At 33.6% G+C, this 72,089-nt stretch overlaps 5 protein-coding genes across 7 annotated transcripts in view; 2 read left to right on the top strand and 3 right to left on the bottom strand.

Moving 5' to 3' along the window:
- The window catches only part of LOC114402645 (heat shock 70 kDa protein 17-like), a 9,349-nt gene extending 7,504 nt beyond the window's left edge, over positions 1 to 1,845 (top strand). Inside the window, exons 10-13 of the mRNA XM_028365293.1 lie at positions 394 to 450; positions 545 to 606; positions 1,041 to 1,113; positions 1,217 to 1,845. Coding sequence (XP_028221094.1) covers positions 394 to 450; positions 545 to 606; positions 1,041 to 1,113; positions 1,217 to 1,426 — 402 coding nt within the window. The 3' untranslated portion in view covers positions 1,427 to 1,845. The remainder of the gene's footprint in view (positions 1 to 393; positions 451 to 544; positions 607 to 1,040; positions 1,114 to 1,216) is intronic.
- Positions 1,846 to 7,962: 6,117 nt separating this feature from the next.
- LOC114401926 lies at positions 7,963 to 12,034 on the top strand. Its single transcript, XM_028364500.1, has 6 exons — positions 7,963 to 8,058; positions 8,146 to 8,225; positions 8,813 to 8,898; positions 9,010 to 9,128; positions 11,623 to 11,841; positions 11,921 to 12,034. Exons 1-6 carry the CDS (start codon positions 7,963 to 7,965, stop codon positions 12,032 to 12,034), a joined length of 714 nt encoding a protein of 237 aa, XP_028220301.1.
- Positions 12,035 to 30,080: 18,046 nt separating this feature from the next.
- Positions 30,081 to 36,319, bottom strand: LOC114401925 (replication protein A 70 kDa DNA-binding subunit C-like). Its single transcript, XM_028364499.1, has 17 exons — positions 36,267 to 36,319; positions 34,394 to 34,467; positions 34,116 to 34,198; positions 33,430 to 33,464; positions 33,105 to 33,170; positions 32,508 to 32,667; positions 32,150 to 32,417; positions 31,974 to 32,058; positions 31,742 to 31,869; positions 31,581 to 31,671; positions 31,421 to 31,484; positions 31,109 to 31,266; positions 30,915 to 31,035; positions 30,652 to 30,822; positions 30,504 to 30,563; positions 30,339 to 30,410; positions 30,081 to 30,245 (listed from the first exon to the last, which is right to left on the bottom strand). Exons 1-17 carry the CDS (start codon positions 36,317 to 36,319, stop codon positions 30,081 to 30,083), a joined length of 1,854 nt encoding a protein of 617 aa, XP_028220300.1.
- A 3,455-nt stretch (positions 36,320 to 39,774) lies between these two features.
- LOC114403295 (carnosine N-methyltransferase-like) lies at positions 39,775 to 48,242 on the bottom strand. Its single transcript, XM_028366161.1, has 18 exons — positions 47,942 to 48,242; positions 47,237 to 47,309; positions 46,165 to 46,208; positions 45,316 to 45,358; positions 45,009 to 45,227; positions 44,774 to 44,890; positions 43,963 to 44,040; positions 43,565 to 43,609; positions 43,391 to 43,470; positions 43,226 to 43,290; positions 43,080 to 43,146; positions 42,817 to 42,930; positions 42,192 to 42,265; positions 41,188 to 41,285; positions 41,001 to 41,060; positions 40,845 to 40,913; positions 40,706 to 40,759; positions 39,775 to 40,405 (listed from the first exon to the last, which is right to left on the bottom strand). The coding sequence occupies exons 1-18, from the start codon at positions 48,037 to 48,039 to the stop codon at positions 40,337 to 40,339; spliced, it is 1,467 nt and encodes a 488-aa protein (XP_028221962.1). The 5' UTR covers positions 48,040 to 48,242; the 3' UTR covers positions 39,775 to 40,336.
- Positions 48,243 to 50,862: 2,620 nt separating this feature from the next.
- Positions 50,863 to 52,233, bottom strand: LOC114401323 (protein JAZ13). Of its 3 annotated transcripts, none has more exons than XM_028363818.1 (3): positions 52,021 to 52,233; positions 51,835 to 51,940; positions 50,863 to 51,181 (listed from the first exon to the last, which is right to left on the bottom strand). In XM_028363818.1, the coding sequence occupies exons 1-3, from the start codon at positions 52,086 to 52,088 to the stop codon at positions 50,981 to 50,983; spliced, it is 375 nt and encodes a 124-aa protein (XP_028219619.1). In that variant the 5' UTR covers positions 52,089 to 52,233; the 3' UTR covers positions 50,863 to 50,980. The 3 variants fall into 3 exon arrangements, with proteins under 3 accessions (XP_028219619.1, XP_028219620.1, XP_028219621.1); XM_028363819.1 differs by having other exon boundaries at positions 51,835 to 51,925; XM_028363820.1 differs by having other exon boundaries at positions 51,835 to 51,901.
- Positions 52,234 to 72,089: the final 19,856 nt, after the last annotated feature.

The raw sequence follows: 72,089 nt of genomic DNA, 5'->3' as shown, positions 1-72,089 counted from the left end.
TTTGAAAGAATGTAGAGATTGGTCATCTGTTGCCTTTGTTGAGAACTCGAGATATTGGATATCGAAAGGGACAAGGTTCAAATTGATCTGATACAACAGGCAACTTTCATTGAAGTGGTTATCTGTTGTTTATCCAGTTTTCATCATGTCAGCACTCATGTGCCCATTCCTAGAAAATCATATGGACACATTCACATCACTTCAAGAAATCATATAATCAAAATACAATGCATTAAAAAGGTGTTAGTTAGGTGAACCAAACATTTACCATGAGCAATTGATTGGCTGATAGATATCTGAAGCAGTTTATTGTATATTGTGATTTATAAAATTATCTATTCATCGTCAGCCAGCTATTTCTAATGTAACTTGAAACATTTATGACATCTACAGATTGTTCAAGAGTGGAAAGCAAAGAAGCCTTGGCTTCCACAAGAAAGAGTAGACGAGGTACGTGGTTTAACTTGATTTCAATAACTTTGAATCTATTAAAGCTGGTGTTACCTTCAGAAAAATCATTGTTTTTTGGTACCTAACTTGCAAGGTCATAAAAAGTTCTGAAAAATTGAAGAATTGGTTGGATGAGAAAGAAGCTGAGCAAAAGAAGTAAGTTCTTGTTGTTATTGAAGTTTGTTTTTTACCTTGTCATTTCAATATTATGTGTGAACTTTGCAAGAGTCGAAAGAAGTATCTTGATGAGCAGCTGCCTGTATAAACATGTACCTCTATTTTTCTTTAACTAGATATAATATTCCATGAAAAAGTGCAACCTTAATGTTATGAATCTAAGTTATCCCTTGAAATGGCTTTAAAATTTTAGATTATTTCCCTTTTTGAGATCATATTGTACTTTTTCATTTATGCACTTCTGAATATTTACGAAAATGTACCAGTCTAGCTTTGTAAAGTATTATTCACTTTTTCACTTTGCTCACTACCTACTTGAGTTTGATCATTGAGGAAATTGCAATGTGCACGCAATAGTTGTAATGTAACTGCCTAACTGGTTATTAATTTCTTATTCTGTACTTGTTTTGAAGGACTTCTGGATTCAGTAAGCCAGCATTTACATCTGAAGAAGTATATCTGAAGGTGCTTGATCTGCAAACCAAGGTACTCGTCTCTTCTACTTGTCTAAATCACAAGACAGTGTAATTGCATGTGATTTTACAGGTCTAAGAAAGCAGTGTCATTTTTTGTTGATGTACATTTACAGGTTGCCAGTATTAATAGAATTCCCAAGCCCAAACCTAAGGTTCAGAAGCCTGTAAAGAACGAAACTGAGAGCAGCAGTGCGCAGAATACAGAGACTTCTGATTCTAACTCAGCTGATAGTTCCTCTTCAAGTGATTCATCTGCCAACAGTTCAGAAGGCACAAGCAAAGAGACGGTTACTGAGCAATCTGAAGGTCACGATGAGCTATGATTAACTGGGCATGCATGTAAGGCCGGTTTTAATCATCTACCTGCAACGTTTTTATAGTCAGAGATGTAGACTGGTAATGGTAGAATTAATAGGTGAAAAGGAGGCAGTATTAGTTCTCAGCGAGCAGGAGAATAGAGTTGAGGCAACATTTGCTGCTTGAGTTCTAAAATTTTGAGGTTAGATGGCTACTACTGTAGTATAGATTATTTATTTTCCTTTTATATTTAAGGGGGAAACTTGTAATTTGCAGTCATATGAGAACTTGTATTTGCCGAAACGCAATGTGATAGGGGAAGGAAAAAAAAAAACAAAAACTCTCGAGATTTGATTTGCTCAGAACATGATACGGGAATTTTTGCATGAGTCACTCCTGATTCTAAACGATTTTTGTTTTTAATCAAATTAGCAGATACATTTTATCTTATTTTTAATATTAATCATTCTGTCAAAAAACTAAGTTTTCTCATAATGTTCAGCAGTGTATTACAATTATCATTTAAAAAATTATTGATAAACATAATTTAAAATAAATATAATAATAACAATAATATTGATTATAAATCATAATTTTTGTTACAACAAAAATTATCCAAAATAAATATTGTATCAGTTTGTCAAAATAAACATTATAACATTGTACAATCATTACAAATTTTTTCAAATGTAATTAGTCACAAACTACTATGAATAAAAAATAAGTATATCTCATATTTCACTTCTTCGGATCTTGGTTATTTTATAAACGGTGACAGACGTCGGATATATTTCTAAATTTTGTATTTTGTCAACGAATTACACATGATAAAAGTGGTTATTTATCCTATTTTTATTTCTAGAGTGGGAAGACGAAAAGTCAAGAAAATATTATATAACAAATTCGTCTATCTGTGTCACGTATGTTATTTTATTAACGGTGATATATAATAGTTAACTGCTTGATATATTTATTTTACTTTTTACACTTTCTGAAACTAAATTTTATATTTTCATCTTTCAGGAATGTATTTATCAACAAATTATACATTTAGAGACAAAAGAGACTATTTACCAAAAAAATATTTGGAACAATGTGATGAAACTTAGGATTAGCAAAATCCTGATTATAAAGTTAGGGCATATGATAGGAGTTTGCAAGAGAATGAACAATTGTATTTGTTTGTCACTTGATAAAGTCTATTCTAAAGTTTGGATATGATAAGAGGAGAGTTGTACACTAAGCAATTATAGTACCTGCTTCAGTAAATTAGTAGAAGAGCAAATAAGCTTGCCCACGACTAGCTTGCGGTTCATCTCAAAAACTACCTTGGTCATTGCCAAATTGGTTGTTTCCTAAATTGCAAAAAGCAAATTAGTTGCATCACCTTCTAGCACCAAGGCATCATCCACACTGTTTTAGCTAAATCAAAAGCACAATCCCCAACTCATGGTATTGTCATCAGTCTGAAGGCTGCATTGAGATTGCATTTGATGAAACTAGCTAGAGGACGACCCCATCTAATAGGAACTAATATATGTTCAAAAGGAAAATCAAGATTCAATATCCTTTGAGCCAAAAGCCCCACTCATTCAAAAACTGATATGCCAACATCATGGTTTGCTTACCAGTAGATGATATTGGATTCGTTTGTTTAAAATTTTTAAGAAAATGCTTCTAAAAAAATGCACCATATATCTCCAAATAACTGAAGCATATGAAACCGATTATCAGGAATAACCCTAACTAAAGGCAACTTAAAACAAAAAAAAAATATTGGCTTAACTGTAAACTCTGTTGGGAATAAATTTGTATGTTAACGATCCAAGTCATCATGTAATCAATTCTAATTTTAATAAAATAAGTATTATTTTATTTTCATTGTCAAATGGTCCATTTGATAATGTTATTGATTAAAATTAAAGACTTGTTATTATAATAGAGATTATGATAATGAGAAACAAGTTTGTTCTAATTTTAATCTAAACCGTTCTTGATCATAGGATTATTGTAATTAAGTATCAATAATCCGGATAAATTAATATATATGCGATAGTATTTATTGGATAAATATTAATAGATCTCATTTATTAATTTGCATATATAGATGAGTCACATGTTGATGTGATCTTTGAACTAACTCAATTGAAATTTTCTAATTGTTAAAATTTATCATAAAACTGTCAATAGAAAATTCTCAAAAAGAGGTATAATAGTTTTCTTTGACATGAGATTGTCATAGTAATTAACAGGTTATTTATTGTATTTTGATTCTGAACACCTAATGTTTTAGAGCACTTGTTGAATAGATATTGGATATGATTAAATACCTGTAGAATTAATGATTAATCAAGAAGGAATCCATCAACTCTTGGTAATGAGTTTGAACTCTATGAATAAAATTATATCCTGGCCAGGAAAATTAAATGAAAGAAGAAATGAGTTTCTTAAGTCATTATGAGTTAACTCAGAAGGGTTTGACAATAATACCATACTCTAGAGTTAACTCAGAGCTGCAAAGATGGAACAAATTATTACACTACTTTTCTAATGGTTCTTGAAAGTAAAATGTTACTTCATGCTATCCGGACTTTAAGGAGTATTGTTAGACGCCTACCTTGATTAGTATATTAATTTGATTAATATATTATCGACTTAGTATAGAACCTACGGGGTCACACACAAACGAGTGTTCTAATCTCTGTTAAAAAATTATTTTAATATTTGATGATTAATTAAATTAAAGAATTTAATATGATCAAATGATTAATTGATTTCAAAAAAGGTGAAATATTATTATATTTTTGCTAGCACTGAAAATATAAATAATATGAAAATTTTGATGAAAGAAGAGAAGCAAACATGTATGATTTTGTATTTGAAATTTGGGTTGAAAAAGATGGCTAGATACGAGTTTGACTTGATCAATTATTATTTCAATTTTAATTGCTAAAATGGTTAACAATAAAAGGTAACAAGAAATAATATAACTTAAAAAATGATACTATCAATAATGATCTTGATTTGATCAGAAATTTGATATCCTTAGCATGCTATAAATAGAGCATTGGGCTGCACATTGAAACTAATCCCAACATCACTTCTCTATTCTTATATACTTCACTTCCTAAAAGGCAAAATGTAGGCCAAACTGTGGAAATTACATCACCGTGTCCCAAAAGACAAAAACCAAACGGATTATGCTACCGAACATGGATGGTGTCTATACGGAAGACAAACTCCGGGCAATGCTACTCGGCGACAATAGGCATAACAAAAGCTTCTGACTTCTTAGTTCTACCATAAGTGAAACTTTTTTTAATATGAAAAAACTTATAACCAGGTGTGTTATGGACTATGTTCCCAAATCTGGCAGCCCAAATAATGGTTCTTGTTACTTTTGTATGGTGCAAGACCCATAACACGTATGCACCCCAGAATCCCTCGTTTATAAAATCTAAACTAAATATGCTAGAAAGCATATATGTTTGAATAGTTTATGACCTTGTCAATAGGTAATGTCCTTCAACTAATAAAAATCTTCAACATTTTCTGCTAACATTTAGAGCAACAAAGTTCATCCCTACATTTTATGCTAATAAAGATCATGTACTTCAGTACTTGCCTTCAGCTCAGTGACCTTCTCTTTAACCTTGTCATGCTTTTTTGCTTACAAGCCTCACCTCACCTGCACTAGTCCATCAATTATTTGTAGCTCCTATCATATAATGTGTTCAATTACAATTTACATTCCAGGCAAGGCATAATAGTATTAGTAAACTAGGGAAAATTTTAAGGGCCAAACATTAATTTTATGCCTATAATTAATACATAGAATGTAGCTAATTGCTTTGTACACTACTCAAATTGTTGGTGCACCCAACACAAGATGGGTAATTCCAATATTGTCCTTCTGTAAAGCTAATACGGATTCGTAATCTGTAAGAGTAAGCTTAAGGATTTATAATCTGTAAGTTTACGTAATTCGTAAACTTATGGATTCGCAATCCTTAAGTTTACGCGATCCATAAACAAATCCTTATGGATTTTTAAAAATACATTATTTAAAATTTTGATCTTATTATAATTAATTTTGATCTAATAATGTATTTTTTTATATATATAAATTTTAAATAAAAATCATAGGTTTTATAAAAATTTATATATGTAAAAAAATTATTATTAGATCAAAATTAATTGTCACAAAAGTTATTATGTAAATTTACATGTGCATTAAATATACATTAAAAAATTTCGTGTTATATATAGTGACATTAATTATTTTATAACATAATTGGTCTATTAGCTCAATTGGTTAGAGCGTTGTGCTAATAACCTTACAGATTACAAATCCATAAGCTTACTCTTATGGATTAGGAATCTATATCTGTTTTACGGAAGAACAATATTAAAATTGTCCATCTTATGTTAGGAGTACTAGCAATTTGACTGGTATGTAAACCAATTGCCAAAATAGTATCACAAGCAAAAGCCCAAAACATAAAATATTTGTGGGAATTGCTTCGGGCACCCAACATTTTTGCTGGAGCACCCAACAATTTTCAGCAATTTTCAGAAAAGTTGAAAATATCCTTATGGTATTTTCGGTTATATATAACAGGAGGAGTTTTTCATTTTTGCAACGCTATTTTTTTCCGCAAAATCTTCGTCACTTAACGTAAGTTGCTTCCGTTAAGGTCGGTTTCGAAGCGTATTTGGTCTCTGGTGGTGTACATGCATTGCTCAGGAGTATACAGTGAATTTTGGTCAGTTTTCATTGTCGGAGAAGAAGAGGTATGCGAAAAAAAATTATATGCACATACAGATTAATGACCCATATGGGTTGGTGTTCAAATGACGTCGGCAAATGTACCGATTTGCACAAGTAGTATATAAAATAGTAAGACTGAGTATCGTATCCACAGGAAATTTGTTTTACTCAAACATTGTACATTCAGTAAGCAACCCTTTGTATAAACTAAAAGCAAAGTAAATATCAAGTTGAATTCTATACTATAGTCTATTTGAGTATAAACTAAATATTTAGGATTATAGAAGCGAAAATAGTCAAGTAAAAAGCGTTGGGTTGTTCTACCGAGTTCCTCTTGATGTTATTATGTATTTTTCTCTATTTAACATTATCCTAGTGTTCTTATGCTAAGAAATTACTCAAACCAAGATTCCTCTAGTGAATGAGCCTAACTCTCTTTAAACTTCGTCCTTGATCCCTCAACAAACTTAGCCTAAAAGAGTTGCATTAAGTCTACAACATAATATGAACTAGATCTCTGCACTCCATTCCTAGACATACATATTTCTAGCTTGCTCTATCAAGTTCTAAGGCTTTAAAGCATTTCCCAATGCTAAAAATCCTAACTATACATACAAATGGGTGATCAAGCCACAAGCATGTAAAAATAAGCATAGATAAAAGCAATGAACACATAAAAACAACATTAAATAGATAGTGAAAGAATATTACATCAAGGGTTCAACAGAACTTCCCAACCAAGAGGCTTAGCCTTTCATTACAAGAAATATGCTCTTAATACAAGGAAGGAACAAAGTTTAGTGAAAGAAAATGACAAAGAATGGTTGAGGATGTCTCCTTCACCCTTTAAAACCCTAACTTCACTCCTCTAACCTAAGCTCTTTTAGCAGTTCAATTTCTGTCGCTTCAGCTTCTCCTTATGCTCTGTTTTCGACTCCCTCCTAAGTTTCCACCAACTTCAATGTTTTAAAGGCTTCTTGGACGTTTAAGCTTCTGAAGGCTCGCTTAGCAAGACTGGCTCACTAAGCAAGAGTAAGTGAATTTTGGCTTAGCGAGCTAGGCGTGCTAAGCGCGAGAAGAGACAACCTACTCACTGGGTGAGCTGGCGGCGCGTTGGGCGAGCACATTTCTAACTAATCCTCTTCTAGGGTTTCCCAACCCGCTAAGCGAGCTGTATGCCTCGCTTAGCGGATGCCACTCGCTAAGCGGATCTGCCCGCTTAGCGAGACATCAGTTACTTGAACCTTCTCTTCTTTTGGCCTAAAACTGAAGTGGTTTCAACATTAATTTACAAAGTGAAAGTATCTAATATATAAAATCACACTAAACATGAAAATATGTACAATTCCTACAAAAAGAACCATAAATTGGAGGTAAGGCACTAATTTTGTGCAATTATTCAATACAAAACTAAGTCGTGAATAGTGACTAACAATTGGCAATCCGTATGTTCATATAAAAAAATGTATTATGTAATTAGAATGGTGAAAAAATAAATACTAATGATTAATAATTAACTAACTTTAGATTGCTTAAAAATTAATATACTAATGATTAATAATTAAACAAATTTATATGACAATGATTATGTATTTACATGTTTAACTAAATTATGTATTTTATTGAATGATGTATTTATTAGATTTATATGACATTTTAATGAAAAAGTGCAGTAAAATAATTTTTTTGTAGACAACTATATTTGTGTCAATAACAAATGAGGTGATTGTATAATTTGTTGTCATTAAATTGATTAAGATGGACGAAAACCAATGGATGTATGATAGTATGATGTCTGAAGAAGTTGATATGAATGTTAAAAATAAGGAAGATGCTAGCGTTAAAGTAAAACACGTTGATTGCTCTGATGCCTTTAATACTTCTCAGGTATTTGTGTAATTTGTTGTTATTGGTACAATAATTATATTACATAGATGTTTACTGATGTCAGACCTTATTTGAATTGTGTTATAGTTGTTTGTTAGCCGTGATGAAGTTTTACAATGGTCTCAATCGTTGGCTCATGACATTGGATTTGTTGCCGTTATAATGAGGTCAGACACCAATAGTGGTATTCAAGGAAGAGTCTCATTTCTGTTGATAGCTTGCGAAAGGAGTGGTGAGTATAGGCCTAAGAAACATAATTTGGTAAGAGCATACACTGGCAGTAAAAAATGTGGATGCCTATTTAAGTTGCGTGCGAAGCCAATTTCGAGAGGAGAAAGATGAATGGTGAAGTTAATTTGTGGGGTTCAGAATCACGAAATGGCAAAGTCATTCGTTGGGCATCCATATGCGGGTCGACTGACAATGGATAAGAAGATTGTTGTTGCTGATATGATGAAGTCCTTGGTGAAGCCAAGAAAAATTCTATTGACATTAAATGAGCACAATGATAACAATTATACAACGATCAAACAAATTTACAATGTCAGACATGCTTATCATTCTTCCATAAGAGGGAGTAACACCAAAATGCAACAACTGATGATGTTACTTGATCGGGATCAATATATTCACAGGCATAAGCTGAAGGATGATAATGTTGTACGTGACTTGTTCTGGAGTCATCCTGATGCGGTAAAGTTAACCAATTCTTGTAATTTGGTTTTTTGATTGACAATACCTACAAAACAAATAGGTACAAACTGTCGTTGCTTGATATTGTTGGTGTTACACCAACAAGAATGACATTCTCCGCTGCTTTTGCTTACTTGGAAGAAGAACGTCTTAATAATGTTGTTTAGGCTCTATAGTGGTTTCGGGATCTTTTCATGAGAGTTGATGCACTCCCCGGGGTTATTGTCACTGACAGGGATTTGTCTTTGATGAATGCAGTGAAAACTGTATTCTCGGATGCTACGAACTTGCTGTGTCGGTTCCACATTGACAAGAATGTGAAGGCAAAGTGCAAAACTTTGGTTTCTCAAAAGAATGCATGGGATTATGTGATGGAGGTGTGGAAGCAAAGCTTCCAAGCTTATTTTGATGATGCCAAAGACTCAAGTCAAGAATCAAGATTCAAGCAAGTTTCAAAAATCAAAGAGTCTTTCAATCAAGAATCAAGATTCAAGAGAAGACTCAAGATATGCAAGAACTTCAAGAAAAGCATCAAGATAAGTATAAAAATATTTTTTCAAAGAAAAGATTGAATATCACAATTTTTCCAAAGAAAAATCTTTTACCAAAGTTTTTACTCTCTGGTAATTGATTACCAGAAGCCCAAACAGTTTTATAACTATTTTACAAAGTAGTAATCGATTACCAAGGGCATGTAATCGATTATCAATGTTTTTGAATGTTGGATTTCAAATTTCAAGAGTCACAACTTGTGATAAAACATTTTCAAACTTGTGTAATCGATTACACAACATTTGTAATCGATTACCAGTGTTTCTAAACGTTGGTTTTCTAATCTAAACATGAAGAGTCACATCTGTTGATGTGTAATCGATTACATTATAATGATAATCGATTACCAGTGCCTGGTTTTGAAAAATAAATTACCAAGAGTCACGATTTTTAAAGTGACTAGTTTTTAAAGAATTTGCCAAGAGTCACAACTTTTAAGTGACTAGTTTTCAAAGAGTCATAACTTTTAAGTGACTAGTTTTCAAGAGACTCACAACTTTTAAAGTGACTAGTTTTGAAGAAATTGACAAAAGTCACAACTTTTAACATGGTTTCTTCAAGAGCCATCAAATGGCTATAAATATGTGACCATGGCACGAATTTCATAACATATTGATTACTGAATCATTCTCAACATCTTTCTAAAAGTTTTTGTTCAATACTTGCTTTGTCAAGAAAAGTTCATTAGGCAAAAACTTGTGCTATTCTATTTTCTTCCTCTCCTTCATTCGTACAAAAAGCTTTTCAAGAGACCTACTCTTGGTGACTGTTTTTCAAGAGAAGGACTTCTTGGTTAAACACTGGACTCAAAAGACTAACCGCTTTTGGGTTTATTGCAAGAAGTGGGTACAACTTCTTGGTTGTTATCACTGGACTCAAAAGACTAACCGTTTTTGGGTTCATTGCAAGAAGTGGGCAAAACTTCTTGGTTGTAATCACTGAACACAAAGGAGGGGATTCCTTTGTGGTTCATTGCTTGTAAAGGATTTTACAAGGATAGTGGAAATCTCAAGCGGGTTGCTTGGGGACTGGATGTAGGCATGGGTTATGGCCGAACCAGGATAAATCCGGTTTTGCATTCTCTCTTCCCTTATCTCTTTTACTTTCTGTTGTCTTTACATTTCCGCAAGTTATTTTCCTTCATTTATTATTTCAGTAACTTGTTAACAAAGAAATAATTGAATCTAGGGAATAATTAAGAAAAAGAAAATTTCAATTAGGAATAGTCAACGGAATCTTAATTCAACCCCCCCTTCTTAATATTTCTGAGGCCACTTGTCCAGTAGGAGGCTTGTTGACTGTCCATGTGAGAGTTATTTTGATGAGTACCTTAAAAAATTTGAAATGTCTTGCTCTCCGTGGCCTATGTTTGTGGACTATGTGTGTCAAACATGGGTGATTCCGCACAAAGAAATATTTGTGAAAGCATAGACCAACAAAGTGATACATCTAGGAAACACAACCACTAACAGGTATCAATATGGTTTTTTGTTTGTGTTCATTTGTTTAAGTGTTGACTTAAATGAAAATGTTGCGGTTGTTTACATGTTGCTATATATTTCATATGTAGGGTTGAGATTGCTCATTGGTCACTAAAGAGACTCCTACAAAACTTTGTTGGTGACATATGCAATGTTTGGGAAGCAATGAATAATATGATGACACTTCAACACACCCAGATTAAAGCATCTTTTGAGACAAACAAACATGTGGTTGGGCATGTGTTTAAAGCAACATTGTACAAAAAACTACTTGGCATGGTATCAATGTACACTTTAAATGAAATTGCTGCTGAGTCTGAGCGTGTAGCTTATGCAAGCAAAAACCCTTCACGTTGTGGATGTGTCATGAGAAGTACCCACGGTCTTCCATGTGCATGCGAGTTTTTTAAATATGTTGTTAGCTCCACACCACTCAAGACAATCCACATTTTTTGGCGGAGACTTAGTTTTTCAGATCAAGGGTTATGTGAGACACAAGTGACCATAACTGAGGAGGTGAAAATCATATCGAAACGCTTTGAGTAGCTCCATGTTTTTCGTAAAGTACATTTGAAGTCAAAGCTGAGAAAATTTTTATCCTAATATGAACTCCATGTGTCCTCCTTCAGAAAAGGTGAAGACCAAGGATGCTCCAAAAAAACCGCTGACCAAACAACAAAAGTCAACAAAACGCGATCCGTCTTATTGAGAGTATGTTGATGCGTTACACTTTGTGCAAAATAGTAATTTATCAGTGAAACGTAGTGCATCATCATCTAAGGACCCAATATAGAGACGAAATATTCCAATGTTGGATCAATTTCATCCTTGCATCCAGGATTCTATTGAAAACATTATTGATGTCAAAGCGGATGGTAATTGTGGTTATCGGGCAATAACTACATTATTGGGTATGGGTGAAGAATTGTGGTCATTGGTGCGCAACCATCTGCATAAAGAACTGACAAGCTGGTCCGAAGAGTATATCCACCTGGTTGGTGGCATAGAGAAATTTGAGGAATTAAAGTGTTCCCTACTTGTTGATGGATTATCTATAGTGCGTAAGTTCATTATTATGTCACTTTTTGTTAAAATAACATTTTAGCTAACCATTATTTGTTGTCTGTTACATGTAGGTTACCATGGACAAGTGGATGAATATTATAGATATGGGATATGTCATTGCTTCACGATACAGCGTGATCATTGTTTCTCTTTTACAACAACAAAGCATGACATTTTTTCTCTGAGAAATCAGCTACCACTAGATTCTTTTGTGCATCGCATAATATGCATTGGTCATGTGTATGGAAATAATTTTGTATAGGTAATTGCATAATTATGATGTTAGTATAATTGGTCACACTGTAGTTGGGTATCTTACGTTGAATTTGTTTGTCATTATGTAATAGGTTTTGTTACGAGACCATTGTCCTTTACCATCATGCGTTGTTGTGGAATACACATTGTCATTCTCAGGCAAAGCAGTGGTCCACTCTGTACATAAGTAGAATGTAGCGTTACACAACTTTGTCTAGGCTGAAAACCAAATTTGTTGATTTAGGTGAACCATGAACATAAAATATGATATTACCATTGACATTTGTGTAAATAATTATTTTGTTGACATCCATAATTTTATTTTCAGTCATTATTTTTAAAAGTTAGAAAATAATTAAAAGCTTTGAAAATAATAATCATACGGTTTCATTCGCTAATGGACACGAATTCAAACATTACATTAACTTCAACATAGTTGAAACAAAAAAAAATTGCATGAAAAACTACAATTAACTAATACTAATTTTGCATTAATCATGTTGCGACCGAGACATGTCGTCTTCCATTTGCCATTACCTGTTTACTAAAAACAGCTAAAATTTCTATTGGCCCAAATTGTTTCCAATAGTTAGACTGTACTAAGACCTTTAGCACGTCATCGTAAATTTTCAGCTCAATAATTTCAAATTTGATAACTTTGTCTAAATACTCATAATGACCTGGTTGTCGAAAAAACAATCGCCTTACCGTTGTGATTCATGAATACCATAAAGGGGAATTCCTTGAGGTGCAACTTGCTTGATCAAATCCTTTAGTTCATCAATGGTACATCCGGAAGGAATGCCAAATTTTTTGGATTTTTTCCTGTGAACGAGTAATAAAAAAAGTCGTGTTGCCGTGGCATGTTCCACCTCCCGTTGTAATATAGCAGGGCATTATGAGTAGGGGTCATAGTAGCTTGAATTAAGTTTAATATACCATCCAGTGTTCTACAAATGGTGCATAATAACTCAATCGGGCCAACACACAAGAATCGATCATTACACATTAACATTGTGTTAACATCATCATTGTTCTTCAATTGCACAAATTGAAAGCAAAATTGGTTACCTGCATCTGTGAATGGCCGTCGGTAGTAAATTTCATCTAAATATTGATCGTCGGTTAGCTGAAGGGTATTGTGCATTCTGCTTTTTAGCATTTGAAAACCACAATCGTTAGGTACTCGAATGGGTATTGGAGTGAAACTTTGGAAATAAATACCAGTTTCGTTGTGAGTAATCGATCCATTCGGAAAAATAAAAGCTAATCTGGAGTTCACAATCGTCTAACTGCTTGTTTCTCCCAAAAATTCCATAGTTTGTTGTAAAATTTGGTTTGTCAAGTTGGTTTGGGAGAGAATGTGTGATTTTTGAGAGTGTTGGTGTGATATATATAGATGATGTTCACTAAGACTGCTTGGATTTTTTTAAAAAAATAGACACTTGTAGATTTGTGTTTGTGTTGTCAAGTACAGTAATGTCGTGTCATGCTTTAAGTTGCATCTGACATGTATTGCTTGTATTAGAACTTAAACAATTGAGTAGTCATTTTTATGTCAGTACGTACGTATAGTATTGATTTTTTAAAAATATGCATGCAATTGACAGTGTCTTGCCAAGTTTGACAACGATGTATCATACATGCGTAATTTATTTTTGTTGCACGAATTAATTTATTTCTTAACGCAACATTAACGGCTAATTAACGATAAACGAATGACAAAATTTTATATCACATGATCATTAACGTGTGCATACATAACTGAACCAAATAAATAAATCATCCAAAAAATTAAAAATATTCCAAATAAATAACCAAATGTCACGATCGATAAATAAATCTACCAAATAAATAAATTATCCAAAAAATTATAAACGACACATATAAGGCAAAAATAAAACAACTTCAATGACCATCCGTACGCTGCATATGCCTCGATCTGTGACCTACAGTTGGTTGGCCAATGTAGTTTCTTGTGATGCCCAAAATTTCTCCAGCAACAGTATAGGCTTCTATTCCTTCCATCAAGATCCTTAGGTTCAATAGTCTCTCCAACTTATCAGCAATTTCTACAAAACCATCCTAGCAAGTGAAAAAACAAACAAACATAACAATTGTTAGTAATAAAATACTAAAGAAAGCAACAAACACAAATACCAAAAAAAAATATTATCACTGCATGTCGAACATGATGCACATCAACGTCTGCCTCATTAGGTGTTGCTGCTGCCATCGATTACTGATACACATTTGCTTCAACAAAGTCCTCATATTGCCGAATCGGTGGAACACTATGAGGATCCCCTAGCTGTGCCGAACTCATGAATGGGTGTGAGATCATGTAAAACCAATCCATGTAATTTGGTGAACAATGGCCATGCACTACACATAATTGCCCTACAGGTGCAATGTACTCACTGAACTGCATCCAACTATCATCAATTTCTTCAGCAGAGAGCGAAGACGCAGCAGGATGTGGCAAAATAGTCTGGATGTATCCAAAATGTCATACAACCTTCTCCGGTCGGTGAATGACCGTCAAGGGGCCCATCTGAGATGGCCGGAAAATAATGAGATGACCTTAAATTCTCTAAATGAATGGTGGTCACCGTACCGAATCCAACACACCACGTCAAGGGTCAGTCTATCCAGACTCCTGCGATACGTGGAAATGGGCAGTGCCTTCCCATAGGTCCATCGACATGCACATGGTCTCCCATCATCAAAATTCTCGACAGGAATAGCAGAACCAACAAATGGAAAATGTTCATAGATCCAACACTAAATATATTTTGCAAGCATATTCATTAAAATACACGACAACATATAATATTCAACTTCAATGAAAAAAATTTCGTAACATCTTAACTAACCTGTAATAGAGTGATATATCCTGCAAGCTACCTCGTCGTGCTCTTGGACATGTCATTTAAATCATCATACATGTGCACAAGTGCAGCAGCGCCCCAAGCGTAACCTGTGACACCCTCTATCCCATACATATATGTACTAATAAAAGGAAAAGAAAATCATAATTAATTAAAAAAAATTAAAACACATTTAAAAAAATCCTTTCAACAGGGTAAAAGACTCACATTCACTTTCTTTTACATCATATTCAAACTTGTCCAAATAAATAATAAAGTGATCTCGACTCAAACAAGTCGTCTAAGACTTCATACAATTAATATAGAAACTTATACCCCAATGTCACATCCTATCAGAGCATTGTGTCCCGATGTCCTTCAGCACAAGGTTCCTTAAAGCAATTCACCTAGTCATCTGCTCCACCGAACAAAAAGTTCAAGATCATCACAGGATCCAAACACAAACAATACACAGGGAGTGAGTTATCACATTCCTAACTAATGGAGAGAAACAAGATAACGTGTAGGTGAAATTATCATATAAAGAAAATAAAACTTGCTTAAATATAGCTCACGTCATTTTACCATTTTGTCGCCCAACATCACATCACAATATAACACATCTCATTCATTTTCACAACATTCACGTACTCAAGGGTAAAAACATAATATCACCAAGTCAATCAATATCGATCAATACACAAGCGTTATGCAACATCTACACTAAGACTCAATCCTATATGCAATGTGGTACCATGTCAGTGAAAAACCTCGTCGGGTGCCTAGGAGTACATGATAAGACAAACCACACACTAGCAAGTCAGGTCACTCTCACTAGGTAAAATCATAGGGAGACCAGTCAGGGTCACGCTATTTTGCAAAGAATGCTCCAACCATATGGGATCAACATAGGCTTAAAGGAGCACTCAAATCGGGTGTATTTACCCCCAAGGCCTACACTCTGAAGAGTCTGTTAGGGCCTCTCCCTCCTGATTCAGGTCCAACCTGTCATATCCTAATTTCATTCGGGGATCATTATTTGTTGGCATGCGACCTTCGCTTGACCGCCTCAAAATGTTTAACACCCATCGTTATGTAATTTGTAAAGTTTCACAATATTCCAGAAGGAAAAAACAAGCATTGTTGCGCCATCCGTAAAGTTTCACAACATTTCGGAAGGAAAAACAAGCATTGTTGCATAATTCGTAAGGTTTCGCAACATTCCAGAAAGAAAATAGGTGTCGTTACGTAATCTGTAAAGTTCTGTAATGTTTCGGAAAGAAATCAATAAAAAAACACAAAATGGAGGTGTATTTAGTGAAAATGGGGGGTGCAAATAACAACCAGGCCCACTTGGGGCTTCCTGAGGGTTCTAAAAGAAGGCGGTGCCTTCTGGTTGAAGCAACCCTGCTCGCTTGGGCGAGCTGGGCAGCAACCAGCTCCCTCTTTCTTCCTATAAATAGGGGAAAAAGGGCAGAGCTAAAAGGTTTAGCCCATCTGGTATTGAGAATTCTCTCGAAATTAGTGAAAAAAATCTAAGCCGAGGTGCTTCCGTAACGCTTTCGAGACGTTTCCATAAGCGATTTCGTGGAGATTCTTCGCCGTTCTTCATCGTTCTTCGGTCTTCAATCGGTAAGTTCCCGAAATCTAATCTTTCAATTAATTCTATGCATCCTTAGTGGTCCCTACTTGTTTCACGTACTTTTATTTTCATTTTGTTTGTTTTCCGTACCCCCTTTTAACGTGCTTTAACCATTTATTTAAGTCATTTTCTCACCTAATAAATGATAAAAAAAATTTCAACCGATCATTTGTGTTGTAATCTCGTTTAATCACCATTAAAATAAAATTTGACCGATCGTTCACACTGTAATCGCGGTTAAACAAAAAAAAGGGCAAAATAATAATAAAATAATCAAAAAAATCAATCGGACGTTTTTCCTTGAAAGTTTCCTCGAATGAATTGACTAATAACCAAAGTGAAACTAAGGCTAAAATCAACTCACAAATCAAGCTTTGTCTGCAAAAATCACTAAAAACCATTTTAAGGTCCAACGCCTTAAACGGTCCTCTTTGCTTTTATCGGTTAACAGGGACCGTTCAAAAGCCTAAAATCAACATGTAACTTTACCACTTTTGCAAGAACTGCGTAGGTCTAAGTTCCTCATCGCAATTGAGGATACATAGGAGCAAAAGCCCCGCTTTTGTCGACCACCACAAGAGATCGTTAATGGTCCAACGCCTTAACATTTATCTCCTTTCAAAATCAAAAGATCGTTTAATGGTCCAACGCCTTAAATGACCTTTGTTCAAATAAAATCTATCTTGCGAAAAAAGATAAAAACACCCTTGTTGACCACAAAAAGATAAAAATACAAAAAGCCCATAAAAAACATAAAAACATAAAAAAGGGAAAATAAAACAAATTGAAGACATGATATTGCACATTTGATTAAAGGTTGTCGTCCCTTGTGACGGACGCATAGGGTGCTAATACCTTCCCCGTGCGTAAAAACAACTCCCGAACCTTTCACACTTAAAGTTCATAGACCACACCTTTCCGGTTTTTTCGACGTTTTCCTCAAATAAACGTTGGTGGCGACTCCGCGCGCCTTCCTCCCTTGGAAGATGCACCCGTGAGCCTCACGTCGCCCTCCCGCCGAATGGGTAGGTTGCGACACAACCCAAAAAAACATTTTTGCACACAAACTTTATCTATGAATTGTACAAAACACACGACTCCTCAGGGAACGGGCCAGAGTCTGACATTTTACTTTGGGACAGAAAATGAATGAGCAGTGAACACTTTGATTTCTTGAGTTTCACTCATTAGATTAATCTAAGGGTCACCGATTCATTGTTATTGCTGAAAAGGACTAGAAGTTCCAATTAAAAACCATGGAAAATGTTCAGAGACAAAAAAGGGTGAGAACATAAAAAATGGGAAAGTTTAGTTCAAGTTACAGTACTTTTGATTATGGGGTTCTACTTGCCTTTCTTCTGTTATCACATTTCTCTTTTCAACTTGGATTGTTTACTAATTTTTACTTTTGAGGATTGTTAGGAAAACAATTACTGATACACTATTTTTTATTGATTAAACTTATTGAAAACTTGGAAATCAGAAGATTCATTAAATCAGAAGAGCTGACCCTTAGATTTTTATGTTTACTCTATGTGCGTGTTGCAGGTCCCATTGCATTTAATCATGAGGAATATAATGGGAGCCTTCCCACTTTGATCTTGAGGCCACAATCATGGACAAAGGTAAGTGCATGCATCCACAGTCTTGTTGCCTAGAATAGATATATATTTTAGCTTTTATTGTATTTGTTTCATCAGATCCTTTTGGATATATATATATATATATATATATATATATATATATATATATATATATTTGAATTTACTAAAGGTCTTGTTTGAATAAATTTTTCCATACACTTTTTATAGGAGAAAAAAACAAGAAGGTATATCAAATAAGCTTTTTCCATGAACTAACATTAGGTGTTTTTGATCTTGTTTTCTGTTATTTATTTGTATTTAATTTCTTTTTATAAGCGTATAATGGTTGATGAAGATGCACAGGTGCTGAAAATTTCCTAATTTGATTATGCTTTCTGCTTGAATGGTTTTAACCCAAATTTTGTTCACAGGGTAAATAGTTCAACGACGGTCAATAACACACCCGTCGTTATTGACCTAACATTTCTACGACGTGCCTTTCAACCACCGACGTTAACGTTTCCCAAAACAACGACGGGTGTCATATACACCGACGTTGAAATGCTTAACAACAACAACAGGTGTCATAGACACCGACGTTGAAATGTTCAACAACAACGATGGGTATCATATACACCGACGTTGAAATGGATCCAAACAATGACGGGTTTACGATAATGTGCGTCGTTGATTTGATGTATATGACGACTGTTGTTGACTGCACACTGACGTTGTCTTCTCACATTACAAAGACAGTTGTAGGGTGACCGTCGTAGTTGTTGTCGACATACAACGTCACCTGGAACAAAGACGGTGGTGGACCCGACGTAGAAACCTTATTTCAACCGATGTAGAAGCTCCATTTTGTAGTAGTAGGAACACATGAAATTTGAAAAAAAAAATATAAAGCATAATTAACGCTTCTTATTTTTTATTATTTTTTTCCATTTAAATAACCTTAAAATTTACACATGTTTTAATTTCTCTCTTTTGACACTACCTTCGCGGTCCTTCTTCTTACATGTTCCCCACATCAATTGATGCGTTGTTAGCCAGTTGTCGTTAATTCTTTCGGTTTCTACACTGTTTGTTGATTGTTGATTAACACCACGTTTTTTTTGTTTTGCTAGTACCAGCTAATTTTTTTTTAATTATTAGCAAAACATTGTTGTCATATCATTATTGCTGTAAAATATTCATACCAAAGTTTCATCTTGTATCATAATCATTAATATATAATGATGTAATAATAAGATATATATTTATATAAAACCAATAATAATTTTTAGAATAAATTACATTGGCATTCCTGTTTTTTTTTTCTAATTGCATTCGATATTTCTCATTTTTTTTTGTCCTACAAAAATTCTTTAATTGTTTAGCTCTCGAGACCCTGTTTTTCTTAAGTACCGTTTAATAATTTTACAAGAAGTAGACATATGGTGGTCACATGACTTTTAATAAGAATTTATATTTAAAATATCTTCATCTTCCTCCTCTTAATTTCATAAAAGACATGATATCATTTTCAACCTAAAAATATTTTAACATTTTTTCTTCTTTTTCTTTTTGCTATAATTAGACATGAACTCAGTTTTTTGTTAGACGTGAACCCACTCTTTTGATATGCATGTGTTAACATCCTTCCTTCCTCCTTCTTCTTCTTATTTTTAGTTCAATTTTTTTATGTGTTTGGTCGTTTGGTTGCTGCACTTTTGTTAGATGTATACCTAATCATGCCTATTGATTAAATATTATCATTTGCTTTAAATTTTAGTGCTTTGCTCCTGGATTTGTGTTTTAACAGCTTTCATTGAAATATTTATTTTTGATGATTAAGTGTTTGATATAATATCTCAATCAAAAGGAACATTTTCTTTAAGTGTTAGCAATAATGAAATAAGAATCAAATATTAAAGGAAAAATTATCATTACCTTAAGAAATATTCATTCATGATCAATTGTTAATTTGTTATTGAAAAATTAACAAAGATGTTAAGATAATTTCATCTGTTCATATATTTCAATTTATGTTAGTTCATGACTTTAATAAAAGAAAAATAAAAATAATATAAAAAAGAGAGGAAATCGAATGTAAGTTGAAAAAAAAATATTAATTTACTCTGATTTTTAATATAAATAATGTGAATGTGTATTAATTAATTATTAATATTAAGCTCTTAGGGAGGATCCATGCCACTTATTAGGATAAGGCTTGGAGTTTGCAAAAATTGATCAAACCAAACCAAAATCAATAATCAATGAACCAACCAACCAACCCATTTCAGCTCTGTCTGGTTGAGCCATTGAGATACTGTAGTGGAAGCAGGTTTAGAATCGATGGGAGTATCAGAGGCTTGGAAGGCTCATTTGAGCATGGTATTGGCCCAGTTATTCTATGGTGGCTATACTGTAATCACTAAATTGGCCCTTAATGTTGGGGTCAACCAAATAGTTTTCTGCTTCTATCGGGATTTCCTTGCCTTCATTGTTGTTGCTCCCCTCACTTTTTTTTCTTGAAAGACATGCTCTTTTTTCCTCCTTCTTCCTTCAACCAGTTCTGATTATATGCTACTAGTCTGCAACTCGTGCACATGCACGGGTTGTTTCGTAAGCGTTTTCTACATGTTCATGGACACCAAAATGATAAAGTTGATTAACAGGGAAATGGAAATTAACAGCAAAATGTTAACAGCAAGATAGCATGACTAAACATTAACATTGTTTGTTGGAACTAAAGACAGTCTAGTTGTTGTCACTATCCTCCCAATCCTCCTGCGTCCTAATTATGATATCCCAAATTTTTTCATAATACCTATAGTAAATAGAGATTTCATCTCCATCATCAAAATTCATTTCTTCAAGAAAATCATACCATGGTTGGACAACACCTTTTCCACCAATAGCAGGATTCAGGGTTTCAACTTTCCATTGCAGTGGGGGGCCATGTCGCCTTAACACTGTCATGTGGTTACCACAAGCTTTAAGAGGAACTTCTGTACAATGGGGGAGTTTCTATAATTTGGAAAAAGTAGAATTGTTAAAATGGTAAAAATGTGTTTAAAGAGATTAAGATATGAAAGTCAGGTTACCAGGGGTTCAGGATCATCCAGCATTTCCTGAGTAAGTTGAAGAGTCCAGATGTGCTTTCTGGATGAATGTCTCTGCCTGCCGCAAGTTTGCCGCTCCAGTGGTGGTATGAAATGTATGTCAAAAACAGAGTGATGGTCACATGCAAAAAATTTGATGTTGGTTGACTCGTAGATTTTCAAATCTTTCCTGATGTTTTGGAGTCCATATGCTAAATACACTTTGTCTTTGTGTTGTCTGACTCGTATTTCATAGATGGCTCCATTGTATCTGAGATGAACAAACTCAGGATAGTGTGGTGCCCATTGTGTATGATAGAACACTAGAAGTGGTATGGTATTCTGAAAAAAAAAAGAGTAAGAAATATAAATGCATGTATATGCAACAATAATAGTAATGGAAGAATTGGGAAAAAAGATGACCTTGTCACTGTTGAAGGCAGCGATAAATTGGATGATCAATGGCGATCGGATGATGCGATTTGTCATCTGCAATCACAGGGATATAAAAGCAAATGCCAAAAGAAACTTGTCAACCAAAGAAAAATTGTAAAATCACAGGGATGCACAATATAAAGGTTAGTAAACAAAGCACCAAAAGAGAAAAACAGCGAAAAGGACTAACGCACATACAAACTGAAACCAAATCGAACGCAAAGACATTAAACAAAAAAATCGAACAACCGCAACAACAGAACAAAACGAAAGTGGAAAACAAAAACGAAAATGATAGTCATGCACATAAAAGTTAGAAAAGAAATGACCAAGGAGGGCCTGACACCTTCAAATCCAGTTTTGTTTTCAAACTTGAAAAGAAAGAAAGGAAAATGACACAACAAAAACCAACGGCATTGCACAAAACCCCCAAACCACGTGCATCAGACACATAGCAGAAAAACCACAAACCAAAAACCCATGAAAATGACAATAAACCCAACAAAAAGGTAGGTGCCGTGAAGAGGAGAGTAGAAATGACTTACCTCAGTTGATGCGGTTGAAGATGTGGTGCTCATTTTGTGCATGGCGTGAAAGTAGAGTTTGGACAGAGAAATGAAAAAGGATTTGCAGAAGAAAGTAGATGATAGGCCTTTCTAGAGTGTGGTATTTAATATTTGCTTCTTTCCAATGCCACACGATTGTCAATAATTGTGAATTGAAGAGGTGTGAAGTAGATGAAGAGTTTTTGTTCGAAATAGAAGCTTAAGACCGTTGGTATTGTAGGGCAGTAACCGTGTAGATTTATTTTGGGCCCGGATATGAGCATTGGGCCAATTTCTAGAATTGCTTGTTAGGATTTGGTTTTTAATGTATTGCAGAGGGGGTATGATATGGTATTTTTTAATGATATCATGTCTGAAGGATATATATATATATGGGTATTATTTAAAACTGATTATGTCATGTTGGATAACTGGATTTTTTAAATGTAGTTTTTTCTGTAAAATAAGAATGATGTTGGTTTGAAAGAATGGAGTATATGCAGCATGATGTGATACATTTGGACGATTGGCATGAACGATTTTTTAAAAATATTGTTTAAAGCATAATTATCATATAAGCAGTAGCATATGAACACTAGATATTTCATTATTCAACTTCAGCAATTTAAATTTCTATATTTCGCAGAGAAATAAAGAAAATGTGTACATGTAAATGTCAAAGCAAATGTTAAGCTGTGATAAAGTGCTAAATATTCAGAGGTTATGGGTATGTTTCTAAACGGATTAATAATATAACGTTAAGTAAATGAAATTATAAATGGAAGATATTAATGTGGTGATTAAGATTACATACCTGACAATGTAGAATTTAAGATTGTAATATATGATATCATCTTTGGCTGTATGTTAGAATGTATATGAGTAAGAAAACAGTTAGGAATTGTTGCCAATAGATAGTACAATTTGTTGTTTGAAAATTTAGAGTTACCTTGTAAGATTTTTGAAAACCTCTTTGAAGACTGGATTAGTAGTAGAAGTCATATTTTTTTGGTCTTTATCATGAATAAGAACTTTTAATCCTTGCCTTGAATTGACCCTTGATAATGCAACGTATAATTGTCCATGGCTAAAGACTGGTTTTGGCAAATAAAGTCCAACCATAGAAAGTGATTGGCCCTGAGACTTGTTAATCTTCATTGCATAAGATAGCATGATTGGAAATTGTCTTCTTCAAAGCTTGAAAGGCCATGGTGATTGTGAAGGTGACATTGACATTCTTAGGATGTAAACATTATCACCAAGATTTTTGCCAGAAATGATTTCAGCTGCAATGACATGTTTGGCTAGTCTAATAACTACTAATCTAGTACCATTACAGAGTCCTTGCGTTTGGTCTATGTTTCTTAGCAACATTATAGGACTACCGATTTTTAGCTTGATATGATGATTTGGCAGACCAAATGTGTTTAGTGAATTGAGAAATTCAATTGTGATTGATTGGAAATGCCAACTGTCAATGGTTTTTGACTTCTCTATATAATCAGAGCTTAAGTATTCCATTTGTTCACCTATTATATTTATTTGAGGTAGCATGCAAAGTTAAATAGAGAATAAATACTGAGTAGACCTTAGTTTTTGTAAATTTCATATGTGCATAAATACTTGGAATCAAGGAAAGTATATAATCATTGACCTCTTCAACTGTTTCATTGGTGGAAGCTAATATTGCTCTAGATTTGAAGAATTCAGGATTACTGTGATATTGATATAAATCTGTAAATGTTGATTTGACTATAGCATCAATGGGGTCATTATATTCAGTAATCAGTAGGTACTCAGGAATTTCAATGGTAGCATATCCATCATTTTGATTCCCAATAACTCCATCTCCAATATCTAGAATCCATTTTGCAAATTTAGTAGTTTCTTGATCATCAATTGATTGGGCATTGCCTTGTAAATGCATGTTTTTGCTGAGTGTTAAGACTTCACAGCAAGGCCGCAGATATGATGAATTGATTGTTGCATTTATAATGTCTGAACGACTTCCTCTTGGAATGACTAGCAAAATTTGTCAGAAATCTCCACCAAATACAATAACTTTGCCTCCAAAAATTTGATTGGGATTTTTTTTCTTTAATAATGTCTCTTAAAGTTTGATCAAGTGCATCAAAGCAAAATTTGTGTGCCATGGGTGCTTCATCCCAAATTATCAGATTTGTCTGATTTAACAATTCTGCTAGCTGACTTCCTTGAAGTATATTGCATGTTGAGTCTTTGAAAATTGACACAGGTATCTTAAATTTGGAATGAGCAGTCTTGCCTCCTGGCAATAACAAAGAAGCTATGCCGCTAGAAGCAACCATAATCACAATTTGATTTTTTGCCCTCAGTGAACTTGCTAATGTTCTCCATATGTATGTTTTTCCTGTACCTCCATATCCATATAGAAAAAAACATGCCACGTTCATTGTTGTTGACAGCTTCCATAATTTTGTGATAAATTTGTTTTTGTTCGTCTAGAATAAAAAAATAAGTTGAGATTTGATAGAAATGAAGAATTAGCAGATGGAAAACTAGAAAATACAGATGGAATTTAACTTTGTTAAATGCAATTTATAATATATGAATTGGTAGATTACCTGTCATGGATAGAAAAAGATTTTCGAATTCTGATCTAGCCTCATCATTGTTGTAATTAAGTTCAGACAATATCAAGCTATTCTCTAGACACGATGCAGGATTTGCACCCTCAAGATATGGCATTGTAGGATAGTCTCTGAGTGATTTTTGGTTTGCATGCAGAAGTTTTTCAATTTCCAGTAATGTTAAATTTTTAAGTTGCTCATCATCAATGTGTAATTCTAACAAATGATAAAGGAAATAGTTAAACAATGCATATCTGTGATGTTATTCAATATAGAAAGTTACAAACTGATTAAAACTAACCTATGTTCAGAGTTGTTTTTTTATAATGATATGCAATGTCTTCAGCTAACCAATTCCATGTCGGACTCTAAAGTTCTTCAGGTTTAGTAATGACACCTGATAATAGCATTAAAACAAATAATTTCCTCAAATAATTAGTTGTACCCCAGTCCTTAGCTTCTTTGATTGCTTCCACAAATTCTCTGTCATCTTGCAAAAAACTCATTGCGAAGCATGCTTCTCTATATGTAGGGTATAGAACATTTTCAACTGTTCTAATATCCTCAAATGAAGTAGCTCCTTTGCATGTAGTAAGCATCATTCTTAGATAAAACAATTCACCAGTGGTTGGCGGAACCCATATTAGCCTGCCAATTTTATTGCCTTTCTTTCTAAGGTTCTATGATCTAGTCTTTTGGTTGTAGACAAATTTGGAAACAAATTGTGAATAAGTCAGATTTCTACCTTCTGAAAAACATTTGTTGCTATTCATCCAAGCTAAGAATTTTGAATCTGAAATGCTTGGCTTTGACAGGATATCATCTATATCATCATCATCTTCATAAACAACATTGTGTTGTCCTGGCAAATGAAAATGTAATCTCTCCACAGCAGGCTTTCTAGCATGTATTGGAAAACCAAAAATTCTCCAAGTAGCTTCACATGGAGAAATATATCTGACATAAAAAATTTAGAATTAAAAGAATTAATTAAAGAAACAATGAGTAACTTAAGTATACATCTTGAATTAATATTACCTGCGATCCACATATTCTTTAATCTCATCATTTTGAGTAATAGTATTCTCAAGTGTACCATTAGCATCATGAATAACAACAGCAGTGACTCTGTCATAACCTTTGTTAATATATTTAAATAGATATTTAATGGAAGTATTTTGATTACACCATTCAATATTTATATGTGCTTGGTATTTCCTCAGCAATTTTGCATTGTAAGGTACTATATATCTATTATCAATAATAACTCCATTCTTTGAAATGGTACGACCATCATTTCTTCTATGATAGATTGGATAGCCATTGTAAGGTACTATATATCTATTATCAATAATAACTCCATTCTTTGAAATGGTACGGCCATCATTTCTTCTATGATAGATTGGATAGCCATTTGAATCTAAAACAGTTTGAGGGTGAAACATTTTAGGGTAAAAACGGCTACACTTGCCTTCTTTCATACATGGAGACTTAGATTGGAGAATTCCACATGGCCCATGTACCATATGATTTTGGTCTAATGTATAGAGTTCAGGGTCATTTTCATGCGAAGGAATTTCTGCTGATATTATGTGGTCAATGTCATCTAAAGATGGATATTTATTATCTGGGTGTAAGAATAGCAATAAATGCACATGAGGAAGTCCTCTTTTTTGAAATTCAATTGTGTGCATATCTGCAATTGTTAGCTGATTGTATTAATAATGGAACAGTAATATAGAAATTTTGTATAGTTGTATCATATCAAGGAAAAATGAAAAGCAATAAACAAATGTGTAACTTTAAGAAGCATATTAATGGCAAACTCACATGCAACTACTTTTCCAAGCAGGTGTTTTTTTGTTAAGTCAAAAAGCATTTGTTCATACTTCAATCTGAAAACACGTGAGATAAGATCTGGTCTATCTGTTGCTTTTAGATTCAAAGGTGCAAGTACTCTACGGATTTCAGGCCAATTTGGATTACAGGTTAAAGTAATAAAAAGATTTGGAAAACCCACATGGCTGCATATTGCCATACCATCAAAGTAAAGTTGGTCCATATAACGTGGACTGCCAACAAAGGTTGACGGCAAAATCACTCTTTTTCCTTTAGAAGAGCCTTTACTGCTTCCAGCATCCAATGATGTTTGTAAACTATAATACTTGTCAACTCTAAGTTTTGTTTTATTGTTCCTAATGTAGCTAAGTCTTTCAGACTCAACCATGGTGTATGCTTCAACAATGAATTGTTGGAATAGTTTTCTAGAATGCAAAAAAGTTTGTGCTTCATTTGATCTGGACTGTAGTCTATAAGCAAACCACTCTCTCATCATTAGACGATTTCTCTTTCTTTTTCTGCTGCTAGGTGTACAACGGTGAAGTATATCAGGTCTATATCCATCTTCACCATAAGGGAAGAGTAAAGGGTATTGGAGTCATAGATAACTAGAGTGTAATTCATGGATTCTTCGTAATTCTCCATTTTGAGTTTCTACAATAATATCCTTTCTTGAGTTTGGATCAAAATCACCAACAATCAAAGCATCAACTTCAAAAACATTTGGGAGATTGTATGTACGACCATCTTTCTCACGTGCAGCTATCAATCTCAATTTTACATTATCGACTTGACTATCTGTCAATCTGTCCCTGACCATTCTAAAACGTTTTGCATGGACATTGTACTCATCCAGCAATTTCAACATGTTGACTGCAAAAAACAATATAAAAATACATTCATTGGTGTCAGAAAACATGTTTTCCGAATTAGAATTCTTCATATTTGATAATAAAAGAAACAAAAGAAGTACTACCTCATTGTATTAATTCTATTTTCAACTTCATTCTATGTATCAAAGATATACAATTGTGAAAATTTTGGTTGCTTTCCAGGCATTGGTAATAAGCTGCCTATTCGATGGCATGGTTGACCCTGAATTCTAATTGTAGGAGGTCCTCTACTTTCATTAATTGATTTGTCTAGTTTAATACCAGCATACGTAAAGGCAAACATCATGTTGTATGTCTGTATGTTACACTGATAATTTTTACTATCACTTGCTTTACCATCAAACAAAAGTCGTTCAAGATATTTCGGTGAACTTTGTAATAACGGAAGCTCAACTTTCCCATCTCCACAACATAAGCTGAATTTTGGACTTGTTGTATTTCTATCTTTTGAAATTCTTTCATCATACCACATTTTTGCATTGCAATGTCTACATTCCATGGCCTGATCACCCAAGTCAGAATAGCCTGATATTGTCTAATGAGATAGTGGAATTTAATTTAAAGGATATCAGTTGATATCGTTAACGTTATATCAGAGCTATAATTATTACCTTCAGTATCGATTGCAGGTTCATTACTATTGGATTTGCAATTTTCATCCTCAGACAAAGAATTAGAATCAGATGTTGTAACAATTTACGTTAGATATCATAGATATAATTAAAATTTGGGCAAAAAAGTGAGTAAGGATTTTCTATCATCATACCTTGTGGAGATTCAGAATTTATATCTTCTAATGAATCAGCTGTCATGACTTAAGAATAGAGACAAATTAAGTCAAGTTGAACAGACTAATGTTTTTCTAAAAGAAAACATCTTATTTATAATTTCTCACCATGACATTGTATATCTTTCAGAGTGGAATCTATACTTTCCTCATGTGATCTGTTAGGCTGAGTCTTTTTTTTTTGTAGGATACCTTTCCTATACATTCTGGCTTTACCTGAGGTACATGCATTTGCATGTGCATTCTTTTGCATGTTTGTAGTTGATATCAATGAAGTTGTTTGGTATATCAATTCACCACAACAAAGTTTTGAAATACACAAAGACGAAATTATACATCAAAGTAATTCCAAATGTTCAATTGTGTAATAAAAACAAAATTAGACATGCAAGTTGAATTAAAGTAGTTTCGAAAATCAGTCATGTAGGAATGATCAGACTCAGATGTAAAGATATTGTATATAGAGGAGTAAGTTCTGGATATAGAATCGACTATATCATTGATCTGCACTTTTAGAGGTCAAGAATTTAGAACCCAATTTACAAAAAAGGATGGAATATTTTGTAAATTAATAAACAAATGTTAATTGACATCAAGCAAGAGATGGCAAATATGAAATGCCAGTTTGGGGGATTAAATGTGATTAGACGTTTTTATATGATGGATTTCATAATTAATGAACATATTTGTTTTGGCATCCAAAATTACAGCTAAAGATTCATGGGTAAATTTTAATAAACAAATCTTAATTGACATAAAGCAAGAGATGGCAAATATCAAATCTGCATTTGCTAGATTAAATGTGATTAGACATTTTGACAGTTATCATTGTAATAAAAAAGAAAATTGAGCATCAAATTGAAATTACAACACAAAACTACAACTAAAGATGCAGGGTAGAGAAAACTTTGATATCGAATGCTATCCAATCTCTCTTTGATTGATCAATGTGTCATATTTGCAATTCTCATCTCTAATAGAATCGAAATAATCCTTGTCTTGAATCTCTCCTCACTTAGTACTAATTATACTAAATTTCCAAATTAGTTGTGCAATAGCAATTTCCTATTTTACTGATTCTAATGACTTATCATTAATATTTGAGTAGTCAAAAAACTAAGTTTTTAATTAGTAAATGTCAACTTATATTTTAGTTCATGTGTAATTCCTTCAAAAAAAATCTTAATTCATGAGTTATCTGGACTTGTTAACATTTATCAGCATTCTTGTATTGAATCGAAATAATCCTTGTATTCAATCTGTCTTTATCAATTATCTTGACTCATTAACATTCATCAACATCCTTGTATTGAATCGAAACAATGCTTGTATTCAATGTCTCTTTGATTACCACTGAGCAGAGGACAAAAAATTAATTCATCAGCTAACTTGAATTGATTACATTCATTAAGATTTTGACAACAACAATCCACAGATTGGAATTTCATCACGGGGTTAACAAATAGAGTAATGCAAAGTCCCAAAAAACTACTGTTTCATTTAATCAAAGAGGGAAAAACCAGTTCTGTTTGCAACTACAAAATCTATTTAACAAAAATTAATGTTCCAACAACGTCCTCCATGCAAAGAGTTTAAAAACCACAAAAACTACGACACGGCAAATATTACAATTTGACCATATGATCATAAAAAAACATCCAAGGCAACATGTCAACAACATAATTCATTCAAGCTGAGAATGCTTGGCTAATTTGTTCGAGGAAACTTCAGCAGGTGAAATTTGAAATTTTTTTCGCTCATTATCCAACTCATTAGAAGATACGCGCTTAGTTGGTGTCAATGGAATCTTGAGAAGAGGGTCATGATCCCCGATAACAGACACAGATTGCTGCATAAAATATTAATTGATCAGTAAGCTAAATTTTGTTGACATCATCCAAAAATACACCAGCAAAAACACACAACGACAACCCCAGCTTACAGATTCAAGCTCTGTAGGCTCACTTGAGCCAAGCATTGACCGATCATGATCAGCGGTAATAGACACTGGTTGCTGCATAAAATATTGATTGATGAGTCAGCTAAATTTTGTTGCCATCATTGCAACATACACCAAGAAAAACAAAGAAAGACAATGTTAGCTCACAGATTCAAGCTCTATAGGATCGGTCAACTCAAGTATTGAATTATCGATCTTGCAACATGGCTACATGATATATGAATCAACAGTTAAAAAACAAATGGAATATATGCATACACTCACAATAACTAAAATAGATTTGACAAAACACAACCTCACTATCGGGAATCATATCTAGCACAACATTGATCAAGTCTGATTCATCTGAATATTTAAGAACAACAGAATTCCTGAACCTTGGTTGCACCTTCACTTTGAATGCAAGGAAACAACCCAATAGCCTATCTAGTACTTGAGGAGAGGCATTTAAATCAACATCCCCATCCTTGCGCAGAAAAAGAAGAATGAAAATGGATAGCAAGGTAACAAATGTTCAGTTTAAATTAAAAAACATTGCATGATAATACAATAACATACTTCTATTTTGAGCCTATTGACTTCATCCGCTGTCTGACCAATTAACTGTGCACATTCATGATCCCAGATCAAAAATTTGGTTTGTTCACCCTTGTGATTAACCATCACCTCAACCCGATACCTGCCAATATAGATATCAGTATAAGAAAAAGTAGCTAATGGATGTCATACCAATTAAATAGTGAATCAATCACCTTAGTACAGGTTGATCATTCTCTTTGCCACACGGACATGTGAACAGCACAGTTTGCATGTCAGCTTTTTTATAACATTGACCACAAGCCGGATAGCACCATGAATAGTTGTCCATCACTATAGTTGTAATCTTGGCGACAGTAACACAAACAAATTCCTGTTTGAAGAAACTGACATTAGATTTTCTACAAAGAAAAGCTACAAATGAATAAGAACATCACCTATGAACTGGCATTAATCTGAGAGATATTTTTTACTTCAGTCTTTGACAGAAACACATCCTTTGATGATAATTAAGACGACCCTGAAACCTGTGAACTCCCTTGTCCAATAGGCGCCAAAATTGATCTAACCTCGATCCCTAAATCTAAAAGGCTATAACAATACAACAAATGCAAAAGCCCAAGAAGACTACTTACATATTTAACAATTTGAAATTGCAATCACATAAGTAACACATTGCCAAAATACCTCTCTCTAAATTCTTGAATTTCCAGCACGAGGTCATTGATCATGAGTTTAGACACCTTGAAAGAATTACTGACCGATGCCAGATATGATCCTACAGATTAGACCCAAAAAAAATATAATCTAGCAAGCATGGAAATTGAGAAATCTAACATTACACTGACCCTGCGCTTCCTTAATCCTAGCATGAGTCAAGAGAATAACGATTGGCCTTTCATCTTCAATATCATTCAAATAAGACAAAAACTGTAAGCAGTAATTTTCCCAGAGTGTATAGGATAGCACCTGTCCACTATCAGAAGGAAACAACAATTAATATATCAGTATATCAACAGTTAATCATCATCAGATACAAACAACAATCACACACACTCAAATTAAATTGTAAAAGATAACCTCAAATCCTTTAAATTCAAAACAACCCTCGTATTTTTGGATGACACATATCGGAATACCACTTCATCAATCACGCCAATAACATCTAAAACAACCACAAGGTAAACGTATCTTACTTGAAAAGCCATAAGCAAGTCAATCAAAATCGATCCACAAATTGCAAACAACGATCTTACCAACCAAGAGTCCAATTTTAAAATGACCAGCAATGACACTAGAAAAATCAACAAATCTGAATTTCCTAAAAGGTAAATGTTCCATATCACATAAGCTAACAACAGTAACTCCAATAAAATATAATTTATATTCATGATCACAAACTCTGAATTTCCCATCATTCTTGATAACTTTAAAATTATGCATCACATAAGTCAAATTTTCTTTCAAATCAGCCTTGCGAGACTTCAGCTGATCCTGTTTGCAAACAACATGGATTTCATCTCCCTACAATATAGAAAGCATATAAATACCTCATTGAATGGCCAATAATATAATAACATAATTTATAATTTAAAAAAACCGCCAAAAACATACATCAGAATCAACAACCACCATTTCGGCTTGTTCAGTCTTTCCGAGAATCCCAATGAACCAAAGATCAGTGATCCTTACAGAAAGCTTAAGAGTTTCCCTTGATCCATCTATCAATTTAATTTTATCAGCAACACGTGCCATAACTTTATAGTCGCAAACCCTGAACAACAACTCCAAGAAAAATAGAACATCAGTTAAAAACCAAGCATATAGTCAAACAACAAAAAAACTAAACTACCACCTCAACCACTGCAAACCAAAGCTAACAGCCTGTCACCAAAAAAACAAAGAAGAAAATTCACAAAACACACATAAGACCGCAATAAACTCCATATAAATTAGTAAAAATAAACATGTGGACAAAACATATGCCCATGTGACTAAACAGAATTCACATATAAGAATCCATTAACACCAAAGTTAACAAACCATACAAAAAAACAGCCATCCTCAAGTTAAACCTCAACTTCTCTCAACCAAACCCAAACTTGGGTACAAAAGTATAATTTTCATTTGTCACACTCAAAACTAACAGCCAAACAAAGGCAAACTGTAAAACAAACTACTCAACCAAAGAATCCACAACATGAGCATTACCTTAGCTTCTCCGGATCAAGCTCAGCAAAACTAAACTGCAAAACAAAATTGTCAACCAAAGAAAAACTGTAAAATCACAGCCATGCACAATAGAAAAATTAGATAAAGACATTCAACAAAAATAACATTACCTTTTGTTCTCACAACCAACCAAACACCAGAGCTAAACCAAACTGGGAAACAAAAAGGAAAATCACAGCCATGCACAACATAAAAGTTAGAAAACAAACGACCAAACAAACAAACAATTTTCCTCTGAAACTTGAAAATGAAACAAACTATAAAACAAACCTCTCAAGCAAAGAATGCACAACATGAACATTACCTTAGCTTCTCCCAATCAACCTCAGCAAAACTAAACTGCAAAACAAACTTCTCAACCAAAGAAAAAATGTAAAATCACAGCCATGCACAATAGAAAAATTAGACCAAGACATTCAACAAAAATATATTACCTTTTCTTCTCACAACCAACCGAACAACAGAGCTAAACCAAACTGGGAAACAAACAAAAATGACACAACAACAACCAACGACATTGCACAAAACCCCTAAACCACGTGCCCAATCAAAGAGTGGAAGCTAGCTTAGCCATTAAACACATGACACAAAAATTCCTTGGTGATCAAAAAATTAACACGTAAACCACTTGCTGATAAAAAAATTAACACGTAAAGCACCAACGTGTAGAAGCTCAGGACAAACCAAAAACCCATCAAAATGACAATAAACCCAGCGAAAGGGACAGGTGCCAATTTTCTAAGAAGGGTCACACCAGTAATTTTCCTATGCTTCTCTTTTATAATATAGGAGTCATGCACAACATAAAAGTTAGAAAACAAATGACCAACCAAACAAACAGTTTTGCTATAGAAAAATTAGACAAAGACATTCAACAAAAAAACATTACCTTTTCTTCTCACAACCAACCGAACAACAAAGCTAAACAAAGAGAAAATCACAGCCATGCACAACATAAAAGTTAGAAAACAAACGACCAAGCAAACAAACAGTTTTGCTCTCAAACTTAAAACTGAAACAAACGAAAATGACACAACAACGGCCAACACCATTCTGCAAAACACCCAAAACACCTGTCCAATCAAACAATGCAAGCTAGCTTATCCATCAGACACATGGCACAACAGTTCCTTTTGGAGGAAAAAAACAAACACGTAAACCACAGACGTGTTGCACCCGAAGAAGAAAACAAGAAGACAACAAAATCAGAACAAACCCAACAAAATCCAAACGAAAGCTAAAACACACATGCGCAACATAAACATTACCTTTTCTTCTCATAGTCAAACCCAGCAACGGAGGAAAAGCAAACCCCAAAAGAAACTTGTCAACCAAAGAAAAACTGTAAAATCACAGCCATGCACAATATAAAAGTTAGTAAACAAAGCACCAAAGAAGAAAAACAGCGAAAAAGACTAACACACATACAAACTGAAACCAAACCGAACGCAAAGACATTAAACAAAAAAACAGAACAACCGCAATAACAGAACAAAACCAAACTGGAAAACAAAAACGAAAATCACATACATGCAGATAAAAGTTCAAAAAGAAACGACCAAGGCAGAGCCTTACACCTTCAAATCCAGTTTTTCTTTCAAACTTGAAAAAGAAACAAACGAAAATGTCACAACAAAAAAACAGAACAACCCCAACAACAGAACAAAACCAAACTGGAAAACTAAAACAAAAATCACAGCCATGCACATAAAAGTTAGAAAAGAAATGACCAAGGCCGAGCCTCACACCTTCAAATCCAGTTTTGCTTTCAAACTTGAAAAAGAAACAAACGAAAATGACACAACAACAACCAACGGGATTGCACAAAACCCCCAAACCACGTGCCCAATCAAAGAGTGAAAGCTACCTTAGCCATCAGACACATGGCACAAAAATTCCTTGCTGATCAAAACAATTAACACGTAAACCACTTGCTTAACACGTAAACCACTTCCTGATAAAAAAAATTAACACATAAAGCACCCACGTGTAAAAGCTCAGGACAAACTAAAAACCTATCAAAATGACAATAAACCCAACAAAAGGGACAGGTGCCAATTTTCTAAGAAGGGTCACACCAGTAATTTTCCTATGCTTCTCTTTTATAATATAGAATATAGATATTTAATCACAAATCCTCTTGTTTTGCTGTTTTTTATAATAACTATAAAAGTTACGGTAAGAAATTTTCTACTTGGTTGATCGTGTATAAATTTCTTTTCTTTATTGATAGTGCATGACTATTAAATTAGAAAGAAAATTATAAAATTGTTCCTTGCTTTTAACTATTTTTTCTTTCATCTGTTTGATGCAAAATTTTAAAGATGCGGAACATCTTATATAATATAGAAATAAATATTCCTCGTTGGCATCTTGCCTTCAACTTTGGCAAGTTGATACTGTTAGATATTAATTAGAAAAATAATAATAACAAGTTTTATGAGCCTTAAATTGTGGAAGATGAAAGTTGTAAGGTTGTAAGTTACAAAGTCTTGAATAAGCAATTATGTGAGCATTTAGTATTCTTGAATAAGCAAATTATGTGAGTGGTCACTCTATTTTAGTATAAATAGGGGGTCATACTCTTGTATTTTGTGTGCCAAATGAAATAAAATCTTCTTCTTCATCCAACAAAGTGGCATCAGAGCTTGAGTTCTAGAGTGTTGAGAGAGAAACACTTTGTGAGTTGAGAGATGGCAAGCAATGGCTTGAGTATGTTTCAATTCCCTCGTCTTACCAAAGAGAATTATGATAATTGGTGTCGTCGCATTCTTGATTTAAAATCAAATTTTCTTGATTCCATTTGGAATAACTGATGTCCTCTCAGATGAAAATCAAATTTCTTGATTCCATTTTTTCTTGATTCCATTCTTGCTAGCAGACACATCTCAGATGAAAATCAAATTTCTTGATTCCATTCTTGCTAGCAGACATCAATTTCAGGTACACAAGGATAATTCTCCATTTCCAAAAATTTTGGAATTCAAAAACAAGATGCCTCCAAATCCTCAAATTTTAAGGCTCAAAGATTGGTTCTCCAGATATGATTTTTCCGTTAAACACATAAAAGGGAAGAGTAATTTGATTCTTGATTTTTTATCCAGACCGAGCAAGACCGTCAAGGTGATAACTTCTACTCACTTCTTCCCTTTGATATTCATGGTAAAACCCTTAGCTGAGACAACCAAAACCATTAGGGATTTCCCTCTAGGGTTGGTTATCCATACTCCAACAGAAATTCTTCAATATGCTAAGTCTCATTACTTCCATTTTCTTCACGAAACCATGAGATTAAAATATACTCCTAAATAAATATTTGACTCTGAGATACCCTTTGGAGCCATATTTGAACTTTTTGTGAGATTGGATGGGATTTGTGTGAACCAACCATATGGGCTATTTGGTGTAATACAGTTCAATATTCTATTCTCATTGCCATAAAGCCCTTGATGACATACCATATCTTGACAAATTCATATAAAGATGAATATTTTTTATGGACAATGTTAGAATGGTTTTCTCCTCTAACTTGGTGGCGTATGAAGCTTAAATAGATTCTAGACACTAAAAGGCAAAGGGAGATCACAAAAGATCACATGAAAAATCTAGTTTTTATTGTGATTATTCACCGTCCTTATTTTACGGAACAAGGACAACTTTGGTCTAGAAATGAAGCTCAAATTTGGGGAACATTTGAAGTTTATCCTTTAGATGAAAGTTATCGGATCCAGCTGGCAAGACACCTCTATGAGATTAATAATTATTCACGCAAACCTCTGAACCCAAACCTACCAAGTTCATCCCAAAGGCCAATGGATTGTTATCCTACTGACAGGATAATACTTCAGAATAATGATGACAGTCAAATTCGCACAGAGTTTTATGTTCCAAATCCTGCGTTCCAAAAGGAGGAAGATCTAGTGGACGACAATCTCGCTTTAGAACAAGACTTGGAGGACTACAATGCTCAATTGATGGAAGAGTTGTTACACAAAAAGCGATATCCTTATTATCATCCAATGTATGGAAGTCTTACCCGATCAGAAGTCCAACAATACAACTTGTCATTATCCACTAGATCAGACTAATAGACTGCTAAAGAAATTTGTATAAAGGTGTGCAGTGAGAGATTGACTTTTTCGGGATAAGGATGCTCGAAATCCTATCCTTCTCAACGTGTGACACATGTCTACTGTCAAAATCTGCTTTATGACTCAGCCTTATCTTGAGTCTGCTTTATGACTCGGCCTTATCTTCATCTTAGAAAAGTAGATTCTTTTTATCTTCTTTTGCAATAGTTTTATCCTTCCCAAGATAAGACCTTGTATAATTGTGTGAGTTCTCTTCCTATATAAAAAGGACTAGTTTGTATGTTTGGGCACACTGAATTGAATAACACTCTCTTCTTATTAAAATGTCTCTTCTGTAAACTCCATCTTCTCTGAAACTCTGAGTTATATAATGTTTATCATTTGAGACTCTCACCAGCTAGCATGCTCTACACTCGCCTCTTTGAGGATCTTGTGTAAAATCATCCCCAAAGTATGATGAAAAGTGAAAACCTAAAAGGTGCATACATGCATGTTGTCAACAACTAGAAATTTAAGGATAAATTAATACTTTGATGGGCCTATTGAAATATAAAATCATAAAGAGTAACAAAAGCAAGAATTCATGGGGTTGAATAATCCGAACACTGGATGACTTTAACCAAGCTAGTCAATCAAATGTAAAAAAATTGAGCTCCTTCAAGGTACCACCAAATTGATAATATATATATGTATATATATATATATCAATAGAGTTGTTGCGTTGTGAATGGGTAAGGTAGAAGTGAATTTTTGGCAATTTTGCTTTCACTTTTTGTGGTTTTTCTTAGTAGGGAAGATTTTTTCAAACTCATAAAAAATATATATTGTGCGATACACATATCCCTCCTAAACAACTTACTTTGCACCATCACTCTAGATGAGTAGATGGCGCTATATAAAGTGGTTCCTCTCTGTTTCAGATTATCACACAAATTTAATTTTATCAATTGATCCAATTAAGCTTCATTGTTTTAGTTTTCGGGTAATGTTAAGAAGTGGAAGTGGTGTTTCTTCCACTTTCTTTGGCTCAGTTATCTTTATTGCCATCGACGACGACAGTAGTGGTGGTGACGACAGTGCTTCCTCATCAACGTAGTAAATTTTTAAACCAATTTCCCCTTGGGTCATGCTGAGGAGGAGATACTTCTCGTCTAAAACATAGTACACCAACACCTCTTTGCCTTTGTTGATGAACTTCGTAGAGCTGAGGCATATTTGACCGAGGGAGTTGTTTTTGCGGGTGGAGTTCGAGTGTGTTGCTGAAGATGTGATGAAACGACGGGGAGTTAACATTATTGTCTACATTGAACAACAAACATTTTGTTTAGTCTCTTGAAAATATTTTCATAAGCATACCCAAAAGTAAAAATAACAAATTAAACATTTATAGTCTTTTTCGATAACACCTTAGAATATTTTCTTCTTGATACATATTTACTAAATCTTGAAATTTAAAAAATGAAAAATATCTTCAAAAAATGAAAATAAAAACAAAAAATAAACCGTAAAACCAAGTGCCAAGAATGAAAATATATTTGCTTAAAATTTAGAAAACATTTTCTCTTAAAATATTTTCAAAAACAGGTTCAAAAGTAAAAACAACAAATCAATATTTTTCAGTCTTTTTCTGAAGAAGTGAAAACACAATGATACTTTAAATATTTTCTTCTTGATACATATTTATTAAATCTCAAAAATTTAAAAATAAAAGTTATTTTCACCTGAAAATAAAAAAAAATGAAAAGAAAAAATCAACACGAAATCAAGCACCACCTTATCTTTCCTTGTGGCATTAAACCCCAAATGTCAAGCATTGTAGCCAAAGCAACCTTTAGGAGGTCCAAAATGAGTGTTTCAAAAACACTGAAAGATAAACTTAAGGAAACATGAAGAAATGCTTTTGCTTCGATGGTTTTATTTAACAAAATCAGATAAAATTTCATTTGATTCTTATAGCTGGTTTATTGAATAACAAAGTACAATTTTGATTCTTAGTCTTCTTGCATATTGAGCTTACTTTGATATTTTGCCTTCATTCCTAAAAAGATCATAACCTTGACCCTGTGTTTGGCGATAATGTATTTTTTTGAGGGTATTTGAACAGTTCTCTAGGATTTTAATCATTCATTAAAATTCCACAAAAACAAGTGGAATTTTAAAAATTCCTCACTCACTATGTTCATCTTAGAAAATACGTTTCATCTTCATCTTCATCTGCAACATCATCTCCTTCCATTTTTCAATGACTTGATGGGTGACTGACACGACAAAAATAGTAACAGTGGTAGCTAAAAGGCAAGTTCGCATATGGGGGAGGAGGGATTCATCATTGTATCCCCATTCTACAAGCATCCCTCCCATCCACCATCATCACTGATTTCTGCAAGGTTTTCAACCATCTCAATTCCTCGGTCGGTCAGTGACTTGAAGCAACTGTGAATGAACTTGCTTTAATGGAAGATAACTTCAAAACTATTATTGAAGATTTGCAAGGACACAAGTTTCGTCATGAGATTGATGTTGCAATGTGAACTGCGAGAGAAAGCAAGAGAAGGAAATCACAGCAAAATTTATTTTGAATTTTAGAATTACATGGCATTTTAAAATTCTTTATTCAAACACTGGGTGAAAGTTGGTCACTTGTCACAAATTCTATTGTAACAGCTTCCTGGCTTCTTCCACAAATATCAAACTTTGCTTCTAACCTTGCCAAGTGAACTTCTAATATGAAAACCTTCTGTTTTCAAAATTCAAAGAAAACTACAAAAGAATAAAAATCACAAGTGCATCTTTTGACGTAATAGTACTCCTGCTTGTGTCAACTGCAAGGGACTGTTCAACCTTCAATCCACACTCAAGTTTTCTCGTACAGTATCCAAGAATGCATATACTATTGACCAAGCATATGATTATCAAAAACATTCATGATATACAATTGTTAACCAAAAGCAAATTAACTTCCCAATGATGGAAAAATTGTCAGGATTTCATGAATTCAGGAAAGTTCCCCACTCCAACAAGGAAAAAGTACAAGGCATGACCAAGTAAAAGAGAGCTAGTTTGTACTTTATATCACAATAATTGAACCACATTCTCAGGGCACTTAATTGAACCTCATTCTCAGGGCACTTGCTGCTGCACTGCAGCAGATTTTTTTCTCATTGTCCAAAATGCAGAAAAGTAACGATTCTGCAAAGAGGATAACAAACCTTTTAGCAAATTGAACAAAAGCTTTCAGTAGATTCAGTTTTAATGATTTGCTATGAATCACATTAACATATAAAGCATTAGTACGGTAAATAACCAATATAATTCAGTAGCTATATTTGTATAAAGCAGTTTGGAATTTCTGAATTGAAACAACCGGCTATAAACTTATAACACAAATATGCTAGAGATTTAAGAACAACTAGACTGTAGATAAATGTCGAAACAAAGGAAAAAACCGGGTGGAGGTAGATGAGCACTTGTGCACAGTTAGAAGCTTACTTGCATCATTGATCTAGAATTTGCGGTGTAAGTTGTCTCAATAGTCCTTTCTTTCTGCAACCCATGACCAGATAATGCAAATATGATTAGTCACTTGCATAATTAAAACAGGGCATTATTCAAAAAATGAAGAGATTACCTCTAATTCAAATCCATAATGTAATGCGACCCTCTTAACATCTTCCAAACTCAATTCAATGGACATTTCCTACAGACAAAGTCCAGACTCCAGAGTAAGATAGTACCCACCAAACAAGTGATGTGATATAGTATGTGAAAAGAAAAGGAGTCATACATCATCCTGTCCATACATATCTGCAAAGTGATAAAGTAGAGGTCCCAAATTTATCCAAACCTGTCACAATATCAATGTCACCCACTATGAACTACAAAAGTTAAATGGAAATGGCAACAAGCAAATGTTACAGACCACAACAGTAGATACATGGTATCTATTTGAAGGTTTGGATTCAAGAACTTACTCCCCCTTCTTTCAAAATTTTTGAAATTATTTCAATGTACTCAACAATATTATGAGCTGTATCGATAAAGAAACAAGTTACAACTGCATCCCATGCACCTGCATGGCCATTTTAAGTCTCATTAGAGATTATTATACGAGATAGTGTGTTATATATCAGATTTAGTATAGATAATTAGATATAGATTATTTAAACGTATAGTCCCTAAATAAATTCAACAAAATGCCATTAAAATGATGAGAATCATTACTTATTATAGTCCCTAAATAAAATTCAATATCATTTCAGGAAATCAACATAAAGTATACAAAGGTCTACTATTTAAGAAAGGCTGAAGGTGGAATTATAATGTCAAGCTCAGTTTGTGCAAGATCAATTAACTTTTTAATAGTATCTCCAGACACCATAAGGGTGATCCATGTGCATGCTCCCCAAGTCTGTTGCATTTAAAAACTTACTAACAAATAACAATTGACTAGAGAACTATGCAGCAGTCATCCTCTGTTCAAATCCTAAATGTCAGGGTTCAAATTTGAACTATTTTAGATGACAAAATTATTAAGTTTTGAATCAACATGTAAGTTCAAAGCACTAGAGGTTAACACAGGCTGCATACACTAAAAAGTCATGCATGCATACATACGTACATACATACCTACCTACCTACATATATACATACATACATACATAAAATATTACAATTATATATAGATTGAAAATTCAAAATATAGCATTCAATTTCATCAACTCAGACCCTATACAAGTTCAAGAATTTGAAGCAGCTCATTTTCTAATCACTGTAGCAACGCAGCATTGCATATTCCATAGTTTGTATTGTATGTGTTGCTTAATTTAACAAGATGAATCAACTAAGCATAAAGCAGATACATAATGAATAGAACCAGAACACTCATGATATATTAAGTTTACTCTTTAAGAGCGGCAGACATAAGATCGCTGATATATATATATATATATATATAGCTGTAGATAATTTCTCCTACCAACTTGGCTTGAATCACTGTAAACTTCAACAAAGTCACCTCCACACATGGAAAAACCTTCAGTAATTCCTGCACTGCTCCAGTCCAAGAATATTATGATTATAAGATATATCATACCATAAGATCTACTGATACTTTAGTATTTCAACAAGCTCCTATTGTTCTCCATTCACTGTATTTGATAACATGTTTGAACAGGTCTTACTTTTTGAGCCTAATAGAACAAGATAAATACTTTACCTAACAGCAATTTTTGTGTCATTATAATTAATTACACCAAAAGCTTAAGATGCTAGGTGAATAAGCATAAATGATTTTATATTACATCTCTAACACAGCCCCTCATGTATGAGCCTTTCAGGCTTGAAGAGTAGATAATGCACAAGCCCACCTACCTTGTGTAGAAATTCAAGGTTTTATTAAAGAAATGGAACTGCAAGGATCAAACACTAGACCACTTGATCAGAGGTTTTGATACTATATCATGAACCATCTACCCAAAAGCTTAAGTTGATAGATGAAGACACATGAATCATTTTATATCTAACAATTATTACGGTTCCTTTTTGCAACCCTTTTTTTATACTAATAATTTTTCCTTTATTAAAAAAATCAATGTATATACCTGGCTGGATGCATATCTGGTATTGAAACAGGACGAAGTTGATCACTGTCTGATAATGAATTGCAATTGCTGTGAATCCAAGGATAAATTGTCCACTCGCCAGCCGTTTGGGAACTTAAATGTTCCATCAAGCCAATCGATTGAGAACAAAAAGAGAAAAGACCAAAAAATCAGAACAGCAATCATCACTGTGACTTCAAACAAATAAGTAATTGCTGTAGCATTAACAAGATAAACAAGAAAGAGATAACCCTTAATCTTACTGGTTAAGAATAAAGCTCGAGCATATCATCATGTAGTATGAAAATTCATTTCCCTGACTGATAAATCCTGCATCATAATGATATGTCAATTATAATAGAAGTATACTAAACATAATTCCTATGTAAGCTTGTTAATGTATACACACCTAAACATGAAATCTCCAGGGCCAGCCGACCAAGTCCAGCACCAGGAACTAAACATGCAGGTGGACTGTTTAAGAAATTCCATGCTTTTAGTGAAAAACAAATTGTGCAACCAATCTTCAACCCAAGTAAGAAATTTCAGCCAGTATCAAGATGTTAAGTTCTACCTATCTTTACTGCGATTAGGGAATAGCATATTAAGCTCGTCAAGTATAGGGCTGTAGCACTGATCACGTTCGTTTTTACCCTAATAAGATACATTTGCAAAAGCAAAAAAGTTTTTTTCAAGATAACCAAAATTAAGGTTTGTATTAAAAATACATAAGATTAACAGGCAATACCTCAGCTGCCCAGTCCCTAACTATGTTCCTTATTATACATCGCACCTGAGGTAAAAGGCAATAAAAATAAATATAAGCAACAAAACCATATAAAAGCCCCACTTCACCAGAATTCTCTTACTAAGAGAAAATTGAAAAAATACAGAGCATAATACGAGGTTAAGTTAAACAGCAGTAATTCTCTCTCTTGATAGAAGACAAATTTATGAATTATTGCAGCAAGCTACTCTCCTACTCTGATGCAACCAAACCATAGTGTGAGGTAGAAGTTTATTTTCTTTCATCTGCCCTATTTCTTTAACTTTGCTAACTGCCCATTAAAAAACCCAAACCTTTCCATTATCCTACCTTGGAACAATTAACAACTGAAAAGAATGATGCTGAAAACATAAATATACCTTATCTACATCAACTAAAGGAACATTCAATTTTAAAGATGGATCCAACCATTGTTGTTGTGATGACGTGACCGGTACCTGAAATAAAGATGTTAAAAAGGTCTATAGATAAGTATAGATGCATCTTAGAGTAAACTTCAGCAAAAAAAAAAAAACTTAGAGTAAAACTAATACTGTAAAACACAATCAATAGTATATACCAAAGATTAGTTCTGTTAGAAAAAGACAAAGTTATCTAAAAGATGCTATGATGTTTGAAATTGACATAGAATTAACACATTAAAAAGATACTGTAAAGAGTTGTTTCTTCACAGCTCAATGTCCATCCAGAATAGTACATTATATTTCAACTTTCCATAAAGTTCGATTAAATGACAGATGAATCAAATGAGATTTGAAAGCTAGTTATTACTGTCTCCACTCTCCGGGCAATGACTCAGACGTCATTGACTTAATTGCTATGAATACAATTTGATTGTTTGCAAGGATAATTGAGATAGGGAGGATAGGAGGATGAAAGAGAAGTTTCAACATATCAGGACATGCTTTAATGAACCAAACAGACATTATATTTATAAATAAGTGTGCCATGGTGCTAAAGTGCAGGAAGACATCACCAGCAGTAAAGTGAAGTTTTGGCTTTACTGAATTACTTTGAACTTTGAAGTGTATCCAGATTTTTTTTTTCAAGAAATATCATAGCATTAACATCAACTAATCATGAGGAATTTGCACAACTTACAACAACCAACTTAAATAGTGAATCTAAAATATGAAAAGATTTACAATAATAAAACAGAAAAGGAATTACATTGCCATTGGAATCAGCAATAGGACTTCCACAGTATTCACTAGTTTCTTTAGGATGTATCATGCTTGGAGAATGGCTCCCAGTATTTGACTGGTGGCAACTCTCAATGTCCACCTCCTGTTGTTATCTACAGAGTCAAATTTCTAAATGAAAAAAACAATGATAGAACCAATGAAACATCATAATTCTTATCTACTGTATCAAAAAGGACATAGAGTCACAGTGCTGCAAAAACCTCATTGGAATGCATTTGTGCTTGTGATATGCAAGTATGATTGCCACCTTCCACACAACGATGTTGATCAGATACAGAACATGTTATTCTCACAGGGACTGACTCACATGAACAAGCACTAATCCCTTCAGAAACTAAATGATCTTTTTGGGTCGATTCAGGATGTGGATCTTCACTAAAATCTACGTCCTGGCTCATGTCAAGTGGAGGTTCAAATGCCTACAATGTTCATTATATCAAAACATCAAATATCAAATATGACCATAAAACAGAAAACAAATAAGCCACATAAAGAATTGATTCTGACTTGAAGCATGCCGAATATGAAATGTGTATTCATTGAGATACACCTGCACCAATGGAAAGCACAACAAACCACAATATCCATTATTAACAGCTAGAACATGCTATGGCATCCATATGCATTCATTTCATGTACAATTAATCATTTTATAGCAAGTAAAATCACTAAGAACATAACAATCAGAAAAAAGAAAAAAAAACTTTCTAAAATTTCCCCTCCACTTTGAATTGTGCTTGTTAAAATTCTAATTTTCCTCTGAACATGAACATTTTTCATTCCAATTGAGCTCTTTATTTAAGAAGGTTTTAAACTGGTAAGTGATTTTAACGTTTACCAAAAAATATACCAGGGATATCAAAGATTATCATGGTAAAAGAATTAAGAATCCTAAGTTTAAGCAATGCATATTTTTATTAAAATATGCCTCATTAAAAGGTTAGAACATATTTGTTTAGCTCAAGATTCTGTTCTTCTAGAAGAAGAACATGCTTTGTTTTTACAAGTAAACAGAGTCCAGGGCAAAATTATTCAAATATCACAATATCATATTTTTATTGTATAATGTTTAGAAAGAGAGAAGAGAAGCATATACAGAAAATGTTGAGTTATAACTATAACTATACATAAAAAAGATTAAAATGACTTTCTTTTCTAATTTGATTCTAAAAACTAAAATTATTTAATCCTCCAAAAGTGCCTTTTCTGTTAGTTTACAAAAATCATCTATGAAAGTAGTGATGATGGAAGAAGTTCAAATCATCCAAATTCAGAAACTCAACATTTTTTTTCTTTATAAGATTATAAAAAGCCAGAAATTATAGAGCAAAGAAAAAAAAAACAAGTATAATGTACCAGCGTAATCTTTGAAACTTTCGAGAATAGTGGGATAACAAAGCCTACAAACACATAAAAAAAAAGGGTTCAGTAAACATGGCAATATAAAAATAAACAGAAAGTGCTAGAAGAAATTACAAGACAGCAACTAAATAACTGGGGAACTATGTTCATTAGACTGTTAGACACTGTACAACCAATTAGTGCTCTAATTTAGCAGCTAGATTAGAGTTGATAATTTATGTAATAAAACCTGCACAAAGAAAAAATTATATGCAGTTTTAGATTGGTCATTCACACAATTCCATCAATCTATCCTTATTATCTCTATTAGCATATGACAAGAAAGCAAGCTTCAACCCATCTCATTACCAGTGTCAATAACCACACATTGAAATTTGGACAGCACCAAAACCAAGTGGCAACCCATCAAAGAGATCCATTAAATGTTCGTCATGTTGTTTGATTCTCTTTTGCATTATTAACAGTGACTGACGGACAAAAGCTCAACAATCTCAATTCATACGGTCTGAATCGGCCAAAGAGTATTTATCTTAAGCTTAGGAAGACACAAGCCAGAAATAAAACAGAGTCATACCAAGGAAATATCATTATTCTATGGGACAAAACTTAGATGCTTTTAGTACTATTCTCCAATCAAAGGTGGAGTTTCACCTCACTTAATAATTTGTGATAAAGGTTTGCATAAAGATTAGCTTAGGTTACTAAGGTGAAACTCTAGTTCAGATTGAAGAACTACACCAAAATCACCTAAAAAACTGCATTTAAGTTTTGTCCTATTCAAGGTTATAAAAAAACAGTCTGCAACCACAATTTCGGCCGCAACATCAAGGTTTTAGGACTCTCCATGACCGCAAAATTGCAGCCACATTTGTCCTCAATTTCCCGCATTATCAAGGAAAATGACAAAACCATGATCATAACCATGGCAGCAATTTAAAACCTTGGTCCTATTCTGAGGCCCTAGACTTGTGCCACAGTTCATAACAAGTCAGATAGTGACAGAAAAAGGAAACTGATCAACATCGTGCTTAGCAGAATATCAAGCAAAAGCAGAGAACAAAAATACCTTATGGGAAGGTGGAAGCTTCCTATAAGACCTCTCATACCTTCTAACATCCTCTTCTGCGGCATCAGGATAGCTGCATCAGAACAAGCCAATAATAAAGATTACGCTACAGTGTTACTAGGGTTATCATTTTGTTAAAAAAATTATGAAAGAAACAAAAAAAAAAAATCATGTATTATCACACTAAAATATAACAAACAAACAACAAACAACAATCTTAACCAATACAGCTAAAGAATCCAACAATGTTTTGGACTTTTGGCAGCTTTACACACTCATGGCTGTATGTGCATTGGAATTTTAGACTTTTAAAAGTAAAATTGAAAAATAAACCCATTATTTCCACCAGACATCTCAAACCAGAGAATTGAACAACGATTCATCGCTCCCGCTGCTGTATAATTCATAAAATAAAATAACTTTGCCACACAAATTAAAAAAAACTATATTTTTATATGATCAGCGTCAAGTATATGTTAATTTTCTCTCGACACAAGAAAATAAAATAAAATAAAAAGTGGAGTAAAACAAAACAGTGAAGTAGAAATAAAAAATAAAAACTTCACTTCTTTCTTTCTTATATCTGGGCATCCTGAATTGAAAATAAAAACTTCATTTAGGGTTTAGATTGTTGAATGATGATTTTCAAAGTAAAAAGAATTGAAGAGAAAAAGAAAAAAAAAAAAGAAGAGAAGGACCAATTACTTGAGGTAAGCACTAATGATGCGTCTGAGGGATTGGATTTCAAGGGCCTCTTCAAGCTTTAAACGACGACGTTGCTGCTCCTCCTCTGCCTCATCCATCACTCTTCTTAATCTATGAACACTTCGACCACAGCGCAAGTTCAGACCCGACGACGGCTTGTCTCCTAAGGACGTCGGACAAACAGCTCCGCCGCCGTAGACGGCGAGGTTCAGCCGTTCAGGTCTAGGGTTCGCTGTTGCTGCTGAGAGTTGAACGAATATGAAGGCACAACAACAGTCTCAGAAGTGTAAAACACTAAAATACACCGTTTCAAGCTTTCTGGACGTCGTTTTGAATTTTTTTCTAAAAAAAAATAACTGCTCAACCCAACCCGGGTCTCCAAAACCGTACGGGTCATCGGATTATACTTGTACTGGTCTAATTAGAGGTGTAAATGAGCCCAGCCCAGCCGAGATAAACAGTAGAAATTTAAGCTTCACTTAAATGAAAAATGGATAGTTGAAGCTTGACTCATTTATAAGTTTGGATTTATCTTATTTAAAAAAATTAAAAAAAAATTGAGTCTAGCTTGTTTAATTCGTTTATAACTTAGTTATTTTTAAATTTTTGAAAGAAAAAAGTATATTTTTTAACATGTCAATTTATTATTTAATACTTTTTATGTTCCCTAATAAGTGTTGTATTATGTTCTTTTACATATTAAAACAAATTAATAAATAGGCAAAAATAATTATTAATTAGTATTTATTTATTTCTTAGTCAAACTTTGAATCAGTTAAGATTTCTTTTTTCTTATGAATCAAAAGATTAAGATAAAAAAAAAATCAATCAATCACTTAATTTGGATTAGTCAATAGGGGTGTCCATAAGTCGAGTTTGACCAAACCTATTACTCAATCAATCAATTTTGAACATGTTGGATTGAGTTGGTTTTGTGGTTTTTTTTAAAAAAAATTAATCCAACTCATATACAAACGAGTTGGTTCATGTTGGGTCAACACTTAAATTTAACACCGCATAACAAGATAGAGGTATACATAATTTATCTAAATCTATAAGATAATATTAAAAAGATAAAATAAAAGCAAATACATAAAATGCCATGTGCCCATCCCTTATGGTGTTACTTAGAATGTGCGTGTCATACCTAGGCTACCCTCAATTACATTAATTTAATTACAAGTTGCAAAATTTATACCAATGAGAAAATTCATAGTGATCATAAGACATTCAACTATTAATTAACATTCATTTATTTAACTAATATGTCTATCTATAATATTTATCTATCTATCTATAATTTATAAGTATAATATTCTATAATTTTTTGTTTTTCGGTTAAACCCCTTTCAATCAAACATCTCTGTTTTACTTGAGATGGAATATAATTAGGGATTCAAGAAAGAATTTGAGGGAGAATGCAACTTAAAGGGATTAATGTGTTTGCTCAAGAAAGGAAAGAGTCTGTGACAAGGAACTTGGCTGGTGAAATAATGTAGTGTGTATCTTCTTCCTAAATACTCGTAAGCCTTAGGTAGGTCACTACAGCCTACGCCGATATCAACTTATATATGGACTTCATCATGAGCTCGACCTCTTTCACTCTTAATTTTGGGTATTGTCTTTAATTTCATGGATTCAACTACTTCTCTGAGAAATACCAAGTTGGAGAACATGTGTTAGCGAATTTGAAACCTTAGTTGTCATAAGAAGCAAGTTCAATGATGAGTTACGAATTATCTTTTTTTTTTTTCTTGATTTTTCTTTTCCTTGACCAGTAATTAGTGGTGGATCCAACAATTTTTTTAATGGGGGTAAGAAATTTAGGACTAATTATATTTTTGTTCCTAAACTTTTTACATATTTCACTTTTAGCCCCTAATCATTTTTTTTAGTATTTATGTCTCTAAACTTTTACTTTTGCTCTGTTAATATTTTAGTTGCTATCTAATAACAACGCTAATTGATAATGTAATATTCATGTTAGCCCATTTGATCCGATGATACTCCTTTCTCTAATAAGAGAATCTCTAATTACTTTGGATGGGAGATGTTCCAGGTACTAAAAGAAATCGTTTTCTTTCTCTTTTCCTCATAAGGTCATTGGTGCATTAATTCACCGTGCCTGCATCGTTCTTTAATTTGATCCTCCACCAATATTCTCTAAAATTAAAAGATAATTTGTTTATATAATTTATATTAAAGTTATCGTTCACCGTTCAAGTTTTGTTCTTCGGCACGTTGGTGCAGAGAAAGATCTCCAGATTTCACAATATTAAGAAATTTCCTTGCACCACTTTCATGATCGAGATGTTGAAATTGTAATTGTTGAAACATTGATTCCTTTATTCTTCACGGGACTATGGGAGAAGAACTCCATTGGCGCTATACTAGAAATTGGGCATTAAAATTAATGAAATCTTTACCAAAATGATGTTTTCACATTGAAAAGTATAATTTATTTTTTTTTGAATGATGAAAAGTATTAATTTGATTAAAACCATTGGCGCGATCAAATGAGGCAATTGAACCACATTGGATGTGGCAGCTTTGGCAGCGCAGAGACTGGAGTTGGAGCGTGAGTTTTTGATGACTTCTTAATTAAAACCATTAGATTAAGTTAAAGTTAAAATAAGTGGATGGGATAAAATTTGACACCTTGGTGTCATTTAATTTGATCCTATTCTTATATATATAGAAATATTTTTATAAAATGTTAGGTAAAAAAATATTAGTAAAAATCATATATGTATTAATGTACCTAACTTATTATTAGACAATAGAAAAAATGCACTAAGAGAAAATACTGCTCAGATATATATATATATATATATATATATATATATATATATTGATGAAGGAAATTTTGTTCTCTTTTAATTTACAATTTTCTTACACTCCATATATAAAATATAAAGAGAGACAAGAGAAAGACGAGAATACATTCTTTTTAGGGGTGTAAGTAAAATGAATTGTAATAAAGATTGATGCGAAAATAATTTAATGTTTACTCTTTTGATTTGAATAAGTTGTGATGTGCTATTGCGAGAAGCAATGGGGGTGTGACTTTTGAAACCTTTTCTTTCTCTTCTGAAGGAAATTCCTTAGGGATCTCTTTACTGAAGAACCTTGCGGGGCATGCATTAATAATGCTTGAGATTGCAATGAAAGCGACGTGGCCGAAGCTGGTCCTGTGTTACCTTCCCTTTCTTGACTTGCCAACCATAGTATCACTCTTGCCTGCATATAATATATATAATTTCAATCGTTAATTTCTTCTAATCAAAATTACTATATCACACTATATATTATTCGCTTTTACTTACAAAACCTTAATTTTCTTATCCCATATTGTGGGTTCAGCTATACGATCAGTCTGTTCATTCTTATTCAAAGATAATATGTATTGTTAATTTATTCTACCGAGAAGAGCCTTTGATATATATTAATTTATCTGAAGAAAAATAACATATTATATTTTTTGATTTTGGATTAGAGACCACAAATATCACTAACTCACTAGATTGGAGACTATAATCTCACTCACGGTTCATGACCATCGACAATCCAAAAAAAATTTATATATAATTAAAATTAAATACAAATTCTTTTGTTAAATATATCGTTATAACTTAAGTAAAATAATAAAATTTAAGATCAATATGTCAACTCTGTGTTAAATAACATTATATAAGGGTACTTATTCATTGACGACATTGATTTTAATTGTCAAGCTAGCAAGTAAACATCTGATTAGAAGTTTTTCTTTTCTGTGCAATAAATAAGGAAAAAAATAACTATTAACTCCTGATTTAGAAATTGTCGAAAAAGTTCTATTTTCAAAAAAGGATGAAGAAGTTTTCGAAGAAAGAATTTACCGCAATGCACATTACCTGAAGTTCTGTGACATCAAGCATGTGGCGTCTACTTTGCGGAATGGCAACAACTTTTTTGCTCATGCTAACGACAAATGCAAGAAATAAACTGCGTTTGTTTTTACTGAGAAAAATATAACCGAGATCGTATATAACATAACATATAGCATTATTTAAATAAAAAAAAACAATGAAATTGCTTACATTGAATCATGGGGTGATGAAGCAGATGAAGGGCGAAAACGAAGATCCAAGTAGCAGTTTCGCTTCATTATGATGCCAGTTTTGTAATCAACGACACCCCTTTAACTTGCTATGTATGTAATTGATCCGAATCGATCGAACGATAGGAAGAAATTACAATGGCAAAAATTACAAATTTTGTGGAACGTGAGTAAAGAAAAAGACACAAATTTGATGAGTGCATGGGACAATCGTAGATTTCAAGGGTCTTATATATATAGGCGATTGGAGAAAGAAAAAGAAAAGGGCAAGGAGGACAAAATATCTAATAAGGGACACTTAGAATGAATGGACACGTGGGAAATGAGTTACATATGCTTAAAACTTTTTTTATGGCCTATAGGGTTGTGGCTCTCATTGGTTATGTACCTTCGTATTTAAAACCAAATTAGTTAATGTCACGGTAATTCATTGTGTATTTTCACGTGGCTTCTTTTTTATGGTAATTAGGGATGACTCGAGACTGATCGGAGATGGGTTCGATTTTTCCTATTTTTGTTCTCACAAAAAGCAGGACAGGGACGTGTACGATGTAAAAAAAAAGATAAATTTAAAATTTTAATATCCATTTTCATATTGATCGGGTCAGATTCATATATATTTCGTGGCTAATTCATTACATTTTTGTTTATAATTTTAATTTACTTATATATTTTTAAATAAATTATATATAAGTTTTTAATTATATTTTAATTCAAACAATATATAAATATAACAAATAAAAAATAAATTAAAGTTAAAAAATAAGAATTCAATTATATTTTTAGTTAAATGTATATTTTTAAATTTTTTATTTAATTATTTAACTATTAAGCTAATTGATTTATATTTTAAAAAATTATAACAATAAAATATTTTATATGTATATATATATATATATATATTATGTATAATATGTTGTGACAAAATATTAAAAAAAAGTATTATAACATGTATGAATATAGATATAATTTGATATTCATATTCCCTTAAATAATTTGAATAAAATCTGTACTCATACTGATATTTATATTCAATCAAAATGAATATTTCTCGTGGGAAGTGGATTCAAAATGATACCCGTGCATACTAGTTTATTTGCCATTACTGATGGCAGCTACCTTTGCTTGGCCTTTAGAAGTGGAAATTACCCGAATTGGAAATTTTGCTTTCTTTGTGTAACCACACTTAGTGCATTATGTCTTGTTTGTGTTTCCTCTAATTTCACGTGATGGAATTCGGATGCATGATACTAGTTAAGAGAGTTTAATTTCTGAATTCTTAACAATTTTTACACTCATAACTTATAATTATTAATGTAAATAATTAGAGGGAAAGTTTGTTCATTTTCAAATTGATTGAAGGATATTTCTCTTTTGGCTTGAGGGAGAAAATTGTAGAATTTCAAGTGAAAAGAACAGGTGCATGCATATTGATAATTAAATTTTTATCACTAAGGTTTAGGTAATTTAAATGCAAAGTGAAAGATTACATTTTAATATATGAACCTTAGTTGAATGGATGCATTGAAAGTTGTTTTTTGTTTCAACTTCCAAGAGAACTTATTTATTATAGTTGGTAACAATCTTCATTATAAATAGAGAAAAGAATTAGTGAAAAAACACAACACATGTAGAGAGTGTGTGAGAAGAGAGATTGTGAAACAAAATCATTTTGTTGAGAGAAAAGTGTCTTTGTGTGAGAGTGGTATCATTTCTTGTAACCATTGAGTGGGGTACTTAGGTTTGTAGAGTGATACACTATTTAGGGTGAGTTACAATCTTGTAATCATTTTTGTGATAAAAAATATTTTTGAGACGATTCCGTGGACGTAAGCAAGACGTGTCGAACTACGTTAAATTTTTGTGTTTGTTATTATTTTTATTAAGGTGTAATCTTTGTTGTGTTCTCACGATCCTTTGTGAGTGTGAGTAATTTTATTTAATGTCACCACAAGTGTTTTAATTATGAGCTCATCATGTACAATTATGAACTAAGAATTCGGAGAAACTTAATGTTCAACTCCCACCAACTTAATGTTCTTTTGAGAATGTTGATATTCTTGGGTAATATTTTAGACTCCAAACATGTTTGGATAGGCGCCTCTCAAGGAAAAACGTGCCTACTCCACAATGTGGAAATATAATAATATATTTTTTATTGGCTGATAAAAAAACTCAACAATGTGAAAAATATAAAATAAAGAAAAGAAATTTATGTTGAATGAAAAAATTGACATGATTTAATGTGTGCTTGATTTCAGGTTAGAGAATTGATTTTAGATCAATTTTACATGTTTGATTTCATGTTTGAGAAAATTTCAAAATTGATTATAAATTCAGAATTAATTCTGAGTTGAAATAACTTTGAATGACTTTTTTATTGGATATTGAGTTTTACTTCTAACTTGATTTTATATTAATAAAATATCTAAACATAAATCATATCATCACTTCAAAATTAATTTTAACTAAAATCAATTTTGCAAAATTAGTTTTATTCAAAATAAATTTTACCAACGTTCATCCAAATACCCACTGAATTTGGAGGCCTGACAAAGCAAATCCAACCCAACATTCAAGATGGTTGTGACACCCTCTACTCCACACATATATGTACTAATAATAAAAGGAATAAGAATGCGGAATTAATTAAAAGTTTTTAAAACACATTTAAATAAAAACATTTCAAAAGGGTAAAAGGCTGACATTCACTTTTCTAACATCATAATAGAATGTGTCCAAATAAATAATAAAATCATCTCGGCTCAAAACAAGGTCGTCCAAGACTTTGTGCAATTAACATAGAAACCTATGCCCCAATGTCACATCCTATCAGAGTGTTGTGTTCCAGTGCCCTCTAGCATGAGGTTCCTTAAAGTCATTCACCTAGTCATCTGCTTCCACGAACACAAGGTTCGAGATCATCACAGGATTCAAACACAAATAGCACACATAGAGTGAGTTATCACATTTCTAAAAAAATACAAATAAACAAAAACCTAATCAAAATAATTTATGAACATATTTATAACATAGCTCAACTTAATACAATTCACGTCACTTCACCACTTTATCATTTAAAAATCATTTTTTAATCACCAATGACATTACACATGAATCACACACTTGGGTCAAAACATAATAACACTCATTAATTTCATAGTAAACAATTAGAAAACGTTATGCAACGATTATACAAAGACTCAAGCCTATATGCAATGTGGTACCATGTCAGTGAAAAACCACACTAGGACGCTTAGAAGTACATAACAAGACACACCACACAATGAGTATGTCAGGTCACTTTCACTAATTAAAATCATAAGGTGACCAGTCAGGGTCACTCTATTTTGCAAGAATGCTCCAACCATATGGGATCAATATAAGCTTAAAAGAGCACTTAAATCGAGTGTCTTTACTCCTAAGGCCTAGACTCCAAAGTTAGGGTCTCACCTTCCTGATTCAGGTCCAACCCCTAAAACAATTTTTGCATGCAGACATTGCTCATGAATTATACAATACCCACGACCTCACACTCGTGTTTCAAACACATTTAACACATTGCGCTACAATTTAACACTTTGGGTTCCTAACTAGGAATCCTACACTTTCCCTTTAACACTGCACATAAACACTTTTCTCAAGGTAAACACCAGTCGAGTTATTGTATAATTCATAGCTCACAACACAATTATTGCCACATCAAGTGTTAACCACACACTTATTCACAACCAAATTTTATGTTCACAATTTTAACATATCACAATGTCACAATTCACCATCACATGTTTACATGTATCTCACAAATCAAGGCATGTTCAACTTTGCACTTATACTTGTTAGTTGTCATTTATGACTAACTTTTGTATTGAAAAGCATTATGAAATAATGTCTTTTCCCCAATTTATAGTTCTTTTTGTAGGTTTGTACATACTTTTATGTTTAGTTTAGTTTTTATGCAGTAGATAGCCCTTTCATTGTGAATTAATGTATTTTCAACTTCAATTTCAGGTGAAAAGATGAAGAATAAGAAGGTTGCAGCAACTGGTGTCTCGCTAAGTGAGGCATATGCGCTTAGTGAGCAATATCCGCTAAGCGAGACATCAGCTCGCTTAGTAAGTAAGGAGAATCTGCCATGCATGCACGCACTCAGCACGCCATCAGCTCGCCCAGCAAGTCATTTGTTTCTTCTGGCGCTCAACGCGCCTGATTCGCTAAGCCAAAAATCACTAACTCGCGCTTAGCGCGAAAATGGCGCTAAGCGAGCCTTCGAGGATAGAAAGCCCTTAAAAGCTGAAGTTGGCATAAAAAAGGAGAGTCTAAAGTCTTTTTTTTAGATGCTTGAGAGCCTATGCAATAGAGATACGTAGCAAAGGAAAACAGGACAAGGGAGCACCAAAAATCTCAGCTTTCAAGAGGATTCTAGGTTTTAGAGTGATTTCTAGGTTCCTAGAGGTGGAGGAGACATCCCCACCACTGTGTAATATGAATTTTGCTTCCAAAAACCCCTATTGTAGTTGAAAAGTGATAACTTGCCATGGAAGGCTAAATCTTTTGTTGGGAATTTTTGCTGAGCTTTGATGTAAAAACTCTTTACTATCTATTTAATGTTGTTTTGATGTGTTCATTGCTTCTATCTGCATTTAATTATTGCATGCTTGTGGACTGATCACCCATTTGTGTGTAAAGTTAGGATTTTTAACATTGGAAAATATTTTGAATCCTTAGAATTGGATAGAGCAAGGCTAGATAACTGTATGTCTGGACACGGAGTGCAGGGATTTAGTTTTTAATATGTTGTAATCGTAATGCAATTCGTTTAGGCTAAGTTCGATGAGACATCTGAGAACGAGGTTTAAATAGAATTAGTCCATTCACGCGAGGAATCAGTGTTTGGTGTATTTTCCCCTTAGCATAGAACACAGAAACAACCTTAAATAGAGAAAAACCTTTAATTGCATCAAGTTACTTAGTAGAAGGACCCAACGCTTTAATCATCTGTTTATCTCTCACATTTACATAGTTAATTTTGTAGTTATCTTTAGAATTGCAGCTATATCCTGTGTTTATTTCCATTTCATGATTTTATACAAATGTCTACTTATTGAAAGAACACTCTTCTGAATGAAATAAACTCCCTGTGATTCGATACTTGGCTCTTATCGTTTTATATTACTTGTGACTCAGTACACTTGCTGATTGATTTCACATTTGTCATTAAGCGGAACAATACTCCATCCCAATAACAATGTTATAATCTCAAAACATTATCTGATAATTCATCACATATTCAATTTATCACTTAGGCATAATTTTAATCACAATTTCACAATCTCATTATAACAGTTTATCATGCTTGTTGCAACCTACCCTACGACGGGATGAAGAAGGCAAAATAGATAAAGCCAAAGCGTCCATCTCTAAGGGAGAAAACGAGCGGAGTCGTCACCAACGTTTATTCGAGGAAAAGATTAGAAAAACCAAAAGGAGAGATATGCAAATTTTGAAAATAAGGGTTCGGGAGTTGTTTACGCATGGGGAAGGTATTAGCACCCCACGCGCCCATCACAAAGGACAACAGTCTTTAATAGAGTGTGCAAAAACATGACTTCAATATTATTTATTTTCCCTTTTTTATATTTTTTATTTTTTGGGATTGACAAGGGTGTTGCCCTTGCTCCTACTATCCTCAGGTGCGATGAGGAATTCAGACCTACATAATTCTTTAAGTCTGCAAGTTTGTGTCGAAGTCATCACCAACGTTTATTCGAGGAAAACGTTAGAAAAACCAAAAAGAGAGGTCTGCAAATTTTGAAAATAAGGGTTTGGAAGTTGTTTACGCATGAGGAAGGTATTAACACCCCACGCGCCCATCACAAAGGACAACAATCTTTAATCGAGTGTGCAAAAATGCGACTTCAATATTATTTTTTCCCTTTTTATATTTATTTTTTTATTTTTTGGGGTCGACATGGGTGTTGCCCTTGCTCCTATGTATCATCAGGTGCGATGAAGAATTCAAACCTACGTAATTCTTTAAGTCTGCAAGTTTGTGTGTTAAATTGATTTTATGTTTTTGAAAGATTTATTTTAATTACGAACAAAAAGTTGTTTAAGGCGTTGGACCTTGAAACGATCTCAAGTGATATTTGATAAAAAGAAGTTAGTTGTGAGTTGGTTATATCTTGGTGTTGCTTATTAACTTTCAATCTCTTTAAAGACAACTTTACAACACTAGTGATCGATTAAGATTGAACTTTACAAAGAAAAAGGAGATCGCCGATGATAGATGGGGAAGATGGATGTGCACATAATAACAAGGGGGACCCCTAAGGGTACATAGATCACATTTAAATCTAAAAAACAAAACTAACCGACGGTCACATGAAGAACACAGAACAAGGAACAAAGTAAGGAATGATCACAGTCGTGATTCAGCAACGCCTTGGCTTTGTTTCTTCTTCTTCTTTCTTAGTTCTCTAAATTATCTCCACTTCTTAATGTTGGAACCCCTTCCTCAGCCTCCCCTTCACGCCTATTTATAGAAAAAATGGCACCTAGGACCATGGCAGCTCGCCCAGGCGAGCTGGTTCCATCACCCTAAAGTCATTTGAGGGCCCAGGCGAGCCAGAGGCTAGCCTAGGCGAGCTAGGGTCCAAGAAACTCAATAAAAAGACCCTTTTGCCCCTCCTTTTTGGTATCTTTCACATTTTTGATCAAAACACTGAATGATCATCTGTTTCGCATTGTAACTGGCGTTTAACAGCGTAAGTTGACTAGCAAGGATCAAAAGATCAACGAATGATAGTCCTCGGGTGAAATTAGGGTATGACAATTGCCCCTCTTTACTTATCTTTTATTGGAAATAAAAGGGAAGTAAAGATAAGGACATTAATTTCGTTCGAGTGACCTTGCTATTTGACTGGGCAACTGGCAAAAACCAAGGAAGAAAAACCTGTAAACAAAAGGACATTGGAGTCCTATAAAACGTAAAAAGGGAGGACATAGAAGTCCTATAGAGCAGAAGACATTTGAATATTTTTTTTCAAAGCATAGAAACGGAGGATGTTGAGTCCTAAGAAGCACAAAGACAAGGACATTGAGTCCAATAAAAGACAGAAAATGTTGAAGTCTTATAAAGTGTAAAAGACAGAAGACATTGAAGTCTTGTAAAATGTAAAAGATATAAGACATTGAAGTCTTGTAAATGTAAATGAAGACATTGTAGTTTTTGAAAGCGTAAATGACTGAAGACATTGAAAGTCTTTGAAATGTAAATGAAGACATTGTAGTCTTTTGAAAGCGTAAATGACTGAAGACATTGAAGTCTTTGAAATGTAAAAGGCAGAGGACTTTGGGTCCTATGAAAGCATAAAGACAGAAGACTTTGAGTCCTATGAAAGATAAAGGCGAGGACTTTGAGTCTGGTGAAAGATAAAAGCGAGGACTTTGAGTCCTGTGAAAGATAAAGGCGAGGACTTTGAGTCCTATGAAAGATAAAGGCGAGGACTTTGAGTCCCATGAAAGATAAAGGCGAGGACTTTGAGTCCTATGAAAGATAAAAGCAAGGACTTTGAGTCCTATGAAAGATAAAAGCAAGGACTTTGAGTCCTATGAAAGATAAAGATGGATGACGTTGAGTTCCATGAAACAAGCCAATAGGTACTAGTACAAAAGGGCTCAACCTTATGAGAAAGAAAAAGGTTGACTCTTTGGGAGAGCCTCTCCTCCTAAACTCAAAAGATAGGACATTAGATTTGGGAAATTGGTATATAAAGAGAAATCTACGCACTTATAGCCTAATATGAACATGATTTTTGGGATGTAGATGCATGTGACCTTCATCTTGAAATGCTAGTAATGCAAAAGCCTTTGAAACATGAAAATTATGTAATGCTCATGACATTCTTTCCTATTTTTGTGATTTTGATTTTTTTTTTTTGTGGAAAACACAGATTGACAGTCTCTTTCTGAAAGACATGATAACTCATGAGACATCATCCTATTTTTTGCAAATCTCTTCAGGGACTCCCTTAGAGTGTATGTTTTGTTTGATTTAATCACTTGACAATTTTGGAGTGACGATAATGGAGTCGTTTGACATTTAATCAATCAACCAATTTTGGGCTTTATTCCTTTTGCCTTATACATTAATCCTTATTGCACTTTTGTTCCTTTCATTTGAAATCTAGAGATCTTTTGTCTCTCTCTCTTTTTTTTCTTCACTCGCCTTTGGCGGATTTTATTTTCTTTTTCTTTTCATTGTTGCCCAACTTCATGCATGCGTTATTTGCATTGCTCCTCCCGCCACTTTAGCGGTGGTTTTTACCCAAGGTTCCTATTTTTTTGTTGTTTTTAGAAAACAAACATGCTTTGGCTCAGAGGGGGTAACAAGGGATAAATTAGTGTTTGGGATGTTGAAACACGACCATGTGTCATTTCAAATCTTGACTAGATACTTTTGTAGTTTGGATTTTGGGACCAAACCCCTGATAAACATGCTCCTAATTGTTTTTTTTTCTTTTTTTTACTACCCTAATTTTTGCCTAGGCTGCCCTTTCGAGTTTTCAACCCATTGGGTGAGAACCTCTAATATGCCCCTAGGTTCGCTTGAGGCTCATGTGTAACACCCTGGAAATTTCTACCCGGAATTTTTGGAAACGATGTATTTTGAATGATTATATATATATATATATATATATATATATATATATATATGTATTATTCAGTGTATATGCCTATATGTTCTTGGTAGAAGTAGGAATAGTGGGGGCAAGATATGCGGGTTAGGCTAATTAAGGAAGAGAAATCCATAACTGGGAGGTTATGGGTTAATTCTTAAGTAATTAGTCTAAAAATCATCGTTTTGCGTGTGGCTTAGAATTTAACGAAACCAACCTCTGAACCACGCTCGGGGTTTTATTCTGAGCGTTTTGATATATATATATTGGTTACTTTCGAAAACTGGCCCCGACGGACGCAGAGAAACGCAAGGAACTGGAACCAGAGAAACGGCACGCAAACCGAGGCAGGATTTTAGCGTTTCAAAGGTCAGATTTTCTCACTTTCGTGACTGAGTATAGGTCACAATCAAAAGAGAAAGTGGGCCCTTTTTGCTCCACTCAAATAGGGACATGTGGCATAGCTTAAATAAAATAATAGAAAAAGAGAAAACCCTTTTATTTAAAACCAAAAAGCTTTTCTCTCTCTTCACTCAGCCCCCACACTTTTTCAGACAGCTCTCTCTCTCCCTCACGTTGCCATTTTCTTCTTCTTCATTCTCCATTGAAGCTCCAAGCAAAGCTTCAACCTTTGGCCATCATTTCTGCCCCAAATCGCGAAAGGAGGGCATTTTCGGGGTCGTGAAGTGTAAGGCTACGAGTGAGACTTCGAAATTTCAGGTTTGGGTGGACTTCTTTCTCCTTTAATTTTCGTGGGTATGGGGTTTGGGGAGATATGATGGGTAGTCTTGCTAGGTTTCTGCTGTGTGATGATTATTTGTGAAGACATTTGTTGAAAGCTTGTTGAAATTGCCATGTTTGGATGAGTTAGACATACCCATTCTGTTTTAGGGTTTTTGTGATGATGTTTGTGATGTTTATATGCTGAAATTGCCTATGGAAAACTGTTAGAGATGAATGGTAGAGTTAACCTAGGGTTAGAAAGTGAGAATGTGATGTTATAAGTGGAAAAAGAGTGAAGCTTTGAGAGTTGGAAGGTTAAGTCTGAATTCTGTGGTAAATGGAGGTTAAAATGAGTTAATCCTAGCTTGAAATGTCATTTAGGACATGTGAGAAAGGTTAGGCTGAGCTAGAGAGAAAAACAAATGACCAAAGTGAACCAAGAGCCATTTCTAGGGCAAAATTGGGTGTTGAAGAGTCAAATTTTGATTTGGTGGAATTTTAGGTGTAAATCCAGTTTGGGCAAGTTTAGATTGATGTTATGGACTGGTGTGAGGTGAGAGTTTGCTTCAAATTTACCTCATTCTAAATTTCACTTTTCAAACCTAGAAAACCCATTGAATTGAGGGGTTTTGGACACCTAGATTCTGTGTTGCTGTATTTTGAAGCTTGACTTTGGGTTAGACATGATTGATACATGATTTGGGACTTGTAGGAATTGATTTGGGCAAGATTGGATGAAAGGAAGTGTGATTTTCGAATTGATTTGGGTTAGACATGATTGATGCATGGTGCCTCTCATTACTCCAGTGTAAGGCTCTAAGGTATCTATTGTTGTCTTTTGTCATGACCTTGTAGCAAGGAAAAATGAAAGAAACTATGCAGGTTCTCAAAAATGAATTTTCAAGGACAAGAAATATTTAAAGGATTTTCAATTGACAGATTAAATGGAATGACTCTTGTTCTTGACAAACTCACTTTTCTCTCAAAAAGACAACTTTTAAGAATGATAAAATAAGGTTGATGAAAGCTTGCTTGTGGGGCTTCTATGGAGACTTGATCTTTGAGCTTCAATGGGGTCCTTTAATGGTGATTTTCCACCATGGAGATGCAGTGGAAGACAAAGGAAAAGAGGTGAGAGGAGGCGCCATCCATTAAGGAATAAGCCATGGAAAAAGGAGCTTCACCACCAAGATGAGCCTTGGATAAGAAGCTTGGAGATGATGCTTCAATGGAGGAAAAGAAAGAGAGAAGGGGGGAGCAAGAAATTGAAGGAATAAAAGAGGGAGAGAAGTGGAACTTTGAAGTGTGTCTCACAAGACTTTCATTCATCAAAGTTACCACAAGTGTTACACATGCTTCTATTTATAGACTAGGTAGCTAGATGAATGATGACTCATATGGTTCCTAAGTTGTGGTTCATATGGTTCCTAAGTTGTGGTTCTTTCTTGTTGGCGGTTTGAAAACAAAAGGTAAAAGAAACTATGGTTGAAACTAGCCAAAATAAACACTAAAGGAGGTGTGAAAGATAAGGTAAAAAACTAATTGGTAAAAGGAAAGCTATCTAGGCGGTTTGACAATGGAAGGTAAAGGAAATAAGCTATGAAAGTAAGCAAGAAATGTAAACTAGGTGAATCCTAAGAGTGTTTGGATGACCACATTCAAGGTTCCCAACAAAACACTCACTATCCTAAGGAAAAATTGCCTAAAATTATTACACACAAATGGAAGTTTGGTAACCTATTGGAGGCTCCCAACACACTTCCAATGAAAGGCCTTTTTGTTACAAAACTTGAAAGCAATGAAGGGAAGTAAATTGAAAATTACAAAATTACAAAACGGTCCTCAATTTTGGTGGTTGTTCTCTCTTTGGTGATTCACTGAATTTGGAATGCTTCTTAGTCCAATAGCACTTAAGGTGGTTGGCCCCTTTCTTCTTGACTCAAATTCTTCAAGGGATGGCACCAATCCTCCTTCCAATTCCCTATATGGCAACCCACAAACAAGGAAACAAAGAGACAAGCAATAACCAAAGACCAAAAAAAATGAAATGAAAGCTAAACCAATGGATTTTTAACAAGACAATTTTTCAAGGATTATTCAACAATTAAAGCAATGAAAAGGACATAGAAGCAAGCTAGGACTCAAAGAGAAACTTAGAATGGCTCTAGAGTAGAGTAAAAAAACTATAAAAAAAGACTCAACAAACCTCTAGCTTTGGCATTTGTTTTCAAAGTAATTTTCAATTTAAATTTAGGAACTAAGATTGGTATAAGATAGGAACCAATTATAGAATAAATTTTGAGCCAAAACAACAAGCACACTTCCCTTTCACTTTTTTTTTGGATACTGATTTTTTTGCCAACTTGTATGATTTTTGTTATTTTTTCCTTTTATCCAAACCACCTGGATATTTTTTTATAACTTTTTTTCAGATTTCTAGAAAATTGAGTAAAAATTTCAGCTCAAAATTCAAAGTAACCAATTCTCAGTAATTTTTACAAGTTTCTATGTCCAAGCTGCCAGCACCAGCGATTTTTTTTTAAGCATGGTATATTGATTGCCTTGGGCCTACTTTCAACCTTCCTTTGTATGTTGAACTCACTAGGATTGTTTACCACAGTTTTAGGAGTTCAATATTCACTTAGGATCAACATTTCAGCCAGCAATTCAATCACCAAAACTCAAATTCACAATAGACACAATCAAAAGGAAACCTAAAAGTTCAAGAAAAGGTTCACAATCAAAGACTCTCTAAGAATTTTGCATGAACATGTTAAGGACTAATTAACATGAAAGATTTGACTCAAATCAAATAATAGGCTAAAATAATTTCATACACTCATGAACAAATGAGTTAGACAAAGAAACAAGAAAATAAAATTCAGCACAACATAAGAAATCTTATGTGACAAGTTTCATGACTAGACATGACTTATATGACAAAACTACAATAGGTGAACAAGTCACTCTAGATTTTTGAGGTTTTCTTCTACTTTAATATTTTTGTAAGAATTTTATGGTTTAGGTTTCAGCCACAAAAAATAACAAGACAAAACTCAAAGGAACCTAAACTCAACACAATTCATGGTTCAAGAACAAGAACAAGAAATTTGAACCATAGAAAATCAAATCTAGCTTATATAGCAAGTTTAATCGGTGGAAACTCTATAGAATCATGTTAAAAACATTTAGCACAAGACATGTTGAGGAGATACATGGAGAAAAAAATGAAGAAACAACAATGGAAGAGAAGGTAAAGCAAAAAAAAATCAATGAAGGTTTAAGTCACATATTCTAGATAATCTTTTTTTATTTATCTAAGTCTTTTTTTTCCATCTACTTCAATCTAGATAAACTTGGTTTCATTTAAAGATTAATTGTTTTTTTAAATACTATTATAGAAATTATATTTTTTTTATAAATTAATATATATATATATATATATATATATATATAAATTAGTAAAATAAAAAAATTAACACAAATAAAAACAAATAAAAAACCAATTATTTTTTTAAAAAAATACTTATTTATTGATTATGAGTTGTTTTTGATTTATTTAGTCTTTTGATTTTGTATTTTTTTTTTAGTTTCGGTATCAAAGTATTCTATAATTATTATGTGAGTAATTTTTATGGGTTTTTAATCACTATTCTTAGTTACTATTATGTTTTTGGTAAAATTGCTACAAAATAAATATAAGGAATAAAAATATGCTTATTTTTGTATTCTTATTTTTTTCAAATCAACTATATTTCATTATTCACTTTTAAAAATGATCTCAACTCTTCAAAAAACTATAAAACAAAAAATATACAAAAAAAACATATGCAATTTTTTTCCGGTTTAAACAAAAAATAAATATAGATGATTAAAAAATAAAAATATAAATAAAAAAGCATTAAAAAAAACTCATTTTTGAAAAATGGATTCCTAAACTGAGTTTTTTTATAAAAAAAACCTAGTTTAAAAATGGGCTGAGAACCGATTTGTAAACTAGATAAAAAATAAAAACCTACTTTAGAAGAAAATCAATTTCTAAAGTACGTATTTTTTTTAATAAAACTATAGAAGAAATTTATTTCCTGATTTTTCTCATCTTACACAGTAATTTATATTATTTAGTGTAAATGAAAATTGAGTTGTATTATTAAGGTAAATATTTATTTTATTTATATTATTTGGGTAAAAAAGTCCTGGTATCTACCCACATATTATTTTAACCCAACATACATTAAACAACCCAGATACAAAAAAACCAAGCATTCACCGGCTCCTCACCAATTAATACGCATGACCATCATTCTTGTGATAGTTAGAGGCATACCACTTGATTATAGGCTTAGAAGGCATATTAGGGGATTCGAATACCACTCAAAATAAGAGAAGTAAAAACCTTTAACCTTTGCTTCCAACCAAGCCTATAGGTCTTGTATTTGATAGACTACATTACCAGCTCCCTGTTGCTTGAAGGATGCTGGAAAATAATCTGGTTTCTATAACCCCACAATGCCTACACCGTGGCACACCAAGTGGACTTCCAGAATTTGTTTTTTAAAGAACCCATCCAGCTGCAGTCATGAAGGTGGAAATGTTTTATGGTTTCTCTGTGTTTTGCGGTGGCCACCCCCAGCCAAGAATAGCATTTGTTCCACACGTTAGTAGCAAAGTTACATGTAAAGAACAAGTGCTCCAAAGTTTCATCACATGTTTGGCAGAAGGGTCAAAGTCCCGTACCCAATTGTTCGAGAGCCTCCAAATGAAAACCATAACATTTGACGGGAGAAATAATTTCCGAAGTTTCTTATAGAACATATTTTCAACAGAAGAACATGATTAAGAGAGAGAAAAGCATATGCATTTTTAACCAAAAAAGATGTTGGATAATTTTTCCATAATACCTTGTCCTCCACATTGTCAACCCAAGCCATCCCCTCCAGATCCTTCTTGAGTGATTCCACCATACATACTTCCCATGTAAAACAAGACTTCCTCCATCTAAAGTACCATTTCCATACACCATGTAACCCCACCCCTACATCACCCACCAAGAGATCCTTTTGGCAAGAAATGAAGAATAACCTCTTATATTTAGAAGCTAATGATTCATTGCCAACCCAAACATCATGCTAGAAACTAAGCCTCCTCCCATCACCTAGCTTCCACTCTATATTTTTATCAAACCATGCATCAACTTGCCTCTCCTCACACACCTCCACCAAGTCCCTCCACCATATAGAGTTCGAGTTTGATATTCTTTTGCAAGACATCATACAAGCATACACGTCTCCATATTTTGATTTTAGGATCAAACATCCAAGAGACTCCTTCTCTGTCATCATCCTCCACCTCCACTTTCCTAAAGGTACATTAAAAAGTACAATGTTTTTAATACCTAGACCTCCATGCTCCCTCGGCCTACACACCTCTTCCCAATTAACCCAAGCTATTTTCCTCTTTTCTTCCTCACCTCCCCCCCCCCCCCCACAAAAAAAAATCCTTTTGCAAATTAGTGATTGAGAGAAAGAGAAGAAAAAACTGAATTTATTTAAGAGACTCTCCCCCCCTAGAAATAAATTTTTGCTTACATTTGCTTAATCTTTTCCTACACTTATCTAAAAATGTTTCCCACACACTCCCTTCTTAGATTGACTCTAATAGGGATCCCGAGGTAGGTAAAAGGCAAAGACATGGACGAGCAGTTCAATAAGTGAGCATACCTATGAATAAAGTGAGCATTCACCGCAATCCCTCCCAAGCTACTCTTATGAAAGTTGACTTTTAGTCCAAATACCAACTCAAAACTTCTCATGATAGATTTGATGCATATGATATTTTGCAGTGTATTCTCCGCAAAAAAGATGGTATCATCAACAAATTGTAATAATGAGACTTCCACTTGTTGCTTACCCAATATATCTCTTGCTTAGTAAAGCTTGCCTCATGAGGCCACTTAAACCTTCCGCCACAATAAGGAATAGAAAAGGAGCAACTGGATCTCCTTGTCTTAGTCCCCTCCTCGGTTTGAACTTTCTGCAGGACATCCATTCACAAGGATAGAAATGGAAGTCGACTCCAAGCATGATTTGATCCACAAGATCCATTTTTTATTGAAGCCCACTCTTCCCACCATTTATAATAAGAAATTCCAACGGACACAATCATATGCTTTTTCAAAATCAACTTTGAAAACAGGATATGATTGTTTCCTCCTCTTCACATCATCCATCACCTCACTTGCTACTAGAACACTATCTAGCATGTTTCTTCCTACAACAAAATCACTTTGTTTTTCATCAATGATTTTGGGTAACACCACTTTTAGTCTTCTTGTCAATACATTTACTGAAATCTTATACATGCATCCTATCTAGAATCTCAACTATCCATTTTAGGGATAAGAGTGATGAACGAAGCATTTCCACCCCTTAATATTTTCCCATTTTCTCAAAACTCGTGTAGCATACCCATCACATCCCCTTTCAATGTGTTCCAACACTTTTTCATGAAATTAAAATTTATACCATCAAGTCTCAAACTAATATCTCCACCACATTCCCGCACTATTTCTTTGACTTCTATTTCACTAAATCTCCAACAAAGAGTAACATTATCTTCCTTTCCAATTTGATTGAATGGAACCCCATCAAGTGTTGGTATTTCAAAGTAGGGTTGTTGAAATTTCTTATCGAAAAATTCCAAAATACCTCTCTTGACCTTAGTAGGATCTTCTATCCAATGTCCTTCAATATGAAGACCTTTAATGTCATTCTTCCTTCTTCTCCAATTTATGATATTATGGAAAAAATTTGTGTTCCCAATACCCTCTTTGTGTTGAACAAGTGACCTCAGTTATCTTAAGAAGAGGGGATTGAATTAAGATACAAAAACTATTCCCAATTAAAATTTAACTCTCTTTTTAGATTAACAATGCACCCTTAATATGAATTAGTCAAAAGACAATTCAAAATAAACTTCTTTAAAGCAAAAGATAAATAAAAATAAATAAAAGAAGTTTAAGGGAAGAGAGAATGCAAACTCAGATTTTATATTGGTTCAACCACGTCTTGTGCCTACGTCTAGTCCCCAAGCAACTCGCTTGAGATTTCCACTATTTTTTACAAACTCTGAACCACACAGGGACACCCTTCCCTTGTGTTCAGATATCCTTACAACTTAAGAGACCCTCAGTCTCTTAAATAGATCTCTTTGAATAAGAAGAAGAATTCTCTCTTTAAGAGAAGAATATTACAATGAAAGATCGCTCAAGATTCCTTATTGAATTTGCAAGTGTTTTGGCCAAGGAATATTTTGAGAGTTATAAGACAATTTGGTTTTGAGAGGATAAGACAATGTTGTTCAAAAAAACTCTAGAATTTTGTATCCCAAGTCACCTATTTATAGGCCTTTGATGGTCATTCAAAAACTTCTTGAATAGTTGTGACTCTTGGGAGTTATTTTCGAAGATTCCTTACTGGTAATCGATTACATAAATGTGGTAATCGATTACACAGTTAGTTTCTGAAGAGTTGTGACTCTTCAGACTTGAAATTTGAATTTTTATGTCTGGTAATCGATTACACAAATGTTGTAATCGATTACAGGCTTTTAAAATTTAAATTCAAATTTCTAAAAGCTGTTACAAATAGTTTTAACTTCTGGTAATTGATTACAGCCTTTTAAAATCAAATTTGAAATTTGTAAAACTATTTCAGAAATCAATTTGGCCACTGGTAATTGATTACCAGAGAGAAAATATCATATTTTTGAAATCTCAAAAAGCTTTTGTAAAATATCCTTTAGCCAAACCTGTGCAACATCAATTAAGGAATGCTTTCTAAGATTCTAGGCACTAAGTTCATCATTTTTCTTGAATTTTCGAGTTCTTAACTTGGATCAAACTTGAGAAGCGCTTATCTTTGGTATCATCAAAACTTCATATCATATATGCTTCTACAGTTTGATCCATTTAGACCTTGATTTTTTATGTAAGAATGATTCATTTCTTTTAGATATCTTCCAAAAATCTTCCAAGCACCTTTTTTTTTCTTTTCAATTCCTCTTGCATCAAGCCTATGACCTCATCACAGGTATCCAAGAAATTAATCTTTGTAATCAATACCTTGCTTTGTTTCTCAAGATTTCCAAAGTTTTCCAAGTTCCACTTCTTCAAGTCCTTATTTAGGAGCTTCAATTTCTCTTTTAGAACATAGGTTGCTCTCCCTTGTACATCACGAGTTCCACATGTCTTCCGCTTTCTTCTTAAGCCTTGCTCCAAGATACAACAATTCAAGACCTTGAATGGTTTATGTCCCTAATCAATATAATATTTTTCAAAACAATTGGACAATGATATAAGAAGCTTTTATTTAGCATGTATTGAGTGTTGCTCGACCAACCTTGAATCCACTCACTTGACGCAATGAATCTATCAAGTCTACTCTTGAAGTGTGTTCTTGATCTAAACCATGTGTATTTCTTCCCAACCAAAGGTATATCCTCCAAATCCTTAATGAATTTATTAAAGCACCCCATATCCCTTCCACCAATAGCAATATTATTATTACCTCTCATTTCCTCTATAGTCCTCACTGGATTAAAGTCCCCAACTATGCACCATTTGTCTCCCATCATTTGATTTTTTAAAACAACAATTTCCTCCCATAATTTCTTTTTTTATCCAACTAATAAGGTGCATAAATATTAGTTATAATGCAAGGAATGCTACCTTTTTTTCCATATGCCTTGTATCATCTCGAAGCTTTTACCCACAACAGAATTTGTAACCTCTAGAGTCTCCTTATTCCAAATTCATAATAAACCCCATGCAGAGTTGATAACAGGAGATTCCCTCCAATCAAAATCTACATCACCCCATAAAGCACAACATTCTATGATGAAACTCCTCCCATCTTGGTCTCTTGTAAGTATGAAAATTGAATCTCCTCCTTTTTTATGCACTCCCTTATGGCACTCCACTTGAGCTTCCTACCTAGTCCTCTAACATTATGGCTTAAGATCTTCATAAGAAATTCTCTACATATCCTTCATCCTCCCTTGTACTTTTTTTCTTTCCAATCTCAATTTTGTCTTTTTGTTCTAACTCAAGGACCTTCCCCACCATAACCTTCTTCTTAGTACAAACGACTCCCATATCTTCTGGTATATTCCAGAGTTCTTGTGATATTACTTTTTCATCACGGATAATACAGTCATTGTTGTAAGTGTCCCCACCCTTTGGTTCGGTAATTATACTTCCTTTTCCTTCCTCTCTTTTATTCCTATTTGTTTTCTTCTTGACTAGGATCATCCCTTCCTTGATAATAATACCTCCATTCGGTTTCTTTTTTACCATGTCTTCCTCCTTAGCAAGTAGTAGGTGTATATTCTCAATAACCCTTCTCTGCTTTCTATTGCCTATATTGAAACGTTTTATTTCATTGTCATAATGGCAGGTTGCATTAGTCCCTTTATTTGACACAACTTCTTGACTTAATTCTTCATCCTCCTTTTGTTGACTTCCTATCCCATTCATTTATGGCCCATTTTTTGCTCCAGCTTTGTCCCCCTCCTCTTCTCCCTTTGTAGTTGTATTTGTGCTTGCCTTCTTGGCTCAGGTAGATTTTACACCACTTAAAAAATGTTTTCCTTTAATCATTTTTTTATTACCATTCAGTCCCCCATTTTTTTTCGAATGTTGCCCACCAGGACTAAAGACTCTCCTTTGTCATTTACATTTCCGCTAACCAAGGCTTTATCCCCATTCTAACTCTGTTGATATGCATCTTCTTGGTCATCATTAGCCATCTCTCCCTTTTTTCCATGTCAAATTCCACCTTTTTCTCACCTTCCACACCTTTTATCTCTTCATCATTGCCATTTTCGTGTAGCTTTGTTTCCTGCCACACCTCTGGACTCGCCGAATTGTTCACACTTATCCCTTTAATTTCCAGCTATGAATCCATAGGGGTCAAAAACACTTGTCAATGTCCACAACACCTTTATCGAGATTTGGAACTAGTCGTTGGGATGCCCCGATTGCTGTCGTCGGTTCACCTTCACTGTCACCAAACTCCCGTCTTTGCAAAACCCATCTTCCTCCCAACATTCAGAGACATTGGACCTTTCTCCCATCTGGAATTCATTGATGGAGAATTCCTAGTCCGATTCTAAGACATTGGACCCTTCTCCCATCTGTTTTGAAGAGAATGTAGCTTCCTCCATAATTTTAGTAACCAAAGCCCTTCCATTGATTGAAATACAATAAATCACACTAGAAATGGGGTGAATAGTGTGTTAGTCAAAATATAAAACCTTTAAAATGGAAGATTTTTATTAAATAAATGAGTTTGTTAAAAGTCCTTGTCCACTGACTAAGATTAGTTTTCTTAAATGCAGGTGGATTGTCGTCCAATGATGTATAAAACTTATTTATCAATAATGGACTTTGAAATACTTTGATAAACCAAAGAAGAGTAGTAAAAATACTTCAGTTTATACTGGTTCATTCAACTGAGCTATGCCTAATTCTTTTTTACCAACCAGTAAATGGTTCCACTAATCAAACATGACTACAACAAGTATCCTTTTTTTCCATTTTTGCCTTACAAGTATTCTCAAGACCACTCCTAGCACAACCCTTAGA

The sequence above is a fragment of the Glycine soja genome, chromosome 20 (assembly GCF_004193775.1).
Source record: "Glycine soja cultivar W05 chromosome 20, ASM419377v2, whole genome shotgun sequence".
NCBI classification, from domain to species: Eukaryota; Viridiplantae; Streptophyta; class Magnoliopsida; order Fabales; family Fabaceae; genus Glycine; species Glycine soja.
The sequence above is the reverse complement of the archived record's forward strand: the minus strand, read 5'-3'. Positions and strand labels throughout refer to the sequence as shown.

Coding starts and splice junctions, on each gene's coding strand:
- LOC114401926 (XM_028364500.1), top strand. CDS start 7,963: ATGTCTGAAGAAGTTGATATGAATGTTAAAAATAAGGAAGATGCTAGC. Junction 9,129..11,622: donor CATGGGATTATGTGATGGAG/GTGTGGAAGCAA, acceptor CCTTGCATCCAG/GATTCTATTGAAAACATTAT. Junction 11,842..11,920: donor TTGTTGATGGATTATCTATA/GTGCGTAAGTTC, acceptor TGTTACATGTAG/GTTACCATGGACAAGTGGAT.
- LOC114401925 (XM_028364499.1), bottom strand. CDS start 36,319: ATGGTTTTGGTTGTCTCAGCTAAGGGTTTTACCATGAATATCAAAGGG. Junction 33,465..34,115: donor TTAAGTTTGAGAGCAAAACT/GTTTGTTTGCTT, acceptor TTTGTTTTGCAG/TTTAGTTTTGCTGAGGTTGA. Junction 33,171..33,429: donor GTTGATTGGGAGAAGCTAAG/GTAATGTTCATG, acceptor GTGATTTTACAG/TTTTTCTTTGGTTGACAATT.
- LOC114403295 (XM_028366161.1), bottom strand. CDS start 48,039: ATGGATGAGGCAGAGGAGGAGCAGCAACGTCGTCGTTTAAAGCTTGAA. Junction 44,041..44,773: donor TTGCTGATTCCAATGGCAAT/GTAATTCCTTTT, acceptor TCTTTATTTCAG/GTACCGGTCACGTCATCACA. Junction 41,286..42,191: donor CAGTGATTCAAGCCAAGTTG/GTAGGAGAAATT, acceptor ATGGCCATGCAG/GTGCATGGGATGCAGTTGTA.
- LOC114401323 (XM_028363818.1), bottom strand. CDS start 52,088: ATGAAGCGAAACTGCTACTTGGATCTTCGTTTTCGCCCTTCATCTGCT. Junction 51,941..52,020: donor TCATCACCCCATGATTCAAT/GTAAGCAATTTC, acceptor TATTTTTCTCAG/TAAAAACAAACGCAGTTTAT. Junction 51,182..51,834: donor TTGATGTCACAGAACTTCAG/GTAATGTGCATT, acceptor TATTATATGCAG/GCAAGAGTGATACTATGGTT.